The 72,089-nt window shown below is 43.2% G+C and overlaps 1 protein-coding gene across 1 annotated transcript; it reads left to right on the top strand.

Moving 5' to 3' along the window:
• Positions 1-24,097: 24,097 nt before the first annotated feature.
• Positions 24,098-54,482, top strand: KDR (kinase insert domain receptor). Its single transcript, XM_086464920.1, has 30 exons — positions 24,098-24,149; positions 25,397-25,487; positions 25,998-26,194; positions 27,026-27,150; positions 27,476-27,644; positions 28,878-29,017; positions 29,213-29,381; positions 30,683-30,794; positions 30,888-31,051; positions 31,877-32,033; positions 33,127-33,247; positions 33,843-33,951; positions 34,705-35,049; positions 35,951-36,097; positions 36,248-36,379; positions 38,071-38,177; positions 38,582-38,717; positions 38,981-39,085; positions 40,316-40,429; positions 41,695-41,783; positions 43,469-43,625; positions 45,094-45,194; positions 46,543-46,665; positions 46,827-46,938; positions 47,332-47,431; positions 47,548-47,653; positions 49,529-49,680; positions 53,080-53,176; positions 53,308-53,396; positions 54,263-54,482. The coding sequence occupies exons 1-30, from the start codon at positions 24,098-24,100 to the stop codon at positions 54,480-54,482; spliced, it is 4,038 nt and encodes a 1,345-aa protein (XP_086321046.1).
• Positions 54,483-72,089: the final 17,607 nt, after the last annotated feature.

Here is a 72,089-nt window from a genome sequence, read left to right on the forward strand (position 1 = left end):
GTAGACTATGCACGGATTATCAGTTAAATATGTATTGACATACAGTGTAGGCAGTAAAAACTAAGGCCAGAGCTTAAATCTTGTCCCTGAATTTCTCTTTCCCCTCCTCTGTTCTGGTCTCCGCTGGTAGTTTACTGCAGGAAGCTATACACTAATCAGCCTGTAAAACGCTGCTCTGGGGGAGACGGTGATCCCAGCCGCAGGCTGGGGCAGATAATAGACTTGCCTCACTTGACAAAAAGATAAAAGAGTGCATTTTGTTCCTCATTATTTCACTGGTTTTGGGAGGTGGGTTCTTTCCGTTTCTTGTTTAAACAACATAAAAAACATCAAGTGTCATGACAGGAGTTGGAGCCTGTCGATGCAGCCCTATAATTAGAAAATTTCCACGCATGAGGCAAAAAGGGCATCTTCATGCCACTTCCTGATCCACTCATCCATAGATCAAAACCTCAAGTAAGATACAGATAAGAAAATGCCCAAGAAATGAAACATGCTCCATACTGCTAGTTCAGACAGCCTAAGTTTTTGCTGTGGCCAGGGGCTGGCTGGTGCGACACTTCTGCCTAGGCACCTGATTGTATCATCAGTGAATTTGAAAGGGTAGCAAGGCAAAAGGCTGCTGTCCTATTGGGGCCAAGCATTTTGTCGTCCTTTCTTTGGCCTTCTTTCTTAACCAGAGTGTAACTCTATGGATGCAACGTAACACCACAGGAGACAATAGATTTGAACTAATTTTGTAAAGTCCAGAATGTACCTTTCCTCTCCTCTCCCCTCCCATCCCCAATCTCTAAAGATTATTCTGCCGAAATTAATAGCAGTAGAAAAATCTGCCAACCAACCCAATGAAATATTATCCCTGTATAACTTTTCTACCCAACTACTTGTTTGCTGGCACAATCCCACCAGATAAGCACCTTGCTTTTTGTGGGTGCCTCTGCTGTACTCTCCAACTTGTCTGCATATGCTACAAATGCAGAACATGCAAACTCAAATAGCAGACAGCAATATCAATCATGTGGCCACTTTTCGGTATTAAAGGCAAATTAATGCCAGACTGTTTTAAAGTCGAGCTGCTTGGTGCTGGGGTGAGGCAGATTGTTTCACTGCAGCTGTTTATCGGCACCCAGGGAGGATAGGGCAGGGGGGGTTTACTGGCATCTGATCTGACTGAGGAGCCTGACATCTTAGTTCTCATGAAAAGTACCATGGGCTCTTCAGCAGGAACGTGAGGCCAAGACCTCAGTCCTGCAGCTCGGCTGAGTGTGTGTACAAACTTCTCGCAAGCGAGAGAGTTACGATTGTCTGTCAACAGCTCTGTCCCATAATGTGCTGAGAAGTCTGGCCCAGCTCCAGGGCTAATTTTAAGCATATTAGTAGCTTCTTTCAAGTCAGCAAGAGCAGGAGTAAGCTCCTGGCTTAGGGAGAAGGATGCTTGGGCACTGCTATGGCTTGACCCCGAGGAGGCAGAGACAGTGACACCCCAAAGTATGAGCTCATGGGTTGGCAACCCAGGCTCAGCCATCCCCTTCCCTACACACACACTCCCAAGGCCTGTTAGCTAGTGCCAGGATTGCCGAGTTGCTTATATTGCATAGGATTTCCTGTACTGCGTGGTCAAATCCCATGCACTATATGACAAGCGTATGGGATATGTCTTTTCCTGTATTTTTGCAGTTACCAGCCACTCTTCCGCAAGCTTGGGAGTCCAGGCTGGTGGGTGGCAGGAAAAAGCTGTTGCACACCTACAGATAAATCACACTGTATGTACCAGACTTACCATGCCTGCGCTGTGCTGTTAATCTGGGCTTGCACAGGGCTGTACAGATGCAGGTGTGTCTGTCCAAGAGGAAAATACAGTCAGAACCATGACCAGGGTCTCTAAAAGCCTTAATATAATGAACGTGGGCAATAATAACTTCTTCACTTCTGTAGGAAACTCCTAACCTTTACCAGTGAAAATACCCAAAGCAATGCCAAAATGTTTTACAACATTATTGCTTCTTTTTGATTGACATGAATGATACAAGTCTGTAATTTTATGTAGATGTCATGTAGATCACATTTTTAGCAAAGAGTTTAACAGCTTTCAACAGTTACTGTTGCACTTATCTATTGAAATGTTCCTCGAGATGTCTCATTATTAGAAGAGTAATTTAGTTTCAGTTTTCAGAATTTCCTAATGAAGACTGTATCTTCAAAGTCGATACAGTATGCCCATCTTTTATCCAAATCACTCATTATCTCAGTGAAGAGCATGTCTATTAGAGAGCAGCACTTACATGCAAAACCCTTGTTATCTGAGCATGCTTAACTAGTTAAATTCCATTTCTCCAATGTCAGCTAGATAAAGAAGGCTACTGTATATTTAGGACACAGCCTGCAGAAAAATTCTTACCAAAACATGGCATCATATGGGACACTGCTTTATTAAAAGTGACTCGTTCTTACCCAGTTTTTTCAGATTCCCATTTTTTGAATTTTAGAATGATGCCTCCTCAGCTTTCTATCTATGCTTTGTTTCTTTTCTTCCTAACTCATTTCCAGAAGATGTAGCCTCTTTCCCTTCCTAGCTGAACAGCAATATTAACATTATAAAGCAGTCAAATGTACCAGAGGAGTACTGGGAAACGACTGAATGATTTGTGCCCCATATTATGCTGAACCAGGCAACTATTGTGCCTATCAACTTGATTAATTAAAACCACCCATTTTTGCTCATGTTCCTTTCCTGTGAACGAACCTGATAAACTTGTTTGCTACATTGAAAATACTCCTTGAGAAGCACCTTGGTCTCTTCTTCCAAACACCAGTACGGGGCTGAGCATCTTTCAAAACTGAAAGGTCCACCAGACAGCCACATGGGTTTGCCAGTTGCTTTTGTTTTGGCTTTTTTCTTCTTGCGAGGTGAGCCATAATCTTACCTGAATAGGTTTGCTTAAATTCCTCTTGCTGCTTCAGAGGCTATTCCATACAGATTACAGTCAGAAAAAGTTGACGGTTATGAATCAGAACTAAATGATTTCTTCAGAGGTGTTTTTTAATTTACAACAAGTAGAAATTCAGGAACTTCTGTTATTGACAAGGAAGCCCGGGAACGATAGTTCTTTCCTGTAAGTATCAGTAAAGTGATGACACTTATTCAGGCACTCAATAGTCAGGCAGTAAGCAAGGCTACTTCCAGTGAGCATGCACTGGAGTTAAGGATGGCTGCTGAAGAAGATGGTGAAATTAGACCCTATTTGCTAAATTTTCCTGCTATGTTTCAAGAAGGAGAAATGACTACAAAGCCAACAACAGACAGTAACTGCTGGCAAAGTGCGGCAAAGTTATTTGGTAATCAGATATACCCCCACACAGTCCAAGCCTTCTGTGCAGCTGTATCACAGCTGCATTTCAAATTATGGTCAGGAAAAACATCTGTTGCCTTCCACACCAGTCTTGTGGACTGCTGGAGACACTGGTTTTCTGGTTCACCTAGACCCTTCCTTGGCCCATCTGTTCACCTCCTCCTGTTGTCCCATCAGCCATCCCTTCATCCCAGGCTTCAGGGACCCAGTGCAGAGGTGACCCGCACTGTGAGTGTGAAAGCATCAGTTGCTTTCACTTAGTAAAATGAATGCAAGATTACGAGGACTATGCCTGGAGAATATCATCTTGCTAAGTGCTTAATGGGCCCATGCTGAACTCTTGAAGGCCTCTTTCTCTCCAGGCAGGAGCAGATATGGGCTGTTACCATGGGACGGAGACAGCAGCATCCTGTCTTTGTGAGAAAAGCAAGTCTCAAGGCCACGGGAGCTGCTCAGCAGGGGTCCAGCTAGCACGAGAAGGAAAGCAGGACGCCGGGCTGTGTTTCTCAGGAGCAACATGAGGTGAATTTGGGCAAGCCTGTGTTCATGCACTGCTGGGGAGGATTTTAGTGGAATATATGTTAGAGGAAGAGCCTAACTACAGTTAGTTCAGTCAAGGTCAATTGAATAAAATAATCTCTTGGTGTCACAAAGGATGGAGTAATTAAAATAAGAAAACCCAAATTTATTTCATCCCTCTGAGTCTTGCCTTCTCATCATGACTTTTCTCAGTTCTTGGTGATTTTAATGATTAAATCTTTCCTCAGATTCTGAGGAAGTCATCTGGCCCAGCCCATGCTTCTGGTTGTACCCATTCCTGCGTGCGCACACACATGCCTGCTCTGGGCACTGCCCTGACATTTCCAGCATGACAGCAAGCAGCTTTTGTTCAGAAACAAGGCTACATGAATTCATTTGAAAGACTTGTTGAACTTGGCCCATTATTTCCCAGAGAAATGATTGGTAAACAGATTTCTTTGTCATAAATTTTCAGCTGAGTGATTTCTGCAGATAACTTGGCAACAGACCACTTTTGGCTGCAGACCATTTGCAAATAGCTTGCAATAAATATTAGAGATTTGAGATGATTTGCTATAGGTTGCATGAGAAATTCCTGCTCTCTTGGCTGGATGATTTCTTGTAGGAATTCTTGTGCTTATAAAATCTGTATTTCCTTTCTGCAGATTCTTTGTAGTGTATGGTTGATCCTGCCAGGGGCTTAGCATACAGTCTCTCCTCCAAAAAACTACTTATACCTGTGCTTAACTTAAGATTAGTTCCCTGGAATTCAAGCCAAAGTTAATTTGATCATGTGTAAGAGAAAAAGCAGTAAAGTTGGTTTAGGACTATAAGATCATGAAAAAATGTGTGTCTCTTCTTTGTCCTGAAAATGATGCCATACTGCTAGTCTTGTTCCTGACCTGGCCCCATGCTTGTGGCACCTCTACTCCTGCTCAGCCAACCCCTGCCTCAATGCTGCCTGTCCCACTTTTCTGCTCAGCACTAAAACCACAGTGGCTCTGGGAGGACTGTGCTCCCTGACCCTTGAGGCCTCTTCACCTTCTCCATCATTCCTAAAAAACTGCGCTCCACTTCCATCCCCAGTCAGCACGAGACAAGCATTCTCCTGGTTGGGTCCAAGCAGAGCACTTTTGAGATGTTTGAGGCACAACTTCATTATCAAACCAAGTTAAAGGAAAGGGCACACCATAGTGATAAAAGCCCTCTAGTCGTAATAGCCTTTTCCAGAGTTTTTTCTTCTCTTGGTACAGGATTATACCACATAGCAGCTTTTTTTTTTTTTTTCATAGCATGAAATATGACTTTGTTTTTCTGGAGCTGGTAGAAAAAATTACCAAAGCAAAAATCTGTTCTGAAGGGGGCTGTGTTTTGTCTTAAGGACAGTGACATTATGAAGAGCCTAGGGTCCAAGGCACTCAAAGAGACAAGGTTATCGGTTTGAAATGTCAAATATTTACAAAACCTCAATGAGAGCTTCTGCAATTCTAGAATGAAAAAGCCACACCTTTCAGAAATGCTTCTTGCTTTACAGAAGTCTGTGTAGACTGGGCATAGCTCTCCAGGGACTTGCTTTGCATCACAAACGCCACCCTTTGCTTCTCCTCTCTGCATTGTAACATCGCTAGGGCCGAGGATAATGCATGTCAACATTGTCACCTAATGATATGTTTCTCATTAATGTTTGAGAATTGTTGGGAGAATTTCATAAAGAAAGGCCATCCCCTAAACAGCCAAGTATTCTGCCTTCCACTTGTTAGCTTTTCTAATTGAGCTGCCCACTGGCTAAAATCTGCTCTCATCCCTCAAAGGCCAAATCAGTTGGTATAAATGGAGATGATTTCAGGGACTTTGAAGAAATCACAACAGTTTATACTAGCTCCAGTTTTCTCCCACAACACTTCTCTTCCTTCAGTATAAGTGAAAACTTGCTCCTTTCTAAAACTGATTACCTCAGGAAGGCATCTGATGATGGATATCATAAAACCATACAGGAGCATGCTGTGCTCTGGAGCCCAGTACAGAAATACCCAGGCTAGATGTAACCAACATGGGAACGAGGATGCCTCTGGAATCCAGCTAGAAGCCCTGTCTTGTGGCAGTGCATGCAGACCTGCTCATCGGGAGGTAGTCTGGAGCATTTTGCATGCTACTTCATCCATCTGAGTCCTCCCTAATTGCCACCTGCAGCTCCTAATTCCACAGTTGTAGGCTAAACACTTGCACAATTTTCCAGCAACTTAACTTTCTACTCCTGGGCAAAACTCATTGCTCTGGTGAATCATCCTCCAGCCATTCTGTATGGGAATAACGGTCACACATGGCGATGCCTTGCATTCATGGATCTGCTTCCTATTACAGCAGGATAGGTGGACACAACTCCTGCTACAATGGCTGGTGTAGCAAGAGACCATATTGTCCCATTTTGTCTAAATCTGGGAGACCAGATGTCCTGTGTTGGTATAGATAGTCCTGATGTGCAGGAACTTTCCCAGCCATTGAACAGAAGGCTTTGCACTCCTATCTTGTCTTCATGATTCACAGGGATGCATGATTTTCTTGGTCTCTCCCTTTTGAGCCACAGCCCTGGGAACTCATCATTCATCACGCTGATGCAGGAGGTGGGGAATGGGGGCTGCCCTGCTCCTGGCTGGTGCAGTGGGGTAGAACGACCTATCAGGGGCATGGCTTCGTGCAGGGGAGGTCCTCGTTTCCTGTTTGTCCCCTTTTCAAAAGAAACCTAATCCAACAGCAAGTAAAAACCCTCTTGCTAAGACCTTTAGACTTAGGAATGAACACTGAAGCAGAACTTAATCTTCCCTTTCCAAACGTGGTCACTTGGATGATGACTGAAAAAGCTGGTGTTGCAATAGAGAAAGGCTGCCCTTGTCTTTTCTCTGTCAGCAATCAGAGAGCTTTGGGCTTCAAACTTCAAGACTGTCAGCCTATGACCTTCTGCAAAAGCTATTTCTATTAATAAATACACAAAATTAAGGCAGATCTTGGGGTCCACCTCAGCGTGCAACAACAGTTGTGGGTATGCCTCATGTGAGAAATAAGTCCTCACAGCTGCTATCCTGTTAACTTTAGCTATTTTGCTATTTTGGCTAAGTTGTCAAAACGTTCATTTCCTGATGTCTGGGAAACTGGCTGAGCAGCATCTACAGCGCTGGGCTCTGCTGCTTGCTCCTGAGATACAGGGAGGTTGGATACGAGACCGCAGGCCTCCAGCAAGCAGTAATGCAAGGAAAGGACTGCTCTTAGTTCCTCAGCAGCAATTTTATCTTATCTGCGCACATTGCTCTTTCCAAATCAAGACCAGCCTTTTCATTATTATAAACAACTGGAGAGTGGGAAAATATTCCCTGAGGCAAGAACCAGCACTTGAATAAAGAGCTGTAATGGAAGGTGCAGGACGCAGCAAAATTAATCACTCCTTAAGACATATTCCTGCTCACAGTGCAAAAGTCACTTTTACCCCAAATGATACACAGCCTAGTGTCAACTCCCTGAGTCCAGTGAGATGGTATTGGAAGGACAACATGTTAAGACACAGCTTTTAATCATGTAAGGCTCAATCTCACAAGGTGCTGCAGCTGAGTGTCCCAGGTGCTGTTCCATAGTGTGTGTCAGCATAGTGCGGGTCAGCCTCAAAACACGCTCGCTGTTCGCGGAAGGCGTGGGAGACACATATGTGCTTAAAATTGAGCACACATGCTCAAACCTTGTCAGGAGTAGCTAGGGCAGGACCTTGCAAGACTGAGCAGAAACAAACCACTAGTAACTGGACCTGTGTGGGGTCAGAGCACAGCTCTTATTAGAGGTAATGTCCAAACTCAATCCCCTTCTTCAGGGAAGAAAGTTACTTATTGAAAAACAAAGGTTTCTGTCAATGAACCCTATTAAATTTTATGACCTATCCCATGTCTTCTTCCTGCATTGTGGTGCTGCACCTTTTATAGGTTGCTATGAACATCCTCATTATTACTCTTACTGTGGATCCGCTTTTTGCTGTTATATGCAGAGTGCCTGGGTGTTTTGTAGTGCTGGTGTATCATTTCACCCAGTGTTTTCTCCAGAAAAGTGACTGAGCCTGATTGTAATCGGAAGATGGTGTTTGTGAGAGCATGGTCAAAGTGCACCGCACAGCACAGGATGACAGCCTCAAAGTCAGCCCTGCAGCTGTTGTGCTTCTTTGAAAAAGGCCTCAGTCAGCTCTTACAAATTTGCTGATGTTATTTCATTTCCATCAAACAGGCCAGGATCCCCAGAGCTGTCTCCTTCCCCATCTGCTCTTGCCTTCCTCGCACACCTTGCTGAGAGCTTGCTGAAAAGGTTTCCTCTTTATTTTAAGGCCTGCCAGCACTCTGAACAAGGTCACTGTAACAAGGTGCTTGCAAGCAGTCAAAATTTGACATGGTCTCGATATCTGATTGTATCAGATCAGGACTGTGCCTTTTAGTGGTGTATGAACACGTTTTGATCAACAGCTTGCAAAATGGAGAAAGAAAAGTAAAACTTGTATGAAGTCAAGGTTGGTGAAAGCTGTTTGCAGACCAGTCCTCCAGGCTCTGTGCCCTCCGTAACGGAGAGTACAAAAGAGGGAATCATGAAAGTGATTCAGTCTGCAAAGGCAAGTGACACTGCTGCTTATGCCAGTTCTGGAGATGATTTTTTGGAAAACAGGAAGCTTTGCAGGGAACACAAACCACTAGACTCAGCTGAGACAGCAGCATTACAGTGCAATTATATGATTTACCAAATCTGACCTAACTGCTTACTGCAAACAAGGCAGTGATCTCTACTTCCCAGTTTTCATCATGCATTCCCTACCATCTAGCAACTGCATGATTATGGCTTGCGTTGGCCCATTGAGCTGATCTGATGGAAAACTGGTTTTTGGAAGCGGATTTGCTTCCTGCCAGATGAGCGCAATGGACCAACTCACTGTAACTCTGTGATTACGGCTGTAAAGAGAAGCAGCGACAACTTATGCCTGGGGGTGTAGGATGTGATTCAGCCCTTTCAGTGCAGCCTGGATGATGCTGGAATAGGTGAAATATTCAGCTTAATTTTCAGAGGCTGTGTCTGAGCCATCAGCTGGACCAGTGGTGGGCAGATTAGCCCTGAAACAAGGACTGGGGATACCAGTATCAAGGGTGAGATGAAGCTGTGTTTCCTCTAGGGCTGTAGCACTAACATTGGCCCTAAGAAAGCAATAGGGATGCATGGCTGAGGCTGGGGGAGAGGCTGGGACCATCTTTCTCAGAAGCAGTCTCAGCTCACCCCACTTGTGAAGCCACAACATCAGGGCCTGAACCTGCCGCTGTTTGTGGGTAATGTAGATGAAAGCTTCTGTGTCCATGTGCACTGTGTTGGGTTATCTGTGAAGAACCTGATATTTTCTGTAAGTCTAGTTCCACTTTAGAGCCTTGAGATTCTTTAACTTACGTTATGCCTTACTAATTAATTGCTCTCTGATGACTAGAAATGCAATAGACTGGCAACTCTTTACAAAAATCAAGTTAAGGAGAAATTACATGAGCCTTCCTGGATTTTTCTTTCTTTACTTTTACTCAGAGTTGATAAGTTCAGAAATTTCACCATAAATTATGTTTTCACTTTCCCCTTACTTAATCTTTAGTCTTGAAAGCACAGTGTGCTTTAGATGATAATGGAAAAATGTGTAGTAATCTTCACTGGGCTGGGATATAGAGCAGCCCCTTCTTTAAAATGCACTATAGGAAGTGGGATGGGGTGGAACTGCGTACAAAATAAGAGCTCTGCTTCCTGGCAGTTTATTTTCTGTCATTTTATTTTATCTAGGTCTGGGTGAGCTTGCCAATTTCACTGGAAATCCATGTTCAGCTCTGAGTTTTAAGAAATTATTCAAGAAGTAAAAATCAAACGGAAATATCCCCCATAATGAAGGGGGCTATCAGAGCCCTTTGCTACAAGATTCCTTTTATGTGTGAAATATTTATTAGTCCTTGCCTGTTCATTATTTGAAGGGATATCTGAACTGGTGTGTCCTTAGGGAATCATGAGGGGAGCAGAGGGAATGTTTACAATGAAAATGGTGCTTAATCTCCATGAATGACAGGAAAAGATTAAGCAAACTACAGATAAACCATCTTATCATTCAAAAGTATACATGCTGAATGCGTTGTAAAATAAATACACAGCTGCTCTTTAAATCCTTTGTGCATCAAAGGACCAGAAGCACAAAAAGGACTTATTCACCTCAGAGAGGATTTACATGGACTCTCCATCCAAAGATTTAAAAGAACTTCCACTGATCAACCACCTCAGTCTAACATCTGAGCTGGTTTGGAGGTCCCCGTTGGACCTGGAAGTCAGACCTGCTTGTTATGCTGCCTCCATAGCCAGAGTGATGCTGGCTTCAGCAGCTGCATACCCCTCTCCTCCACTGTGATTCAGACACTAGGCAAAGTGATCTCTGTTCCTACACTGGCTTCACTGGGCTATTATATGACTATAGAACCTTTATTTTAGGAAAGGCTGTCCATGGTGGCCCATTTTATATATAACACAGTAGTCAACTCACATATCCAAGAAGTGGGTGGCTTGGGTTTTATGCTCTTTCTGGTTAATGGTAATTCAAAACTGTAGTTGCTAACACTGGATTATGACTGTCAAGCTCTAACTGAAGCTATGAACCCCCTAAATATTTAGAGAACTTGACCTCTTGATTGACAAATGGCATTTTGAGAAGGATTTCATAGAAGGAAAAATTTCTATGCCTGTAAGACTTTTATCAACAAGGTGAGAGCTCATAAGATATTTTTCTCCTAATGTGTTCAGAGGGTTGTCTAATCCTTCAGCTACTCCTCTTTTCTCACTATAACATTCTCTGTCACAACTACAGCGTTTTTCTACTACTAAAGTCAACATACCAAACCCAGAGATTTCCAGCCTTCATAAAAGTTCATTTTGCAGAGCCTTTCCTGGTGTCTGACACTGAGGTGAAAGCTCTTCCTTACACAGTCCATTACAATTCCTCTGAGGCTTAAAGGCTGCATTTCCAAAGAGCCATACGGCTACCACTAAAGATGATCGCAGTGACTGAGCTGAAGGTAGGGGTGGCTTCCTCTACCCCTGGAAGAGGACAATGTACAAAACCTTCAGTGGGATGGGTAAAGTGTGGAGCTTCCTGATTTGCTGTTGTGCTCTGTCATCTCCCAAAGTAAACCTCTTCCAGGTTAAGACTGTCCCAAATATCACCTCCAAAATTTGAGACAAGGATTTTCCTGTATCAGAAGCTCACCTGTCTATCACTGCGTGTTGATGATCACTTGGAAGAAAATGATCTCTCTGTTCCTGCCCCATAAAAAACCTCACCACACTTACAGTGGAGGATTAAATCTTTCTTTACTCCAATTGATAAAAGTAGTGACTTCAGGTAGATACTTGATGTAAGCGAACCATTAAGAATGAAATCTAACCTCTTCACGCTGAAGAAATATAGATTAACTCCACGGGTGGAAATAACCTTTATTCAAACCAATTGCAGCTGAATTCCAAATATGTGTTCCTGCCTTGAGAACACAACTTTTTAAGTTGTGGTTTTTCTTTTTACAAAACCAACAGATCCACAAATTTACAGGTTGTGCAAACACTTCATGATAGATAAAGTCAGTGTCCTTCTTTGCATAAATCCTTTCTCACATGTAACACTGACTGTTGTTTTTAAGAAAATAGATCTGGCATCAGCTCAAGGGTGAAATTCTTTTTACTAGTTGGTGGAAGTGCCCATGTGACTAGACACAGCAACCAGAAGATATTTCAGATGAAGAATTACTTTGCATTTCTTCTTTCATCACACTGAACCAAATTCATTATCAACTTCATAGAAATTAAGGGTTACCAAATCTGGGTTACTGTCAAAAGGATTACACAGCAGAATAACACTATCAGAAACGTTGGGGATTTTTCTGTGTCTTTTGACACTCTCACGGGGAGTTAGTTTTAAGTGGCGTTTTAGACACGCTAACATTAACCAGTGAAGGATGTTCACGCAGAGTTTTCCAGTCTGCATCAGTGCAAAGGAGGTCAGAACTGGACTGACAGAAGCATAAATCCTTTGGAAGCACTGCGGTTTCTTTTTGGAAGGCACTAGCCTTTCATTTGGCTACAAATAAATACATAAATCTGAGGCGCTTTCGCATTTGGCACCTGAAGTACATCTGAACATAGTAACACATTAACACATCAGGTTTTTGAGCAGCAGAACTAGCAGAGCTTAGTTTCCCATGGACTTGTGTCCTCTCAACAGTCCTTCCAGTGTGACCCCAGGTCCCATGCCTGTTTCCATGCCCACTGGCCTAGAGCTGTACCTGTACTGCGGGCAATCAGGATCTAGGAACAAGCTGACTGGCATGCTCATACGTGTATGCCCTTTAGCTATCTGGCTGCTGTCAAAGAGATTACCTGTTCCTTAGAGGGATAGAGAACTGAGTCTTTCTTCTCTGTCTAGCTGCCAATTTCCACAAACATAATTATCTGTGCCATTTCTAACCCCCTTTCAAATTTAACAGAAATTGTCGAATGAATTCAAAAGCTTGTAAGGCAAGCAGGACTTACAGATGGACAAACAACATGATGGCACAGTTTATTTCCTTAAAACAACAGGCTAAAGCTCCGTAAGTGTAGAAATCTCTCCCAAGAGGTTGAGCTATTTTGTTTGCTTCCCAGTTTGAAATGGGCATGGAAGAAACACCAAGTCAGCATGTATTAGACCACTTCCAGTCCTGTCTAGGGGAGAGATCAGGCTGTGAGCAGTAGGATTTCTCAGAGTGGTGAGGTTTGGCTAGAAGTTCCTCATTCTCATCTGATCCAAAAGAGACACAGAATGATCTTTGATTTGAAAATACTCTTGATGATCTAGTTGGATACCTTCTGAGTTCAGTTCTTACATTTATGAAACCCGTTTTGTCCATGTGTAGCCACAAGTACAGAGAAGATGATCTCAGCATCAAGAGACATGCAGTCCCAGTCCTAGTGCATTGGTGATAGGGTTGGAGGGACAGAAGTTAGCAACTATTTCTAGACAAAGGAGCATTTTGTGTTGAAACCCTCATTAATATGTTTTGAGCTCCCATGGCTTTCCAAAGTCTGTGCAGTCAGAGGGTGTTGTGCTACTCCTTGGCCTGCCTTGTCCTCTTGGGGAATACAGCACTGGGACTCATTTGGGAGGTCCCATGTCCACTGCTCAGTCATTGTCCTCCAATGGTGCAGCCTGAACAGCAGATGGGCAGTAATTTCATTTGCTGTAACACCAGGATAGCAGCCATCCCGTGTGGGACTGAAGAGAGGGTTTTTTCTTCCGAGCCTAAATATTTGGGGACCTGCTCTGCCTTTTTAGGCTGGTTATTTCTCTGTTAGACTACCTCCTTGATGATGTCTCCTGCTCACCCTCCAGCTGTGGCTATTTTCTTCTGTTTTCTCAGAAGACAGACCTCATATGAAGAGATGCTTATCCTGGAAAAACTACTCGAGAAAAAAACTTGGGGGGGGAAATAGGATTTGGAATATTGGAGAAGGTGCAAATGACCTTTTTTCTGGCATTCACGGGCAGCATATCCCTTGGAAGAAAAGGACAGAATCATTTGGAGACATGGAGTTCTGCTTTTTCACATGTACTGTCACTGCTGTATGCCATTTTGTAAAGGCCAAGGTCCCAATCCCCATGAGGCATTCATCATCCTACCCAAAGAGGCAGCGAGTGTGACGCTATGTGATTTTTGGTTCCCTTTTTACTGTTCAGCTATGCCTGCTGAACATCGCGGTGGAAACACTGCTTTGTTTTCCAATCACAAGGATGGTTTGAACCCAAATACATTCCCATCACACAGCTATCATATGGGACGATGAAAATAATGAACCCTGGACACAGGGAAGGTACAGGATGTGGTTGTCCTAGCAGAGCCGGTGTGCAGGTGGCAAGCCCTCCCAGCAGAGGAACCAAGGGTCAGGAAACATGTGGAGCTAAAGGGGCGGAAGAGAAAGTAGTGAGCCTGGACTCAGTTTTCCTGATGACATGCATATCCAAGAGGAAGGATAGAGGCTGCAGAAAGTGACTTTCACTGACTGCACCAGGCAAGTGTGGTAAATCTGCCTACTTATCTGTGCTCTCCTCGCCAGCTGGGGCCATGCTTAGTAGGTCAAATGGATTAAGGAAGGGAAGCAGAATGCAAAGTCCTTCAACAGCTTTTAATCAGGACCTGCCATTTTTTTCCCTTTACTATCTAGAAACCATATACCTGTATTTTCCCACTTGCTTCCTTTAATAACTGGATAATGTGGTTAAATATCAGTAGGTGTGTTATTCTCCAGGCATATTTTGACATCATACCTTGGGTTTGCCTGAAATATTTTTGACCAGTTCCATAAAAGTATTTTCACAGGTTTATGTGAAAAAAAATCTAGTGACTGAAATGATGACAAGAAGGTAGCAAATATGCAGTTAAACTGTATTTATAAAGTAAATGGCATTATGGATGAGTCAGAGGGAAAGGGTGATTTTTAAGAATTTAGAAATGGCAATTCCATGCTTATCTTCTCACCCTTTATAAAACAAATATTTCTGTATGTTGGAATCATTTAAAATAAAATAAGTCCTGTTGTCAGGTGTCAGTGACCCTGAGCTCAATGTCTTCCTTCCTTGAACTGCTCAGTTATCTTTTTCTTGGCGCACAACAGTCAGCAGATGTCAAAGAATAAGGAGGTGTGCAGTGCCAACACTTCAGTGCTGGCATAGTATTTCCTGCAATAAAAAGTCCAATTTCAGGCTTATGGAGCATTCCTGTTGACTCTCATCCTGTGGCATTTTATGGACAAAAGTCCAAATCCAGATAATCTCAGGTCCATGACAATCCTAAGGTTTTCACCCTAAAGGGTTGCTTGTACCACTCATTTTTAATGGCAATAGTTGTGGTTTCAGGAGAAAGTCCTTCCTACCAGTTTAAGGTTGGAGATTTGGCATCCCTGTCTATTTTTGTGCCTGTGTAGCTTGCACCACCGTGTTGTTCTTGGATTCACAATTGCCGTCACCTCTTCTCCGTTGCCCAGCGTTACTCTGCTAGTCTCAGCTGGAAATGCTACTGCTGAAGCATAACCTCCGCAGAGAAAGCAACACCCCAGAGGACAGCCTGGCAGCGCTCCACCATGTGGCCTCCTGTGTACCAGTTTTCCTGGTCTGTGATGTTTTGTATCTAGGGCTCGCCTGGAAAATGTGATCCTGGCGATGGAAAGGAACAGAGTTGAGCGCTCTCCCAGGCTGCTCCCTCAGCCACAGGATGGGTCTCTAGGAAACCCTCCAGCCCCTCCCAAGGGTCTGGGCTTTCCTTAGAGCTTCCTTGTCCTTGTGAACCTTAACCAGCTCCCTTTGAGTCTGAGCAGAAGGAAAGGAGTGTCCTCATTGCTTGCTATGAGTGTTACAGGGAAGGGTCACCTTGTTCACCATGGGAATGGTAATACATTTCTTACCAGCACTGAATCAGTAATTCAGTAAGATGAAATGATTTCAAAATGCTTATCAGCTGTGTTTATAGTAAATGCTACACAAGTGGAATTCCAGAAATATTCCTGACCTCCCACAAAGTACAGATATATATATGTATATATACATACATTTATATGTATATTTTATAGCCCCCATATAGATGAGTGTAGAGTTATTGTTTGTCTTTTCAGACTAATCTCAACAGAGTGCTAAGGTTGCTACTACATAGGATCCTAAAATCCTCCTGGGTAACATGCAGGCTCTGAGCCCTTCACCAACTATTCAACATCTGGCTCTAACTTCAGCCAGGCTCAAGATGCTAGAAAATATTCATCTCTTCTAGTAGGATGTACATTTAAATAATGAAGAATGGTGTCCCAGTGGGCTCCCTGTATTGCCTGTGGTTTTCAAAAGTCAGACTACATGTCCTAATATTTCCTTTTGGCCCTAATGACGATTCTATTAATTTTATGCACGGCTTGTTTGGGCATCCCCCTCCAGAAAGCAAAGTGGAATGTATTTTTTAACCTTTGGTTGGTGACAGGCTTTGGTGAGACAAACTCATCAGGGAATAGAGCGAGTGTCTGGTCACTTGCTTTTCTTTCCTGTTGATGCTTTTTTTCTGGAAGCCACACTGCTGCATATTAGCTACTAAATGTTCGAAGGGTTCGTTTAGCTACAGCCACAGCAGAAAACAGTGAGAAGGTGGTATGATATTTGCTATGATGTTTCTGCTTGGATGAGAGTTGTGAGAACACAGTCAGGTGTTAAAAAAAAGTGTAATCAGTCAGTCAACTTGTTCAAAGAGGCAAAATACGTAGAAAACAGAGCTTTGGGTTAGGGTTTCTGATTTGGGGGTGAAGACTCTGGTTGAGAGAACTGAGGTAGTCTGCTTTCCCAGGCTATAGAAAGGTGATTTGCACCCCTGTAAATAAGGAATTTAATCAGTAAATAAGCTGAGACATTCCTTTTCAAACCTGATTAATTTGTGTCCTGGAAGGGGAGTCTGAACAGAAGCTGAACTTGCCACTAGTGGAACAGTTCTTTTCTTTGGGACAAATGATGACCAATATCTCATAAAACAAGGAAGAAGATTAACAGGCAAATTGACAGTTGTAACGAACTTTTATACTTTGTAAGAAAAAGGCTTTTGGGACATGGGTGTTAAAAATCGACTTGTGTATTACAACTTTAAAGTGATTAATGGCATTTAATCATCGTATGTGCAAAATAAATCTTGACTGTAGCATACCTGAAACAAGGCTTCCTCGCTACTGAGATAAAAATAGTTCTTCAGAGGGACTGTGAGAGCCAGGAGTGTTAGGACCCCAACAAGTCTTTAGAAGAAAGGTAGAGTGATGGAAATCCCTCCTGTGTCTGTAGAAGCCCGTCCTGTGCCCTTTTCTGCATCTTGTGGTTCCTTATGATCTTCTGTCCTATGTTGTGGGGACCCTACATTATGTCCCACAAGACTATTCAGTTACCATCCAGTTCTGGCTGTGAAAATGTTGGCAAAGAAAATTATGTACCTGGAAGGAACCAGTCTGGACATTTCCCCAAGTGCTGTTTAAAGGGACTGGCAAGTGTTAGTTGAAAAAGAACTCACGCTATCGACACAGGCACTGTAAACGTCAATTGGCACTGATTTGGGAAAGCCATTTTACATCATTTCAAACAATTACCTTAAAGTGCTGCCTGTAGTTTGGTAACCATTGACACATTTCAGAAGTCCCCATCAGCTTGTGCCCTGAGGTCTCTCCCAGGAGTTCCTAGCTGGAACTAAGTCTGTGTAAATAATGTTTTGGAGGTTGCTGTGTTTTTTTCGGTTTAGTTGCTGAACACAAAAACGTGACAACAAAAGCACTCACTCCAAGTTACTTCCTAAAAAAAAAAAAAAAAAAGTAGAAGAGCTATCAGCTCAGACTGATCATTTTAGATTTTCATGCTGAAAAGAAATACTGAAATGTTGTAGGCTGGATGAAATGTAACACTCGATCCAATAAAGAAGTGCTTCATTTTGGGCTGCTTTATTAAAAAACCAGGAAACCACAAATTGTATTCCTATCAATCATGAATACATGGGACTTAAATAAACCTGAGAAGACTATCTAATACCAACTTCTATTGTAAACCCAAATTAAATTTCATCCCTGACAGAGATCTGTCAGACCCAATCTTAAACACCTCAATCGATGCCAGTATAGACTCCCCAGACAATCTTATTCAGTGCTCAACTGCCCTGAAAGTCAGAAAATGTTCCACATTATCTGAGACAAATCTCCTGTCCAGAAAATCAGACTGATTATTTCCTCTCTTAGCCTTCATGGCTATAAGGATAATTGATCAGGGACTTCCAGCTGTTCCCCACTGGAAGGCTGTTATCACACCTGTCTGTCTGATCTCCTCTTTTTCTAGACTGAACAATCTCAAATCTTTCAGCTTTTCCTCGTAGGCTGGGTTTTCACAACTTCTGACAACGCTTTGCTCTCCTTTGAGTTGCCTCAGTCCTGTCCTATGAAGGGCTGGCAGTTTTTTCCAGCTGGTGTGACCTGTAAATTTTAGGCTGGTTTCCTGGAGAAATAGAACTTACCTAATCATGTTTTACGTCTGTCTGTTTATTTTTTCTATTTGACGCATAATTTTTTAACCCTTCTGACAGTTTCAAGGAAATGTGACAGTGATCAAATATCTCCAAGATATTAAGTCCATACATATTTCATTTAAAATGTGGTAGGATGTAGGAGACACATCTCATTAGAGCCCTCACCCGTGAAAGGCTGGAACATGATAAAATCCTTAGCAGACAAAAAGGCAACTCCGTGTCAGAAAGGTGCTACAAACAACCCAAAAATCTTCAGTTGAAGATTGTTCCTTATGTGATATTTGGGACACAAACCCCCTGGGAGCTAGGATGCGTTGTTTTGATTCCTAACACAATGACTTCTTGTAAGAATACGTTGGATAGGCTGGCTCCCTGTCGGATACATTCATAACTTTTCTTTATTTTGTAACAAATCAGTAACGTATACTTTTAGCAGACTGTTTCCCAAGCAGTTAGACTTCCACCACCATGGGAATTCACCTGTGGGAGGCCTGGCTTCAGGTCAGTAGAAAGCCTTAGGCGCCACGTTATAGCGGATGGGCATTTCGGGTTTCCTGATGGCATTACTCCACATTGAAGAAAATCCCTCAATACCTGCAGGCACGAGAGCCACAACTGAGGTGTCTCCTCCAGGACCCTCTTTGTGAACAGTGTGACGCTTGTTTACTCATTCTTGTTCAGTGAATATCAAGCGAATTGGCATAAAAATGCAACCATGTGAACAAAGCAACAGAGAATGCTGCTTTCCATTCCTGCAGCATAGAAGTGAGGTTACTCTTGTGAGATGCAAATTTCTTCACAGGAGGGGATGCAGTGAGAGCATGCTGCACCAGTGAACTATTGGAAAAAGATTTTGTTCTTCTCCACCAGTTTTGTCAACCTAGGCTTTGAGAGTTTTTTCACAGACTATCAACTTTGAGCCCCCTTCAAAAAAAAGGAAAAAAAATACAAAAAATGGAAAAAAATTTAAAAGAGAAAAAAAAAAAATATTGCATGTCACTTACTTTTGTGTAAAAATCTGTAGCTTGCCTCTGTCACCAGTGGCCCATCCATTAGCCTGACTGACCACACATCCAGGAGCCCAGACACTGAATTACCCTCTGCTTCCTGCTCAGAAAGTGATGTTTCAGAGCTGCTTCCTGCTGCAAGCGGGCGAGAAATTTCCAGAGACTCCAGCCACATAAACAAATAAAGGCATTTGTCTCTTCCCCCCCAAAGCCCTTGCCCCACAAAGAGTTTTGTGGGGAAAACCAGCTTGGTGGGGAAAAAATGAACAGCTCCTTGAATGGAGGTGTGTAGGACCCTATTGTCCTGGCATGAGCAGTTACACAGCATTTTAAGACATGATGGGGGCAAGCAAATAAACAGTGAAAGAAATTGAATTTTTCAAAGGTGTGCCCCTAAAATTCCACGTGCCTCCAACCATAATTAGGTGCCTAGGAATGGAGAGACACATCCAAGGCAAGTTAGACTAGTTTGGGCCTTGACAGCAATGAACCTGCTCCTCCGGTTTTGTTACCATCAGCATCCAGCTAAGCTAGAATAAAGCTGCTTTGGGGATGCTCACACATGCTGAACTCACACCTCCTGTTTATAGCTGGACATAGCCAAATACAAGTGACATGTTCACAGATGCCAGCAAAGGTCTCAACATTTTTGGTATGACTCATTTTTGGTATGACTCATTTTCAGTATTTTTGAAATTACTCTGAAAACAAGGTCATTCAGATCTCTACCTTTAGGCAGCTCTGTCTGCAAATGAGCGGTTTTATGCTTTCTCATTTCTACTTCCATGCCTGTTCTCACCTGGGACAGCTATTATTTCATTTCTAGATGGAAGGATAGATCTTGTTCTTCTCCAGCAGTATTATCAACCTGGGCTTTGAGACTTTTTTTCATAGACTATCAACTTTGAGTCCCCTTCCCCTTGCATTACATGCTGAGGTGCTTGCAGCCCCAGCTGTGGCACAGAGGTGTAACCTTGAGACAGTCCAGCTGCTGGCTGCTGCATCCCAGGTGTATTCTGCATGGGACATTGACCACTTGCAAACTTACCGAGCTACATGAGCTAGGAAGCACATAGTCAGTGTTCCCAGTGCCAGCCCTTATCTCCCCCCAAGTTGTTATTTGAATAATTAAGCAAACAAAAGGTGGCCTGGCTGCTCCTGCAGCCACAGTTGCTCTGGATGGGCTCCTTGGCCAGGCTGCCTGGGAGGTGCTGACAGAGCTGGCGAGCCTGGCGGAGTCATGACAGGTCAGGGAGGAGAGGGGAAGGGGGTTGTCCGGTTCCTCTGCTGCTTCTTTGTGTCTTGTTTTTAATGAGCTTTGGTGACCAGAGGAGCAGATGCATAAACAAAAGCTTGTTGGCCCTGTTTGGCCAAGGCAAGACTTCATGACCCCCTCCCATTGCACAGACTGTTCCCAGGGACCGTCTGCAGACACAGAGTTTCCCCTGCACGGGAGCTGTGGAAGAAAGAGGCTGCAGGGAAGGGGGGAAATAGCCATAGGGGCTGGGAATATACTGATTTCAGGATGGGAGCTGCTCTCCGAGGGGCTCTGGGAGATGCTGTGTGAGCAGGGAATCGATCTGATGAAACATGGAATGATGCACGTGGTTTGATTGCATCCCTGTCAGTCTGTCAGCTATGAGTGCTCCTGCAAATCTGCAGGTGCGGTCCCACACGGGCTGAGATCTGCTCAGTGTGGCAGGAGGGCTGAACGTCCATGGGGATCTTTCCAGTCCCCTGTTTATTTACTGGTACTGGCTGGCCAAGGCAGGGACAGACCTTTCTGAACTAAGCTAAACTTGAAATGTCTTGATGGGATTGCCTGTAATTTAAGGCAGGTGAGGGTGATGAAACAGAGGGTAGGGTAGCTTTAGAAGCCATTGTATGTTGGTTTTGGGATCTCAGGAAGTTTCCCAAATTGAAATTGTTTCTGGGGAGGGAGGAAATCCCACCTTGTACTCACTCAATAACATGAACATATTTGGCTTCTCTCACTAGCTCCCTATGGTTCAGCACTGATAGTCTCTTGTGAAAGCTGGGCTATGCTAGATACTCTACAAGTCTGAAGGATGACACAAAGGATGTGAAGACATTACAGCCTAAAAGGCTGGAAAAGAAAGCTGCCATCACTTGAAGCACTGGGGTTTTGGTTTTGTAACCAGAAAACTGTTGTCTCATAGCTATCACGGTAGCAGTGTATTTTTAGACTAATCTTTCACTTGGACTTTAGGTGATTGTCTTTTTTCTGTGTTCACTTTGATTTTTTTCTCTTGGAGGTTCCCCATGGCATCTTCCAGTGACAATCCACTTGAGAAATCCCCATCAAAGCTCAAAATAGAAAAATCAGTGTAGCATGATACTCTACATCCTGTGTCAGTAAAGTCACCTTATAGATATCTTTTCTAGCTCTCACTTTCCCCAGACACCTACCATTTACAGTGATCCTTTGCTATAGATTTTACTGGATCATACTAGAGGATTAGTCCCACCAATACCATGTATATAGATAACTTGATTCAGATGAAAAGCCCTGCATCTGTAGAATGAATCTTCAGAGTAAAGTTATTCTTGTGCTTGAATGTTTACATGGTCAGGGCGCCATTCAAGTATCTGGAGTGTAAAGAAGTTATCTTCTAGCTTGCTCATTTGTACTCACAGGTACAAATGTCCCTCGTACTATAGGGATGGCAATTGATCCAGTGAAGCAGCAGTTCCTGCAGCACTATTCTAGTTAACAAGATTATACTGACAGCCGGGCAAAGTACTGAAGTGTGTCTCTATTTAGGAAGCACAGTGTAAAGACTGAGATCTCACCGGGATCACTCAGGGAGACAAAACCACTTTGTGCGTTTGAAATGTGCGCTTCCCTGTGGATGCCCTGCCTTCACAACCTGCAAGGTCCTTGCTGCCGGTTGCTCAGTTTGATGTACGCACTGACCAGCTAGGAGGTTTGTGTGTTTGAGGGGTCAGCCCCCCTCCTTTCCTTCCCTTCCTTTCCCATCCTCAGGACACTGTGGAGGAGATGGAGGCAGGGGACATGGCAAACGCCAAAGGGCCTGGGGAGGGCTAGCATTCATCTATCTTTGCTTAGATATGCTTAGGGAAAACAGGGGGTATTTGTTCCCATAGCCCTCAGGCACCAAAATAATTTTCAACAATGAAACCAACCACCCCTGTCCAAACTGCTCAATAGCAACTGTGGTGCATGAGGACAGAGCCTAAGCGGTATTGCAGTAAGTTCTAGTTGCACATCATCTGGCTAAATTTCAGAAAAGTCCCTTGTTAAAATCAATATGGTGGCATATTTTCTACAGATTGCAATTTTGGAAGCCCGTGTAGGAGTGCAGAAAGCACTGAAATGACCTACCAGTTGTTTTACCATGTTTTATGGATCCTGTCATAATTTCATATGAATATTTTTCAATTTACCCCTATAATTTCATTTGCTTTGTTGACTAGATAAACTGCTTTGGAGGCAAACAGTTCTTGCGGGCCATCCATCACCTATCAAAGTCTTTCTTTTTGTAGTCAAACCCAGCAAAAGCAGCGTTGACACAAATAATGTCATCAAAACTGGCTCTTTAGTAGTAGGTACCCTTGGTTCTCACTAGGTATTTAGCACTACCACATAAACCCTATGTGCAGCCTAGTCTCAGCAAGGGTCAGCTGTTCAGTAATCACTGCCAGAGTTCCCAAAATCAGTTAGAAATACCAATGACCTGACTGGCAGTACAACGGAGGGGGGATATTAATGGCACCTACCAATTTTCTAGTTTAAGAGCTTGTAAGAATAGCAAGGACACATTTTATTTGCACTGTGCCAGCTTGCTGTCTCTTGACCGACGTGAGTATTCTTTGACTTTTCACGGATTTTATTTGATCTCTGGGCAAAATCAGTAGAGAAATTTGGCTTCTCCCACTCCCTGTGTCTTTCTGTGAGCAACAGGGGTGTAATTTCAAAGCAAATTACACTCATCCCCCAGTACAGTAAAACAGCTGGAATTGCATAGCATGCAAAATAAAATCACCGCTTCATTAACTTAGTCATTTGTGGACAAGCTCACACAGAGATTTGCAGGGAAAAACGTAGCATGTAGAAGTGCATACATGTGTACGCATGCGTAGTTATGTACATAGCTGTGTGTTTCTATCTGCTGATTATCTACCTATTTATCTACATATCTGTCTACGCATATGTATTTATTTCCCCCAGAGGCTTTACAGTTATGTGTATGGATAAAGCGTTAATAACCATGTGTTTATTTTTCCCCAATGACTGCCTCACGAACTTCTCTTTCAACAGCCACTGGTTAATTATTTTGACTGAAAGGCATAGTTCCAGTTGGGAGGTTCATTTTTGGAAAAAACCAAACCTTTGGTGTGAGAGGGGAATGGTCACTGCCGCTGGGCAGCACCTGGCAGAGAGCGGGACGGGGCTGGTGGATCCCGTTAGACGTGATGTGGCCAGTTAGGACCCCGTTAGGCGTGACTTGGCCAGTTGGGCTGGCGGGCACATGCTACGTGACTCAGGGACTCCCCGCGTTGTGAACCCAGCACTGACACCGCCAGGCACCTCAGGCCCGGCTGGGTGCACCCGCCGCCGGCAGGAAGATGGCCGCGTCTCCCTGCACCTGCCGCGCAGGGCTGCTCGGTGGCCTCATTTCAGGGGGGGGATGTTAAGAAACCCCAAACGCGGACGACGAAGGGCCAGGCGCCGCCGGGTTTCGGTGCTGACAGCGGCTCTGGCCCAGGCCCTCCCGCCGCCCAGCAGCCAGGAGAGATGCCGGCCCCCCTCCCGCCCCCGAACCAGAAGCCCTGGGGCGGGGCCGGGGGGCGGGGCCGCGGCGACAAGCCCCGCCCACGGGCACAAGTGGGGCGGTGCTGCTCGCCAGGATCCCGCATCCCCGCCGTGCGGTGCGGCGCGGCGCGGCGCGGCTCGGCTCGGCTCGGCTCGGCTCGGCTCGGCTCGGCTCGGCTCGGCTCGGCTCGGCTCGGCGCGGCTCGGCTCTGTTGCCGGCTCGGCTGGGCTGCCGGCCCGACGGCGCCGTCGGGCAGAGTGTTCGCTTCACGCCCCGCAGCGCCCGGCGGCCGCGGGATGGAGCTTGGCGCGGCGCGGCTGCTGGCGGTCCTGCTGTGCCTGGCTCCCGGTAAGCCCTCGGGGAGACCCGGGTCCGGCCTGTCGGGGAGCCGCCGGCGTCCGGCAGCCCCAGGGGCCCCGTGGAGAGGGGGCGCGGGGGTGGCCAGGTGCGGGGAGCGGGGCGGGGGCGGTCTTCCCGTGAGGTTGTCGGGGCTGGTAGAGCGGGTGAGGCAGGGCGAGCCCCGGGGTGGACGGGACGCCCGGCGCTCCGGGCTTGCTGCTCGCTCCTGTCCTCTCCTCTCCCGTCCTCATGCCTGCTCCGGTGCTGGCCCGGCGGAGAGGGCTGCCTGCCGTGGCAGTGTCCTGCTCGCTTGGCTCCATCATCAGCCGTCGTTTCCGAGAGCTAAATGTCCCTGGAGCCAAATGCGGGAAACCCGTCATCAGCGAAGAACTTTCTTGTGATGCCAGTGATTAAAGCACGGGGAAATACTAGGGAAATCGGGAAGGTCCCGGTCTGGCCGCGCTTTATTGTTGCCCGTCATAACTGGCCAGGCTGTCCCAGTTGGGGCTTCTGGCTTGCCCTGGTGAGGCGGGATTCCTGACGGCGATGGGAGCAGCCAGGGAGGACCGAAAGTCTCTCCCCATGGTACTCGCAAATGTTGCGCAGGCTGGGCTGCTGCCTCGGAGCAAGCACTGGCACCCAGGTCCCAGCCCTTGCAAGCGTAGGTGACTCAGGGTGGGCGCCATGCAAGCCCTTGCGTGAATAAAGTCTGACAGTAACAGATTTTTGCCTAACTGCTTGGGAGGAAAGAGATAACCTTAGAGAATCATGGGGTAAAATAAATTCATGGGATCTCAAATTTGTGACAAGCTGTGAAATAGTTTCTTGACACAATTCATTGATCAGCAGTCTCAAAGAACATAAGTATATTCAATTTATTATAAGAAAAGTTGGTAATCCCTTTCCCCAGGGAGTGAGATCATCAGATGAAGGTTCACTTCATTTCAATGTCCCACATCCTCTTGTTAGACCTTGAAGTTGGCAACGCAAGAAAACAGGAACTCCACCCTGGCGGGCTGAATTGTAGTGCTCTGCAGCTAGCTCCTGACCATCTGCCTTTGCTTCCTGTTATGACAGAATTTTTGAACTTTCTGGGATGTGTGAAAAGTCATTATTTACCCTTCACTGCTAAGTAGGTGATGTGAACTTGTCCGCTTAAAACATGCTGCGTATTCCTGTATATAATGCTTTTCTGATCGAGTAGCATTTACTTTGTTTATTGGTTGATTTGAGGGTTTTTATACGTGTTTTCACAGGTTTATTTATTTCTCTGGATCAGCCAACCCTCAGCATCCAAAAAGATGTCCTCACAATAACTGCAAATGCCACTCTAAATATTACTTGCAGGTAAGGGCAAATCTGTCCGGCACAATTTTTATGGGGGTAATTTATATAGTGAGTTTTTGTACAAAGTCACAAGTGATTCGGTCTCTCTCCGTTATTGCTCCTGTTTCTCCCCATTCCCTTTGTCCCCCCACCTCACTTTTCTCTGAGAGACTTTAAAAATTATCTTAGAGGGTTGCAGCAAGGGAGAGCTGGGGAGCGCAGGGTCGCCAGGAGGAGGAAGTGTCAGCCGGGTCCTCGTGGAGCCTGCTGGTGAGCCATTCTCTTGACGCTCCCTTTTGGGTGCTGTGTCACTTAGATTTAGCAGAACGTAAATCTCAAGTAGCTTCCTTATAGGTATTAACAATAGGTCAATTTATGTGGATTTATCTTATGTGGCTTGATGCTCCATGTGATGGGATGAAGCTGGTTCCTCTCCATATCGTGGAGACTATCAGGGCTGAGGTTTGCCACCCCAGCATCAGTACTGGTACTCACCCCATGCTCACGGTCCTCTAACGTTTGCTTTCCCAGTGGTCAGAGACCACTGGAGTGGTCCTGGCCAAGCAACCAGAGCAGTGTTGAGAAGCGTATCTCTGTGACAGACTGCAGCGATGGCCCCTACTGCAAGACACTTATTCTCCGCAAAGTCATCGGCAATGACACAGGGGACTACAGGTGCCTTTACAGGGACAACCAGGCAGCTACAACCATTTATGTCTACGTTCAAGGTACGTACAATGGAGGATTACAGAGATTGTATATTTATTAAAAACGACAGATCCGATCCCTTTTACAATTTGTACTAGCTGATACCATTCAAAAAACCCCCAATAGCTCCAAAACATAAACTTCCATACATTTGCTGACTGTGATGGTAATATCTATTTAGGCTGTAAGAGATGAGTTTCCAAACTCAGGCTGTCAGTTGTGTTGGTAGCAATGCAGCTGAGCATCACAGACACTGTGAAGCCTCCAGTTATACACTCAAGATTAAGTAAGCGCATTCATTGGGATGTCTGCCTTTTTGCTCTGATTGCTTCATACTCGTTATGCACCCTGATTCCTTTTTATTGTTAACTTACAGTTACCATTTTGAAAAATGAGATGTTATTATGTACATGAGTTAGCTTGTTTTGTAAGATCATGAACTTAACTTTTTTTTTGGTCTGACTTTGAAGAGGATGCTGCCATTGGGGGAGCCAGTGTAGCATGTCACTACTTTTAAGTTGTATTTCCTGTAATACTTATGCAAGGAAAGTCACACTAGGTTAAATCAGATTTTTGTCGGCACAAAGACTGTGGTGGCAGGAAGCTATTCTCAAAAATGCGTCCTGCTGCTGCTAACTGTTTTGAGAATAATGATATTGTAAAGTGTGTGTGTGGGGGGGGGGTTCTGTCAAAATATGTACCCTCTATTTAGTCTCACCGTTTAAGCGTTTTACCATGTACAAAAGAATAAAACTGATTTGAGAATAGACAGGAAAAGAACAAAATTGGAAACGTTTCCTCCATAATCACGTGACAAATAATATCCATTTACCAATTGAATTTTCTTCTAGATTACAGATCTCCATTTGTGACTTCAGTTAGTGATCAGCTTGGCATTGTATACATCACTAAGAATAAAACCGTGGTAGTGCCTTGCCTTGGAACTGTATCAAATCTCAATGTATCTCTACATGCGGTAAGGAAAAAGCCCGTTATTATTTTAAGAGTTAGCAGAAATCACTGTAACATAAATGCATTGCTTGAAGTATAAATACATTTCTTAAAAACTTCTTTCCATCCTTGGGAATTTTACAGCCTGCAATTACAAGGTGAGTGCTGTAACTGTACTCATCCATGATCCTGCACTCTCGGAGTGCAGAGTGATTGCCCATGAAAGGGAGATTGCCTGAGCTAAGATGTTAAAACTGGGACTCTGCAGTTATGGAATATGTATGACATGGAAATTTAGGGGGGGTTGATTTTTGAAACCTGACTGTATATTTTGTCAATATTTCAAACAGAAATATCCAGAAAAGATATTTGTTCCTGATGGTAAATCAATTTCATGGAATAATAAAAAAGGCTTCACGATACCCAGTCATTTAATCAACTATGCGGGCATGGTCTTCTGTGAAGCTAAAATAGATGATGAAAGCTACCAGTCTGTGATATACATAGTCGCAGTTGTAGGTAAGCCAAAGTGTTTTTTTTTCTCTATAGCCAATGTTATTTTGCTGGCTACAACATACTGAACCAATTACATTTGGTTGGACTCTAGGTTATTCAATACTGACAATGCAGCTAATGCAAAATGGATGTTGTAATACATATTACTTTTCTTTTAAATGCAATGTATTGTGTTCTTTCTAGTTGATCCTTGGGATAAGTGCTTCTATTTTAGTGTTTCACATAGATGCCAGGAATTTTTACTTTTTTTCCCTGACAATGCAAGCCTTTTTCCTGAAATCAGTCTGTTCTGTACTTTATTCACTTATCCAGGATCCAAGTTATAGTTGAAGGGAAGTAGGGGCAGGCATCCATCAGCAGCAGATGGAAAGGAATTGCTCTGAGGCAGTACCAAGGGAATGGGGAATCTGAAGGTCACACTAGGGGCTAGGTTGCCTTGTCTCCTTCAGACCTATGTCCTGAGTCTCACAGGGGTTTATGCTCTCCTGGTATATTTTATCTGTTGCTCATCAAGACCCAGAAATAACATGACGATTCTGTGGATGCTCAAGCCTGAGCTGAAGCTGCAGCTATTCCTCTTTTGGCTGAGGACACAGTAACCACTTCAAGTGGCAGACAGCACCAAGGCAGTCTCGCCTTGCTTGGCAGGAAGGCATACCAGCCCTCCACCCTTTACTCCATCAAACGGGCTCTTGCTTCTCCTCCAAATTCATGAGTCCTACAGTCCTACAATTTCTACAGAATTTCTGCTTTCAGAATATTCTGGTTTGGAATATCTTAAATATTTTATTGCATGAAGTAAAGGTCGGATAATTTTGCCAATGCCAGACTGTTATTCTTAATAAAGTTCCTGCTTACTGCTGGGGAGGGACATATATGTCCTTTAGCTTCAGGTTCTCACAAGGGTGAGAAGAAATTGTCTAAGGCAGAGGAACTGTGTGGGTTGCTGTCTCCTGCCTGTTGCCACTGCTGAGGAGGCTCTGATCAAGGGCATACATTCTGCTGCGCCACTGTCAAATGCAGCTCTCAGATGGGAAACACTCAGGGCAGGCACATCCCTTCCCTCCACGCTCCCTTGTACGCCTGTCCTCCTGCTGTACTGGGACATAGAGAGGCCTCTTTGTAGCTGTTTCGATGGGTATTTTGGTGAATTCACCTGGGAGATTTGGTGCCAAGTGCTGTAAAGAAACCTTTTCTTACCACCATGTTTTGTGTGTGCCTTTTTTCTTCCACTAGGTTACAGAATTTATGACCTGACGATGAATCCGCACCACCAAGTAGAGCTGGCCGTGGGAGAAAAACTTGTTCTCAATTGCACCGTAAGGACGGAGCTGAATGTAGGAATTGACTTTAAATGGGACTACCCTTCCATCAAGGTAAATCTGTAAGAACTTAAAGGTGCCAGCATCACAATGAGATTGTATTTAGGTATAACGTCACTCCCCCCTTTACAATTTTGACAAAGCAGATCATAATACACAAAGCAATTGCTAGTATATACAGGTGTGCAAAGGGTGACAGGAGGAATAACAATTACATTCCCAAACACCTCTGTCTTTTATCTGCTACAGGAAAAACGTGCCACCATAAGGGATTTAAAAACCACCACAGGAGAAGTAAAGAAGTTTGTAAGCACTCTTACCATCGACAGTGTGTCCTTAAGTGACAAAGGTCGATATACGTGTGCAGCATCCAGTGGTCGTATGAACATGAAAAACAGCAGTTACTTCATTATCCATGGTATGGCATCTTCCGCTTCAGTTTTGTTGGTTGCTTCAGATTTGGGATTGATTACTGGAATGCACAACACATCTTGGTGATGAATCAAATGACAGAAATGAACCAAACTGCAGCTACAGTATTTCTCTTGCACCCACTATAAGATTATTTTTATATCACAAGCTTAGCTAATGGTAAAATTTTGAAGGACGCTGTATGTTACTGAAAGCTGTAGAATCCCATAGGAAAATGGGCAGTAAAATAAACTGAGCTAAGCCTCTGGTCCTCTTCTGTGTTGACCTCCTTGAGGTCCTGTAAAGCTGAATTTGTGTAGATGACTTTGTATAAGGGTTGCATGTTCTCACTGCAGGTGAACTTAGGTGAGATTCTGGTGGCTCTGTGGGACAAGAGTCTGGGTCAGCATGAATGAAGCTAGGAGAAGAAAACTTTCAGCTTTTACATGGTGAATAGATTAATCAAATGGAGTTTTGGTTGCACGGAAATGATGCAAAGGAAACAACTTTGGCTAAATGCATAGATAAGTACAAGGCCACATCCTACAGCTTTTTCTCAAGCCCCTCTTGGGCACAGCCCCAGCGGCTCCACTGGCTTAGTTCTAGAAAAGAATTGCCGTCATGAGAATGGTCCATTTTTAATCACTGAGTCAGACAAAGGGGTTTATATTTTGAAGGAGGCTGGTTTTCCTGAGGTCTGATTTCAGGGGCCACAATATTAATGGCGCTTTTTTTTTTTTTAACACTCAGATTAATTATGTGGCACAGTAATTTAAGATAGACTAAATTTTCTCCTGGGTTCTTTCTGTTTCTCTTCAGGAGCCAAAACAAGATCATGTGCTATACTGAGTGCACTAGATATTAGGTCCATACTGTCCTAAGTCTTAGTCAAAAGGCTAGTCGCTGTCTTAGTCTGCATGCAAGTTTGTAACTTATAACAAGTGATGTCAGTAATTTCAAAGTACTCTGTGACTGCAGTGGTTCAAATACATACTTCCTCAAATGAGCAGACTGAGCCAGTTTTATGATCTGACAGTTGGCACACTGTCCTGAGAGCTGAGTCTTGTCTCTGCTTTCCAGAGCTCCTTGGTAGGGGAACTGGTCTGTTCCTCTGTGCAAGGGAATGGACTGGGTTTTCATGATGGGTTCGTCTCTCCAGAGCCCTGTTTGGAGCCAACTGTGCTTTACCAGAGGCTTCCTGTCACTGGCCCCTATTTGTCATCTGCTGTTAAGTGCTAACCCAAATGGAGAGCACTTACACTTTTGTCCATGTAGAAAGACCATTTATTTTAATTTTATTTTTTGCAGAAAGTCCTTATATTCATCTGGAAAGAATGGAGAATGTGGTTGAGACAAGGCTAGGTGATACAGTCAAAATTCCAGTGAAGTTTAAAGGATATCCTCCACCAGAGGTGAAATGGTAAGAATTGGGACATAACATGTTTGAAAAACTGAGCTATTCTTAGTCAAGGGAAATCTCTAAAGTATTCAAAGTGCTCTATGTTTTCTTCAGGTATAAAAATGGAAAAGCCATCAATGCAAATCATACAGTTAGACTTGGCTACACATTAGTGATCACTGAAGCGACTGAAAAGGATGCTGGGAATTACACTGTTGTCCTTACAAACCCTACTAACAAGATGCAGAAGAGACATACTTTTACGCTGCTTGTGAATGGTAAGTGGCATACCAAAGGGGTACCTTTCTTTCACGTGCGGATGTGATGTATTACCATTCTTAGGATTAAATTCATCCCAGAGCTATGAAGATTTAAGTGGGGGTGGTGGCTGGGAGGAGAGCACTTGAACCTCAACCCTGGGAGGGCAGAGGTAGCCTGTCTCTCCTGGCTTCAGGATGTACTGCTCAAGAGGCTTCAGGCTCCTGGTGTTGTTGTTATGATGATACTTTGTGTGTAGTTGGGTTTTTTTGTTTTCTGTATATTATTTCTTTGCCTTTGCATCCTGCTTTTTTCCTGCCCTCCTTGCTGACCGTGCTGCTGGAGTCCTCCCCCACTCTGCTCCATCCTGGCCCTGTCCTGCCTCGCCCATCCTTCCTGACCCATGCAGGCTGTCCCTCCTCTTCTGCCCTGCCCTGTGCAACCCTCCTCCTCCTCCACCTCCTTCTCCTCCCTGCTCCCAGGAAACAGCCTAGCCCCTGCGCTTTGAAGACAGCAGGTCTTGCAAAGGGCAGCAAAGCTGCCTGCAGTGGGGTCAGGCTGGGGAATAATATGCATTTGGGCATGGTGGTGGGAGTCTGAGGGCTGCATTTTAAAACAGGGGGCAACAAAGAGAGATTTTACAGGAAGTCCTAAGCATTGCATCTTGAGGGCCTGATCCTCAAGGTTTTGGGCAGGTTCACCTCTTCCTGACATGCACTTGGAGGCGCTCTGCGTTGCACTGGGATATGGGTCACGGTGTGAATTAGTCACCCTGGGTCTAATGGGGACATGGTGCCATTGGGAAGCCCTTAGCAGGAGGTGTAACCTGCTGCTCTCTCCTCCAGTCCCCCCCCAGATCGGCGAGAATGCGCTGCTGGCCCCCGTTGACTCGTACAAATATGGCTCGACGCAGGCGCTCACCTGCACCGTCTATGCCGTCCCACCACCCGCCGCCATCCTCTGGCACTGGCAGCTGGAGGAGGAGTGCACTTTCAGCCCCCAGTGAGTGCTAAGCCCTTGCCATCTTCTGCAGCTTATGTAGCTCTTGTGGGATATTTGGGTTCGGGTTTTTTTGGGTGTATGACTTGTCCAGGCTTGTTACCAAGTGCAAACCCAATGGCCAATGAAGAAAAGGTTGTGGTACTTAATAGGCAGACTGTTGCAGGCAGGCTCTGCCAATGTCATCGCTGTCAGCAGATGCAAGGACCACCTGCAGTGAGGAGCTGGCAGTGCCTGTGTGTTGCTGTCGTGCTTTCTTGAAGGGCATCTTGGCTTGCGCGGGGTTTCAAATGCAGATATCTGCATGCCCTCCCCTCGGATCTCCCCATGGGCTGCAGGCCCAAAACTCAATCCCAAACAGAGGAAGTTTGCTGTTTATGCTAATTACGGATCCTTGTGGTGGTTTTTTTCTTACGCTCAAGTGCTGAGTGTGATGGTGCTCTTTATCTATGTGAAAGTGTATCTAGGAGGAAGTGCACTGATTGATGTTGGGGAATGATAGAGAGAGTGCCTGACTGAGATTCACGCAGCTTCCCTTATCTGGGTCTGCCATAAGCCCAGATTTCCTTTAAAAAAAAAAAAAAGCCAGGGAAAAAAAAAAGCATTCTTCTTTCCTGTTGTTGTTTTTAAAACGATTTCCACTAGTTTCTTCCTTTGGTGCCTGGTTGCTTCCTACACAATGGCTACTGTCCTCAATAAATTCTTGTAGGGAGTTCAGTGATTTCTATGTCTCTCTGTCTTCCTTTGAACTAAATTAACTTGAATCATCCATTTATGAATGGAGGTTTGTTCCCAGAATAACTGCATCCCTCCAAGCATCCCGATTGAGCTGACACAGGCAGATTAATTCTGAAATTCACCTTTAGGCTTGGGGGTTCCTTACTTTAGCAAGCACAAAGGTCTTGGAAGGTTATAGGGTGCAATTTAGTAGAAATGTTTCCAGAAACATACTCTTCCCTCCCAGATGCAGGCTGTGGCCGGTGGTGCATCCAATTTATAGTTAAATATCTGAATATTATAAAAAGAACACAAAACTGCTGTCTTGAAGGTCAAATATTCATCTTATCTAATGCATATGTCTCTACTCATATCTCAGGAAAGTTCGCTCAGGAGCCAATCCATACGCATGCAGGAAATGGAAAGTGATCTCGGAGAGAAAGGGTGGGAATCAGGTTGAAATTAAGCACCGAGTCGTTACTATTGCTGGGAAAACAAAGGTGAGCAAATTTTCTTTTCTGTTGATTGGGGACAATTAGCCCTGTTCAGCAGTCCACGTATCTGGGAATGTATCACTAGTGATGAGACTCTCTTCACCTATTGTTAAACTTGGGGAATCTACTCTCAGCTAGTTGTGCAAGTTCCTACTGAAGCAAATAGGCAGAGATACACCCTTCCAAGTCCTTTAGTCACTGACCCAAAGTGAGTCTCCACTGAGGAACACAACTTACTTAGATTTCAGTGCTTACCTTTTAGTGGTCTGAAGTTAAGCGAGTTAACCTTGCCGATTAACTGTAACAGGAAAAAGCTGGAGAGACTGAGGAGCAGAAAAAGTTGTAGGTGCAGCATTCATTAACACATACCTTCTGGCTGCTTTTTCTTGTTTTCTTTTGCCTGATTGTTACACACCTAAGGACAAAAATGTAAATGTCAGGAGGGGACTGTGCTCCTGTCATGCCACAGACTTGTGCTTTGGAGGGATTTTTGGTTATGCAGGTAGCTACAGAGCACTTTGCTGAGCTGTTGGGGTGGTCAGGCTCACGTATGCCCTTTAGCACTGATGTGGTATGAACTTGCTTGATTGTTCTTTTGTAGACTGTGAGCACCCTTGTGATTCAAGCAGCGAATGTATCTGCTTTGTATAGATGTATGGCTACAAACAGAGCTGGGTCAAGTGAGAGAGTTATCTCCTTTCATGTGACCAGTAAGTATACCCCGTTGAGGACAGACATGTTAAATTAATATTATTTCATCTGTTTCGCTAGTGATAGATGCTTCAACACCCTTGTCTGATTCCTGTCCTTTATAAAATCCTTTAATCCTTTAGGATTTGAGGTTTACCTAAGGTTTTCCTAAGGCAGCCTTTGAAGTCACCACCTAACTTCAGCCAAGTGATTAGTTCTGCTGGCATCGGTGGAGTGGTGGTCCTGTAAAACTGATGCAAAATGGGCACTTTTGTCCCAAGAGTGATTACTATTGGGCTTTTGCAGTCACTTAAAAGAGCTACAGAGAGATTATGGTAGTGTCAAAAAATGAGTAAAGATGTACTGTAAAAGCTAAGACTAACATTTTTTAAACTAGTAGCAGAGAGCTTCTGTCTTCTTGAAAACCAGTCTCCCTATTCACATGCTGAAATATTATTTTCTTCCAAATCTAAAAATGAACTATAAGAAAATGCTAAGAATCATCTTAGGTTGCTGTAAGTTTCTACAGGAAGAGGAACTATATTAATTTCACACGCCTTCCTTTGACCCATTTTAAATGTATTGCTTTTGATGAGATTGTACTCTTTAGATGATTGATTGATTGATTTTTTTTTGATGTGTTTTTTTTTTTCCTTATTTACAACTGGATAAGAAGAGGATAAGGTTATATTTGTAAAATGGCTTTTTTGAGTTAATGTTGGCAACAAAATGTGCAACCTAATAGGAATTTATTTTATTTTTTTAACTTGCAGGGGGTCTTGAAATTAATCTCCAGCCTCAAAATCAACTCACAGAGAAGGATAACATGTCTTTGCAATGCACGGCAGACAAATTCACCTTTGAGAAGCTATCGTGGTACAAACTCAGTGCTCACACTTCGCAGACTCCCTTTGGAGGGCTGCCCATGCCTGTCTGCAAGAACCTCAATGCTCTCCAGAAGCTGAATGCGACGATTTCAAATACCAATGGTGAAAACGTCACCTTAGAGCTCATCCTCCGTAACATCTCCCTCCAGGATGGAGGGGACTATGTTTGCATTGCTCAGGACAAAAAGGCTAAAACACAGCACTGCCTGGTGAAGCACCTCACCGTCCAAGGTACAGATCTCTTACTGTGAACCAAAATGGATGGCTGTGTGTGAAAATAACTGCAATAGTGTCAGGTTTTGGTATCTTCAGGCCTTGCATGTGTTGGGTTAATGGTGCACTCAGTTTGTTAAATAGATTTTGTTAGATAGACCATTTGTTGTAACATGCAGGTCTGGGGCTTGTCCAGGCTGCAGGGACTTACTATTTAATCAGTACCAGTGAGGAAACACTGACCAAGCCACTGTGCTGTGAAAGCAGATGAGTTTGGCTTTTGCACAAATAATGGCACGTGTTTAGCTCAATAACTTCTCAATTTTACTTTTCAAAACGTGTTTGTCCCTCTAGCTGTATATGCATGTGTGCATTAATAATACTGCTTTGTGTCACTGACTCTTGAGGCTGAAGTAGTGTCTATAATTTAAAACTGTCGTGCAGCGATGCTGGCATTCAGGCACAAGCGATGCAAGGTGATAATCAATAGTGATGATTTTGCTTTGGGACCTAGATATCTAGGCTGATTAGGCGGATTCAGGAAAATACCTATGCAAGTTCACGGGCTGTCCTAAATGGACGTTCAATGGATCAGTAGAATCAGACTTCTTGTAATGACCTTGCAAATAGAAATGTGAGGAACGCAGTTTCTCACCTATCCCTTGTTCCCTCAGCAACCTGAGCAGTTACAAATTAAACCATCTAAAGCAGGTTACATCAATACTGTTAAATTTTTCTTGGCTATTATAATTTTTTATATGTCATGTGGAAGTTTAACTAGGTTCTTAATGTGAGCGCTGTGGCTGTTGGTGTTATAAAAGCATTTGAGAGTTTGTTATTGGGCCATCTAGTGCTATTACTGTAAAAATGGATGTTTTCTTTAATGGTCAGTAATTTTGCCACATTTTCGAACCAACAGAGCCCATGGCACCCACACTTGTAGGAAATCTGGAAAATCAAACAACAAACATTGGTGAAACAATAGAAGTGTCATGCACGGCGAATGGCATTCCTCCTCCAACCATCATGTGGTTTAAAAATAACGAAACCCTTGTTGAAGATTCAGGTGAGGTTGCTCCTGCTATGAATTTTCTGTCACTTAAGGGCTTTCTTTCACGAGACTCACTGCTGATTTTCACCATGAAAAGTTTCGTTTTGAACTTTTAACACAAAGTGGCATAAAAATAGCAAAACTAAGAATCAGGATTTTTTCCAGGTATTGTTTTGAAAGATGGAAACAAAACACTAACCATACGTCGAGTGAGAAAAGAAGATGGAGGGCTATACACCTGCCTTGCTTGCAACGTCCTTGGATGCAGAAAAGCAGTGGCTTTTTTTTCAGTGGAAGGTTAGTGTTAACTTCTTTCTTGATTGTGCATGAAATCTTTGTAATCACTAAAAGGAAAATGTACTGGCTATCCTGATCGGAGATCTGAAAATAGATCATGAGATTTGCTAAAAGTCCTGACCGTTCCTGTCAAGCTCAAATTGGGTGCTGATTGGGTGCTGTCATAGCCATCGTAATCCCAGCTGTTGAGGCTGACCCTTTTTTTCCACATTGTTGTTTAGTGCTTTTCAATAAAAGCTGAATCTATCTTGCTTGTGGTTGCAAAGAAAACTGTGCCAGTATATATTATATGCAAACACATACAACAGAGCCTACGTAAACCTGCAGATATCCTGGGGCATCTCTGTTGTCTTGGTAATGTAATACTTACATAATAATTGTCATACTATGTTTTTTAATGGTTGAAACTTTTTAAACTGTGTCATTGCGGTCACAGCATCTAAGAAAAACTTAGTGAAGACTTTGTGCAGTCTGTTGGGATTGCTGTCCCACTTCGGTGATAGGAACAGGTAGTTGTTTTGGGTTAGGGGACTCCAACCTTAGTCCACCAAGTTCTGAAAGTAGCATTTGTGAGACCCATCTATCTCTTATTCCAGTCCCCTTGTGGTACACTGAAATGCAATTCGCAACGCTAAACAATAAACCTTGACAAGAGGTTAGGCTGCAGTCTGAGTAGCTGAAACTATGATGGACTTTCCACCAAGAGCTGCAATGAGAAGCCTCAAACTAAAAGCTCCTTGTCCTTGATTTTTGTTCATTTGCAAAATTTAGTCACTGAATCCCTGACAAACCTCTGTCTGTAAGTCAGGGTGATTGTCTGATCTGTTCCGTTAAGGTAATTAAAGCAGTATCCTGTTATTCTTATAGGTCCCATTAGGATCTTAAGATGTTGGACAATATGTTTACATGGTGTGGAAATTATTTGCAGCTGACATCAATGTAGATTTCAGCTGATGTGGTAAATATGGCTGGGGCATGTCTGTAAAAGTTGGCAATCTGTGTAGGACGTACTGTTTCACTCTTAAGAAATGTATAGTGCAGCTCACTGGGGTCATGTAATGGAGTGTGCTACTGTGTAGGAAATCTGTATGGTGTAAAGGATGAAATACAGGAGCATGATGTGGCAAATGGGAGCTGAAGAAGAGAGCTGCTCCTGCGCATTAATAGATGTTTAAGTGGTATCTGCTGGAGACTATTGTACTGGAAAAGGGATGCTGTAAATAAGACCTTATTTTCATGTATTCTTGTAGAACCATGTTCTTTCATGGCACAACTGAAGCATGTAAAGAGACAAGAGAGAGATTGTTCTCTGGGTCATTCTCACAGCACTTTATTTTACTATGTGGTGGGTTTTTTTTCGTTTCTGGAGAAAGAGTGATTAATTTTGAGTATTCTAAACCAATGATTTCTTTTTAAAATGTGAGATTTTACTTTTTTATATTTGCCAAAGGTCCAGATACTGTCCTTGAAACAAAGTTGATACTAAGATATGTGTAAAATAGCACAAAACTAAGCATAATATTCCAACATAAAAACCCAAGCTTTTTGTTTTGTTTTGCTTCATTTCCTTGCTCCATGTTGCACTTTTAAAATGAACCTTCAGAACAAGGACCTCCATTCTCTTCTTTAATGAATGAACAAAACCAATATGCTTCCAACTATCACTCAGATATTCACTTATTTCTTCCCAGGCGCCGAAGAGAAAACAAATCTGGAGCTCATTATCCTCGTTGGCACTGCAGTGATTGCCATGTTCTTCTGGTTGCTTCTTGTAATCATCCTGCGGACCGTTAAGCGGGTAATGAAAAAATTCTTGTACTGTCCTATCAGCCCTGCTCTTGCATGACAAATGAGAGCTGACTTGAGGCCTTTTGTGTTGTTTCTTTCTATTGTTCTTAAATCAACAGACACATTTTTTCTCTCCATGCTGTAACATTCTTGCCTGGAACCGGGGGCACAAAAATTTGTTTATAATTGAACAGGCCCTCGCAAGAGAAAAAAACGTTTCAGCTGGTTTTGTTTATTAAAAAAAAAAAAAGTGCAAGTAATTAACAATGATCACACTCACGATGATGTGGTGTAGCGAAATGGTAGCCTGGCATTTCTGAGAACTTGTGAAACACTACAAAGTGAGAAAATGGCACTCTGCCTGCATATTGCCAGCAAAAAATCCGTGCAACTACAACTAATACCATTTTCCAGGCCAACGGAGGGGACATGAAGACTGGATACTTGTCAATCATCATGGAGCCTGATGAAGTCCCTATAGACGAGCACTGTGAACGGCTCCCGTATGATGCCAGCAAGTGGGAGTTTCCCAGAGACCGGCTAAAGCTAGGTGTGTCTTCATTGCATGAGCCATTTAGTGATACTGCAGCCAGCCCTGTGCTGGGGTGGTGTTTCAGGTTCTTGGGGCTGCCTTGATGCAGGACCCCCAGCTGGGCTCTGTGGTCCTGTAGGGTATGATGCATCCTTTCCCCTTTATCAAGCCTCTGTTAATTTCTGATACATAAACTCAATTTAGAGTTGCCATTTATTCTGCATCTTTTTCCCCCTGTGCCGGGCAAATAAATCAGAGTATGTTCATCTTCTCACTTCAAGGAAAACCTCTTGGGCGTGGAGCTTTTGGCCAGGTCATAGAAGCAGATGCGTTTGGGATCGACAAAACTGCTACCTGCAAAACAGTGGCAGTTAAAATGCTCAAAGGTAAAAATGATGACTAAAACTTCACCTTGAATACACAATATAGGCATAATTGCCACTACTATAACCAGTAGATAGAAAAAATCAAAATGTTTGTACCAATGGTGTGTACATGTTTAGCTTAACAGTTGGTATCATGAAGCAATGATTAGGGAAAGTACATGCCTTTCCCTCATCGATAACTGGAGCAATGTGACAATGGTTTCTTAGCCATTGCTTTATAGATCGACTCGGGTTCAGAATATAAACTTGCTTCTGCAAGCAATTTGCACATGTCCGTTTTTGCCTTATGCAGCCTGGTAGGGAGCTTTCTGCAAGCCTGAGACAATGGCTTAGGCACGCTCCAAAATGAGTTGTAGGTCTGAACAGCTTTCTCCTCGCTTTAAATCATATTATAGTGGCTTGCATTTGCCACAGAGAAGTTGAAAGCTGCGGTTCCCAGACACATTGTTCCTGAACAGGACGTAGCTGGGGCAGCAAAATGGGGCTGCCAGCAGCCAGGGGCTGTATCCCACCCTGTGCTGTACTGGAGGAAGGGTGGGAAAGCCGGGGGATTTCTGACAGTACAGTATGAGCAGTTGCGAGTGCAGGCAAGACCTGTTGCAGACTCGTTGCGATGGAATGAGCCTGCAGTAACGACAATAAAAATTGGAAAGCCTTGTCCCGCCAGCTTCCCAGTGCTCAGGCAGCCTGCAGAGAGCTGCCTCTTCTGCCCCTCTCTCCCCACTGCTTCAGCTCCTTCCTCTTCCCCTTCTATCCCTGTGGGATGAGAACACTGGCCACATCTCCAGGTTTTTGGTGAGGCTGCAGGATCAGGCATGTTTGGCCCTGGCCCCATCTTCCCCAGTCCGTGGACCCATTGGACCCTTAGCGTGGACCCCAGCAATCGCTATGGGGCAGTGTTTCCAGCTCTTCTTGGCTGGGAGGGTCAAACAGCAGAGTACAACCTGCTCAAAAGGTCTGGAGGAAAAAAGATATTTGTTAATCTGAATTGTTTGTGTCCTTATTCTGATGTACTGCCCTTGGCAAACTTTGGAAAATATTTAAAAGCAGAGCAAAATCAACCCTGTCATGTGCCTAACTTTCATCAGTGTCCTGCAGCATAGCTGACCCAGGCTACCAACCAACAAGACTTCTCACTAGATGGGCTGGAAAAATAAGGAAGAGAACACAGAGGAGAGGAAAACGTTTCTGTCTGTGATGCTTCTGATCTGTGTTGTTTTACCTCTGCAGAGGGTGCAACCCATAGTGAGCACAGAGCACTTATGTCAGAGCTGAAGATCCTCATTCATATTGGCCATCATCTCAACGTTGTCAATTTACTTGGAGCCTGCACAAAGCCAGGAGGTAAGTAACTTCTCAGTGAGTGGGAAGGTGCTAATGAAAACCCCATTTCTGTTGTTTCTGCTGCATAGAAAGTTGAGTTTCAAAATCAAAGGTTTGAAGAAATAGTCTTCTTTTTTTAAAAAAAAAAAAAATGCTAAGAGTGAGCAGGTCCAGAGGTGGAGTAAGGGCTCAGAAGCCCTGAGTTCTACATCCAGCTCCATCCCTTAATTGTTCTACCACTTTGCTTTGCTGTACCTCAGATCCACTTTTATAGTGGATGCTCTACGTGCAACAGGCTTTGGATCTGAGTCTAGTACCAGATTTAAAAGTTGGTCTTATTCTTGTCACTGACTATAGTGCAACTGCAAGTTGTGATTTCCCTCTGTGGCTTTGGATGGGCTGTGGGTGCCTCTGTGTGTGTGTAGGAGGGGAGGTTGCAATTTAGAGTCCAGCTCTGGGTGGATGAATCTATTTTACTTTATAATCAGGGACAGATGTTTTGTTCAACAAATCCAGCACTGCACGCTAATTTGGAAGAAATTCAGTGTAAAGTAACTCAGTAATAATTTTTCAGGGAAGCTGACTTGTTGGTTTACTGTGGGATCAGAATTTAATTTGTAAAGTTCCATGACAGAAGTGCAGTACTTGAGGGAAACATAATCCATAAATATTTCTTTCCTTGTTTATTCCACCATAAAATAGAGATGGCCAGTATCTGGAACCTAGGATGGAAATGTGTCATTGTAGCGTATGCCTATATGAAGCAATTTGAGCACAAAATACCACATTTGGACTGCACGTTAAGGCATCTATGTCTGAAAACAAGATTCCTGTTTTCAGTTTTCAGGACTTAAATTGCCTGCGTAAAAATGCATGGATAATCAATAATGTGCGTACTTTATTGAAGATGAGTGGTTAATTGCACTGAAGTTCATTCAAATGTGTGTTGCATCCTTACAATGTCAATTAGCATAGACAGTTATTGGCACTTTATGTATAAGCACACCACTATACATTTTCACATATGAAATTAGGCCTGTGATTTTCAAATGTATGTGCTTTCTTTTCCTTCCTTATACAGCAGAAAAGGAGTAATTTCCCTGCATTGAATAGATTTTATTTAAATTATTATTACTTTTTTTTTTTAATTTATTACTGGTATTTTTAAAAACCCCTGGGTAGTAGAATGCTTTTTGAAAATGTATGTATTTCTAGCCACAAATTATGCTGTGAGATAAGGTGGGATATAAATGGTCTTTCTAATGATTGCTTTATGTGTTGTACAGGCCCACTCATGGTGATCGTGGAATATTGCAAGTTCGGAAATCTGTCAGCTTACCTACGGAGCAAAAGGAGTGAATTTGTCCCGTACAAAGTAAGGAGTTAAGGCTAACAGTATGTTTGATTTGGTGGTTTTTTTCCACACACGATGTTTCTGTTCCTGGTGCAGACTGAAGTGGCAATCCTTGGGGACACTGAATATCTAGTACTTCTCATGGGAATGAAAGATGGCAAAGACATCAGAGGTCATCTAGTCTTTCCCCTGGCCCCTGCTATGTAGCTATTTTGTTATTGTTAGCTTAAAATGTGCAAAGGAACTGGGCTTCCACTATTTCCCTTGGCAGGTTGTGCTACACTTGGCTGTATCTGTCAGGAAGTTTTTTCTGATTATCAGCCTGAATTTTTTCCTTTCTTAGTTAAGCTCCAGACCACCTTAAATAACTGCACTCCCTGCTTAGTGTATATATCCATCAGATATCTGTAGGTATCTTCTATCACGTGATTATTCTTTCTGCTATCCCTTTGGCTCATTGCTGAACCAGGCTATACATTTTTTTTGCTGTTAATAATTTTGTATAATTGGTGTTTCTCATGAGTTTACATTCAGCTTTTCACCTCCCAAGTCTTTTGCAAAGGGGAGCTCCATCACAACAACCCCTCTTTGCACCCCAGTTTGAAAGGAGGAGAAGGATGGAGGCTGGCATTTTGAAACTCATTTCTGGATGCCTCTGAGAGGGGGTCTGATTTCTGGAGAGGCATGGGAGGGTCCATCCCCTCTGAAGGTCAGATTGCTGGATGAAGAGCATGGCTGCATGCACCCAGCACCGAGCATCACGCTCGAGTCCCTACTCTTTTTCACTTACAGCCAAGAGGGAGGCCTGTGGGCTGTGCTCTGCCACTGTGGTAGATGTGAGTCTTCCTGCAGGTTCCATGTTTAGGTCAGAGCTTCTTCAAGCTGCTTGTCAGTTCTCCGGGGGGTTATTTTTCTTTATCCTTGGAGTCATTGTTTACTATTTTGTATTGGCAAAGGCAACTCGCTGTATCCTCTTGTGAGGTAAAAAGGATAAACAAATATCTGAAAGGCCTTGAAGGAAAAGGCAGGGTTTCACAAGGGTGCTGACCCTTACTTACACAAGCAGAGGGGATGGGAATTGGCAACAGGAAAAAAACACCCCCGCCAGGGGAGACAAGTCACCAGACTGAAGCAGGAGAAAATGGAAACGTGGTGGAGGAAGCCTGTGGGGCTGGCATCCTTCCTAAAGGCATTCGGTGGCTTAGGGGAAGAAGGAAATAAATCAGATTTTGGGGGCTACTAGGGTTTTGGCCAAGGTAGAAGTTTAGCAGAAGCTCATTTGCAGCAGTGGGGGGTAAAGCTGTAGCAGAATGGAGAGGCTCAAGTGTGTGAGAGGGGGTTCAGCAGCATCCACACATGCTTCACAAGTAGTGGGCACCAGAAGGCCAGCTCCTCAGTACGCAGGGGGGCAGCTGGGAGGACGCAGGAGCAGGCTAAAGCCGTGCTGTGGAGTGGCAGAGAGTGCTCAGGCTGATGAGCACACTTGGCCATGGGTTGGAGTTTGCTTGCACTGTCACGGTGCCAGCCTGGTGCCTCAGCCAGAGTGACTTTGAGCAGGGTGGCCCGTCGTGCCAGTGCTGGGCTGCCCTCCCAGCCTTCAGTGGTGCCTATGCCACAGACTGTGGGGAGTGTCATTCCCTCTCCTGAGGAAGCTTCTGGCACGCTTTCTGCTTCTGATTTCTCCCACCATCCCCTCACATTTCTAGACCAAAAGTGCCAGGTTTCGGCAGGGGAAGGAGAACTACGTTGGTGACGTCTCCGCAGACCTGAAGCGACGGTTGGACAGCATCACAAGCAGCCAGAGCTCAGCAAGCTCTGGCTTTGTGGAGGAGCGGTCCTTGAGTGATGTGGAAGAGGAGGACGGTAGGATATGTCTTCTCCTGGTGTTGTCATTGGTGGGGTCTGATGAGGGATGTGATTTCCAGAGCTCCCTCAAAGCTGTGTGTAGGGTATTTCCTGGATGACAAAGTTCCATAGCTAAGGACTATATAGTTCAGCATCCCAAACCCCTCAGCCCAATCCCAGGAAATGTCCTGTCTGAAAAGGGTGCATTTTAGTGCATTCCCTTTTGGTGTTCTGTCTATTTAACATCCCGGTGCCTTCAGGCAAAATCACAGAGCACAAACTCTGAAGGCAGTGCAGAGAGGGATGTGCCAGGATGCTAACTGAATTTCCTCAATGTTTACCCAGAAGTTAAATATCATGAAATGCCATCTGCTTCACTGCTTATTAGCAGAGAGGTTGATTTGCCTTCCCTCTGCACAGGTGGTCTGTCAGGAGCAAGAAGCCTGAATTATCCACTCATTCAAAGCCTCCCCTGGACATACATACTCTCTGCAGTGGTTTCACTGATGCATTTGCCATGTTCTCCTTTGTCAGAGACAGCACAAAGTGCTCAGTGCTGCCAACATGTTTCAGAGACCACTAATTTCATCAAGCGGTGGGATCAGACTGGTCAGGATGGAGGCCGTAGCTCAACTGCCTGTACTTTGACTTCTACTAAGAATCACTTAATGCAAAGAAAAACATCAGTACGTTGACAGGGAGGATGATCTTGCAGTTTCATTGCAATCCTAATAGGTAATGTCAGGCACGCGCTTTATGCATTTCTACACCATTTTGGTCCTTTTCAGACCTCTCTGGTGTAGCCACTGACCCTCTGAGCTGGGATGTTATAAGAAGGAGAAGAAGACCTAAAGCAGGCCTCGAGATGAGGATTTTAGCCACTAGTGTTGTAGTTATTTAAGATTTCTTCTTAAAATCAAGAGCAGAGCAAAGTCATCGAGTTGTTTATTTCAGCAGGAACTAAACGCCTAGGATCTTTGTTGGATACTTGAGTATGTTATTTCTCCAGGTCGCTAGAGGATGAAGTTAGGATTCTTCTACTCTAAATTAGCAGGGTTTTTTGCCAATTTCAAGTCTTTCTCCCCATGGCATATTCTACCCCCATAAGGATTAGGCGTGTCCTCCCTCTCATCGGTTTCCAAATTCATCTGCTGAAACCACAGCAAGCCTTTCCTGTCCTAGGAACTTGTAAGCTGAGTTTTGGTTGTTTTTCTTTTAGGATTGTTTTGCAAATCTTTCCACTGGTGGGAACTCTGGAAATAAGCAAGGAGGCCTGGGGTATTACCCATCATCTCAAAGTTTATTTTACACAGGACTAGTTTGGTGTAAAACGGGTTGTTAGTGATAATTATACAGTCAAAGAAGGTCTCAGTTTGCTCTTCCAATTCAAAGCAGCATGAGGTTAAGATGGATTTTTACCTAAGAAGCAGCTATGGGTGAAATCAGTGACAAACGGCATGTTTGACTGTCATCTGATTCTTTGCAGCTGGTCCTGAAGACCTTTGCAAGAACCCTTTGACCATGGAGGACCTCATCTGTTATAGCTTCCAGGTGGCGAGGGGAATGGAGTTCTTGGCTTCACGCAAAGTAAGGAACTTCGCAGGAAGAGTGGCGTGTTATTTATTTGACTGTAGAAAATAGTGCTGTAGGTCTATAGAAGGAAACAGCATGTTCATCTTTGGACTAGCAGTCATCCGCAACATTTGCTTTTTGCCCCAAGACATACCCGAATCATTAATACTACAGAGTGAAACAGCCCATGCATTTATTGACACAAATGTTAGTGATCTGTATAAGATTTATGGGTCACCAATTCATAGAAGAATGATTAAGCAGTTGGAGGAGGGGAGCTGACTTATGAGGACGATTAAAGGAATTAGGGACAAATCCCTGGTAACCGGAGCTAAACTAGAGTAAAGGAGTTTGCTCTGAGGAGGTTGCCTGTAACTTGTGTAGTGGGATTGGAAGGGCAGTGTGGGGAGAGACAATGCTCACCTGTGAAACTTCATGGATGACTCCTCAGAGAGTCTCTTGCCAAAGGCACCCTGGCAGTCAATAGCACTTCACCTGCACTTTGCCTTTCTAGAAGTGCTTTTCAGTGGTTTGATCCTAGATACGTATAGTACATGTTTCAAAGGATGTAAATTGCAGCAAGAGCAAGGAATTGCCTGTGGTTGTATAGAAAGAAATCGTACTTAGAAATGGGAAAAGGAAATAGAAGCAGGGAATACAACAGTGCTCTAGAGTGCAAGCTACGTGTTCAAGAGCAGACTTCGGAGTCTTTTCTAAAAACATGTTTTTGTCTACATTTCATACATCCTGGTTGGTGTGTATATGTAAAAATATGTCTTTCCAGGATCTGCGGTTCTAGTCCATACTAGAAGCAAATCTGCAGCAGCTTTCAGACCCTGTCTATTTTACTTCAAGCTATTGAGGCTTGAGTTTTGTCGTCTTTGGGTTGTTGGCTAAGCTGTTGTTCTGCATAGGTAAAGACATGAACTTTTCTCTCTGTAGACAAGATTAGTGTGTGTTGGAATGAAATTGGCGTTTTAGTGTTGTATGTTTTTCAGAGAGAGAGTGGAGTACACAGATTTGAGTGAACCTAAGTAAGTCTAAAGGTAATCAGATCTGAACCTGTTTTGTATCAGCTTCTTAGGATAATTAATTAGCTAACTTCAAAGGCCCTCTCTGCACAGTGGATAAACAGATGTATGTTTGGACTTGGGAACACAAGTTTCCCTGAGCCAAATCAGTTGTGACCATCAAAAAAGCACTTAAAATCAGTAAGTGTTGATGCTGAGGTTTCTTTTTCTTAAAAGGTTTTAAGAACTATCTAGCCTTTGAGGGTAGGAGAGCACATATGTGAAAGAGATCAGCCCCGTGGACAGAGCTGTGACGACAGGCAGCATATGAAGTTGTTTACTTCTCTTTGCAGTGCATCCACAGGGACCTGGCTGCTCGTAATATCCTCTTGTCAGACAATAACGTGGTCAAAATCTGTGATTTTGGCTTGGCTCGAGACATCTACAAAGACCCAGACTACGTCAGGAAAGGAGATGTAAGTTTCAGATTCTCTGTTTGAGAGAGAATTAATAATAATATTCGAGAGAGAATTAATATGAAGTCAGGACTGCTTTATTTTTTCACCTTAAATGGGTTTGTGGAAACTCAGTGTTTTGCTAAACTATGATACCTTTTTGTTTACGGAAATGCTTTCAGGCCAGACTACCCCTAAAATGGATGGCACCAGAAACCATTTTTGATAGAGTATATACCATTCAAAGTGATGTATGGTCCTTTGGAGTTCTGCTGTGGGAAATATTTTCATTAGGTGAGTCACTTTAATTTTACTGAGCCATCTTAACTTTTAAACAACAGAGTCTGAAGAAAACAGTCAAAGTATTCTTGGATCCTCTTTAGCATTTTTTTACCCTTGAAAATTTCCTGTTTAATTTCTCCATCAAAATAAAATACTCAAATTTCCTTAAAAATGCAAATGTAGAAACATGGACTTGAAATGCTTCTTCATATGATTTCAGTATGTGATGATGTGCCTCATTTACTCAATCAGTTGCTGTTTCCATCATAAATATAAACTGTTTACACATCCAAATATACTGAATTACCTTATTATTATCTCAGGCCATAGCAAATTATTTGTTTGAAAATTAATCCCAGAATTTAAGAGTCTAATGCATTAAAATTGCCATTGCTTTCATTTTAGGCGCGTCACCATACCCTGGAGTGAAAATTGATGAGGAATTCTGCAGAAGACTGAAAGAAGGAACAAGGATGAGAGCACCAGACTATACAACACCAGAAATGTGAGAAACTGTTTTTCCAGCTGCCCACATTTACCCCACAATAATAGCAGGTGCTGGAGCAAGCAATAGGTTCTGTTTTCTTTATGCCAATGTTTTAATGGGCTTTGTCCTTCTAGGTACCAAACAATGCTGGATTGCTGGCATGGAGATCCTAAGCAGAGACCGACTTTTTCAGAGCTGGTGGAGCACCTGGGGAATTTACTGCAAGCCAATGTCCGCCAGGTACATGAAATGTATTCTCTGGTTGCTAAAACCACCAGCTGAACTCCTCCTGTCCTGCCAGTCACCACAAAATCCTGTAGTCGAATACTGTCTGCTGGAGCTGTCGGGGAACCTGGGCTTCTTCCATTGCTCCTGTTACTAAACAGCAGTGAGGGCAACTGGCAGAGATCAATGGCTTGGGAGAGGGAAAGATAGCAGAGGTCTGTTGTGGTAACCGAAAGCCACCTTGCCGTGCCAGCAAGCACTTCACATGACTCTACCACTGTGGTTAGTTAGCTGTCTTGCTGGAGAGTTGTTGGCACAGGCTCCATTCCCTGCTTTTTTGATGATTTCTCTGCATACTGGAGAGGCATTTTGGCAGACGCCTCCTGTTGATCTTACTGCACTGAAGATGGGTATCTTAGCATGTGTGAGGATGTGAGCTGCTATGCTTTTAATTACTCTTCTGGAAAATGAGGATACAGGCGTTTTGCTGCCTATCAGCAGCTCCATGCAGATAAGTGTATTAAGATTGGTGAGACCGCATCTGGAATATTGTGTCCAGTTCTGGGCCCCTCAGTTCAAGAAGAACAGGGAACTGCTTGAGAGAGCCCAGCGCAGAGCCACAAAGGTGATTAAGGGGGTGGAGCAACTCCCTTCTGACGAAAGGCTGAGGGAGCTGGGTCTCTTTGGCTGGGAGAAGAGGAGACTGAGGGGTGACCTCATTAATGTTTATAAATACATAAAGGGCGAGTGTCAGGAGGATGGAGCTGGGCTTTTCTCGGTGATAACCAATGACAGGACAAGGGGCAACGGGTGCAAGCTGGAGCATAGGAGGTTCCGTGTTAACATAAGGAAAAACTTTTTCACTGTGAGGGTGACAGAGCACTGGAATAGGCTGCCCAGAGAGGCTGTGGAGTTTCCGTCTCTGGAGACATTCAAAACCCACCTGGATGCGTTCCTGTGTGACCTGCTCTAGGTGGTCTTGCTCTGGCAGGGGGGCTGGAGTAGGTGATCTTTCAAGGTCCCTTGCAACGCCTAACATTCTGTGATTCTGTGACTTGTCCTGTGTGCAGGCATTGTGGTAAGAGAGCCCGCTGTGTCCAGGTGAGGTCCATGGGCCTCCCTCTCAGGTTCTCCGTCTTGTGGCTCTCTCTTCAGGTACTATGGAAGTAGACAATTATGCATGTGTCATATTGTAATCCAAAAAGGATAGATGCAAAAAAATTAGAGGAAAGATGGACTCTACTAAAGAATTTCTTATGTGACTATAAATAGATATGCAGTACCAAAGAATGCATAAGTGATTTCTTCTCTTTATACTTTAGAGCAGAAATGTAAACAAGTGCAATAAATTTTTAAAACTGATGTCCTTGTTATTCACATCAAATGAGATGCCAATATATAGAAAATTTATTGATAGAAATTTTGAGGTTTGCTATCTCAATTTCATTCTTTTTTTCATTTACTTCTTATACTTAATTTAGACTTTCTGATTAATACGCTGTAGTCTAATTCAGTCTCAATTTCAGTTTAAGGTTATTTTTTTCCTCAGGTTCATGTTCATTGTGTCATTTGGATTGAAACATTCCTAAAAATTACATTTTTTTATTTCAAAGACATCAACAAAAAGTTCAGATTATACATTATGTTACAGTATGTCATATAAAAGTCTCAATTTTTTGATCTAAAACTACTTGGCAGTGGTTCTTAGTAAGTTTCCTTCTTTTAATATAGCTTCTCCTCTAAAGGTGGTACAATGTTCATAGTTTAATAAAACAACCAAGGTAGCACTGTTGGACTGATGCATTCTCCACATATGTGTGTGTAGCTCTTTATGTCTGTGTGTCTCTGTAACCTATTCAATTTTTGTATTTTTTTCACTGCATTCTACAGGATGGTAAAGACTACGTTGTCCTTCCTTTGTCAGTGTCGCTGAATATGGAAGAGGATTCGGGTCTCTCTCTCCCAACTTCACCTGCTTCCTGTAGGGAGGAAGAGGAAGTCTGTGATCCTAAATTCCATTATGACAACACAGCAGGAATTAGGTATTTTATATGGTGGACATCCTACTGGGGCCTCTGGGCAGATTTTATTCATGCTGGGGGCAGGGGAAATGAAAGGAAGAGACTTCAGCTGCCTGGTCCATATTTAACCTCCTCCATAGGCAGAAGAAGGAATCTGTAGAGTTTTTGTAGGCAAAAACTAGTTTCTTACCCTGCCAAATGCTAGTGATTTTTTTTTTTTTTGCTACCCTTTCAAGATTTGGTATTCTCATTCAAAAAAAAAAAACCCATAAGAGTATTTGTTATTTAGTTTTAAGAATCAGAACTAATACAAAGTTTTACTGATCCGATTTAGTTGCGTTCACACTCTTGTATTGCAGCTCCCTAAAACATTAATGGTAATAGATCTAGCATTGATAACCTCTCTGGCATTTCTCCTCCTAAAGTGAAATGTTGGTAAATAGGTCATGAATTGATAGCCAAGGGGAATGCGACCTAATTAGTGTGTCACTGTTTTTTGTCCACTGCTTGCTTCTGGTGGGCTGCTGGGGCATCCACAGTGGAGTGGTAGATGCTGTTGGGTATTGTGGCAGAGGTGACTTCCCCGGTAAGGAATTTGTACTAATGCACTTAAGCAGGGCTTATGTTGGACTTTGTGAGGACCTCAGGCACGGGATATAAGGGAGAAGTATCCAGTGCTGCCTAAGATCAAATTCAGCCATTTAGATGCTGGGACCCCTGGGTTGTTTGCTGCAGTCTCAGAAGGAGGATAGAAGGAGATGGACCCATCAGGGCAGAGATGGACTCTGTTGGCAGGTTTCACATGGTTTCCACAAAGTGGAGCTCTCTCCCTTGCTGCTTGTATTACATCCACCAAAGACAAAGTTCCCAATGATTTTGGGTACTGTAGGATGACATTTTTATGTGGTCCTGGGAAAGACTAGGTGCATTTCACACTTCAGTTGAACTTACGATCCTAGAGCTGAACCCTCAGCACCATGTTTAGTAGTGGAGCAGTCCAAAATACAAACATTTAAAAGACAAAAAAGCGTGATTTAACACTGAAAACATCACACTTATTTTCCACTTCTAATACTTCCTATATGGATTTCCTGGCCCCCACTTCCTGTTATGAACAGAAGTAAAATCTCTGGTTTTTTTAAAGAGACTTTGAACCTCTTTTCTCTTGTCTTACAGTGTGACAGGGTTGTGAAACCACTTGTGGAAACCATGCTAGGAGAGGCAAAGTGGGGAGCTTATGACATGCTTAGGAGCTTTATTCTTCTGTTCCGGTAGCTGGAAATGATTTTGTAAGCATGGATCTTGCTATACACATAGTGGACAAGATTGATCTGTTCAGTAATGTCTTTCTCAGTCTTCATAAAAGTACTGACTCTGAGGAGAGGCTGATAAATACAATCTCTAAATCAAAGCTGTAGGAGGAAAAGCAAGCACAGGCAAAACACAGAGAATATTAAAGAATATTTAGGTTGCTGAGGTAAATTAAAATCAGCAGGACCTCCTAACATCTGCTGTATTTGACTTAGGAAATAGATAAGCAATTTCTGAACCTTGAAAGATTGTCATTAAGAACAGTCAGGTGTGGTAAAGAAGATTTAAGGAAGAGTAAAGATAATGCTTGATTTTAGAAAGAACAGAACAGGCATAACCCTTAAATCAGGTTAACTTGAATCCTAGGAATGATCCCGGAATAAACGATCAGATAAACGATGGTAAATGCCTACAGGAAAATGAAATAAAAAGTGGCCAGCATGGATTTGTCAAGAACAAATCAAGTCAAACCAATCTGAGTTTCATTTATAGGGAGTATAATTGGTCTGGTGGATAGCAGCGCAGGTGGATTTTGCTTTTCTGTAAGGCATTTTTGGCCCTTTTTAAAATGGGACTGTCTATTACAAAATGCAAACGTGTCAGGAAATACTGTCAGGAGTTCAGCTGAGCCCTCACTGCCACCAGGCAGGAGTCAGACTCCGTGTGTGACCTCTCTCTGACTGCACACTGTTTCTGGTCCTGTTTGCACAGTAGCTTGGCTTAATGAGGAGGACCTCGTTCACTGTAGCCCATGTAGGCTGACTCATGTCTGGGCTGAGCAGAGGTAGGACTCCCATGCATGGAGGTCGTTCAGATCAAAGGGCTAGGATTCCTGGTCCTCACCACCCTGGTAACTGTAGTCCTGGCCAGACAGTTCTGTGACTATGTAGGCAATTACATGCAAGCAAATGGGGAGCTTTCAGACTAAGAAAGCAAGTTGTGGAGTGAACTCGTCATTCAAGGTCAGGTTGTCCAGGAGGGTAAGTGCACTAGATTGTCCGTTAGATGTTTTTGGTCCTGGTAGTGTTGGGTGGGAAGTGGATTAGGCACCGTTGCAGAGTAACAGGAGCAGAAGACATGGTCAGTGCAGATCTTGAAAGAACTGGGTTTTTTAAGTCTGGGAAGAGAAAATAAAGAGCGAACATAGTAACCGTTTTCAGTATATGAAAAGTTGCTCGAAAGAGGATGCTGATTAATTATTCTGTGTCCCCAGCAATAGGACAAATTTTATTTGCACCAAATACTTGGGTTTAATACTTGAAACATGTTCTAAAGTGTCGTGAGCACCTGAGCAGTCTACACAGGGAACTGGCAAACTCCTCACCAGTTTAAATAAATGTCTGTTGGAGATAGGCAGGAAATGGGATAAATGATGGTCTTAATTGCCTCCAGCTTTGCGCTTCAAGTGGATGCAGGTTCCTCTTCTAACTCCATGGCCTTTTCTTCATTAGCTGTTAGGAACATAAATTTGTCCCGTTTAACTGGAACAACATCCATTTTATTCCACGTCCACTTAGACAGAAAGCTAAGGGCAGCTGTTTGTTTGCTGTATTAGTACCTCCATGAAAGTCAATTTCGGTTTTTTGTCCAATATTTTTTATGGATGTCATCCTGACCAGAGGGCTTCTTTTGGAGAAGAGCCTTCAAGAGAGATGTAGCACTCCCTGTTGTGATCCCCACGGTTTAAGGGCAGCAGTCTGCTGAGTCTGCTGTTGTTGTCCTAGGTCCAGCCAGGGGTTTCAGAAGTGCAGTCCAAAGGAAGAGACACATGTCTGTGCTCCAGGCTCCTCTGTTTATTATACTTCTAAGCGAAGCTTGCAGGAAGTGAAGCCCTCCAGTGTAACTGAGGAAAGGAGCTGTTTTCTCAAAGCCATTTCTTAGAATTTGCTCAGAGATCAAGGTTGTCAGGAGCAGAAGGTCAGAAACACGCCACTTTCATGGCTGTTCATCCTTTTCAAAAAATGGATATTTTGAGGTTTGCATAATATGTTTTGACAAAAGAATTAACTTCTCTGCAGAGAGATAAAAGGATTCTGATATCATTGTACTGTTTGCAGCCAAGTTGTGGATAGTGGACACAAAAATTTTTCTGTTTTGTTTTCTTTTCAGTCAGTACCGACAAGGTAGCAAAAGAAAAAGCCGCCCTGTGAGCGTGAAAACATTTGAAGATGTCCCATTGGTAACCACTGTAAAAATTGTTCAGGAGGTGAGTTGGTCTGTTGTTTGTATGTATTTTCCTTCTCTTGATGTCTTTTTTCATGTGTGTTTGTTTTTTTGGTTTGGTTTTTTTTTTTTTTAAATCCCTTTCCATTTAATGCATTTCTAACACCTTTGCAGGAAAACCAGACAGATAGCGGTATGGTTCTTGCATCTGAAGAGCTGAAGACATTGGAAGAGAGCGATAAACAAGTGAAACTACCCTTTAGGTAAGGCTCAGGCTGCACATAGGATTGAATATGACCTTTTACTTGCAGTATGTCAGAAGACTGATTGGTTTGTAACATTTTTTAGAAGACAAAATATTTTCTTATTGTGTTTTTAAAACACAAAAAAATGTGTGCACTGTATGCCTGGTCATCTGCATTTGGTACCGGGAGAGAAGAGGTAGTGCAGCTGTTGGAAGCATCAGCCAGCACTGTGGAAAGGACTTATATTTGTCAGCTGCAAAAGCATCAGCCGCCCCTGGAAAGAGCTGAGCTGGTGCACACAATTGAGCATATTTGTGAGGGCCTGTCTGCAATGGGAAAGCGCCCTTTATTTTTTCTCGTTGTCTTTCTTTTTTTCTACAGCTGACTCTTGAGTTTTCAGGATGTACCTGGGTATATTTTCAGAGCATTGTACAAGGGTTTCATTGTGCAGTTCACAGGAAGCACAGTGGTGTGCATGGAGCTGAAACCTCACATATGCCCTCTGAGAGCTTCTCAGGAATTACTTTTTCCAGGACGACTTCAGTGGAAACAAAGATATGTCGCAGTTATGATTGCACCACAGCTGAAATATGTGAAGCCTCTCAAAGTTTTCTCTCCATTTCTTCTGAGGACGCAATCTAACTCCTTGTATCGCCATAAAATTAAATATCTTTTCATGCATTAGTGAAGTTAGGGCATATAAAAAGGTCTCTCCTTTTAATCAAATGCATGTTTAAAAAGTCTTGAAGCCAGTTTTGCTAAGGGTACCATTTACTTCGGTTGTTGCTGTGATGGAAAGCAGCTGCTGGCAGGAATCGCCCACCTGCCCTCCAGAAGGCAGTCGCCACAGCTTGCTCAGTCCTGTTTCTGCTTGTTTTACACAGCACGCTGGTGCCCAGCAAGAGTAACGAGTCCGTCATGTCCGAAGCCTCCAACCAGACGAGCGGGTACCAGTCGGGGTACCACTCGGATGACATGGACACCACCGTCTACTCCAGCGAGGAGACTGAACTCTTGTGCACCCGGGAGGCTTCGCCTGTGCTCTGCTGTGCACACGGGCTCCCCTACGACGGCGCTGCCCCGCTTGCCTCCCCGCCGCTCTAGGGTGAAGCCGGTGGCTCTGGGTCCCCCCGGGATGTGCCTTCCTTGCCTGCGCTGGTGGTATTCAGGTTTGATTTATAGAAAGACAGCATCCGTGAGACTAAGACAAGGTGTTTATTTTTCCTGAAGAGGATGCAGAAGCATCTGGCAGCAAAACTGCGCCGTGGCAGGCTGCGGGGCACTTTCCTCAAGAGACACTGGTGGCTGAGAGTGCAAAGCCCTGGCTGTGGTGTGTGGGCTATGCCGACCCAATGGCGGAGGCAATGCGGTGGCCTTTGGGACCCCGGTGACATGCTGAGCATCTGCCTGATGCAGGCAGCAGCGCGGCATTCAACTTCACTGTTTCTAGTTGTACGAAATAATGGCACAGCCTTGCTCTTTTTTTTCTTTTTTTTTTTTCTTTTTTTTTTTGTTGTTTTTCCCCTTGTGGCTAAACTCCAGGAAGGAAACAGCACAGCGCTGGCTTCTTGTTTCTCAGAGTTATCCCTTGCTTGCACCTCCACAAACAAAAAAAGGAACCTCCAGCTCAAGGCTCCGGCACTCCCTGATGGCCTGAGACTAAACATAGGCTGGGCTAAATATAGGTGGGGGCAATGGTCTCTGTCCTTGGCAGAGAAAAAATCTTGCTGTACCAGACCTCACAAGCTGTATTTGCTTGCAAGACGTGTGGGGAGGTTGGTTAGTAGGGAAAAGGCAGAGCACTGAGTCAAGTGATGGGGCACAGGTGCTGGGGGCGTGCCTCACCTCTTGGAATGGTTCTGCCTCCCGTCCTCCCTGGCACCCTTGACCCATGCCAGATGCCTACCTGCTTCTGAGCTAACCTGAAACAGCTGCAGAACCCCCCACCACCACCACCACCCACACCCTGAATCACCACTCGGGCAGCTTCCACAGCAGGTAGAAAAGGCAATGTAATCTACCTTAGGACCACAGGGTAGGTGGTCCTGGTGGGGGATCCTAAGGGCACTCTACCTTCTCTTCTTATCCCCCCTCCCTCAGATATAGGTCTGACTCTTTCACTTTGCAAACTCAAAGTCTGTTTGCAAAGGCGGAGATCTCAGTTTATGTAGTCTTAGGAATCTGTGACTGATTTAATGGCAGCTCCAATCTTCTCTCAGTGGTGAAATTGTGCCTAATTGATGGACAACTTCTTACCTGTGCTCTTGTAGTCCTAGAGCTCTATTGATAGACACAATGCAGACTACAAGATTTTAAAATGTAAAGCTATTTCTACTGAGTTCTTTTTTGTATTTTTATTTTTTTTTTTTGTTTGTTTGTACTTACTATAATGTCAAATGCTGGGAACCATGAATATAAGGCATATACAGTATTTATAGCCTCTTTATGTAGAAATAAATGTAATATATTAAAATATAAATATATATTATATAATGGATATTGTACTATTCACATTTTGTATCGATGTTCTGTAGTATTACAAGGATCACAAAATTTTTTAATAGCTAAAACTTTTCACTTTGTTAAAAGGGACTGGAAATCTAGAGTTGGGGGCTACGGGTAGATCTATTTGCTTTTCTTGCATGCATTTTCTTATATCCTTTCTATTGACAGGAAAGTTTACCAAGTGCTACTTATTTCAAGTGCTATTTAATGAATCCAGTTATTTATACCATTGTACAGGTCTCCGAACATTTCTGTGGGTACCTATGGTAAAGAAACTTCAGTGATTTTTAGCAGTTGGCAATAAGTGTGTTTAGAGGAATGGTCAGAGGAGTAGACTGCTTGTACAGATTAAATCTCCTCTGAAAGAGTTTATTATAGGTTCAGTTAGAGAATGGTAGATCTAATTGTATTGTGGCTTTTGCCTGGGGAGTAGCAGTTTCCCTAAAAGCCTTATTCATCTTTTCCTACTTGTGTTTCTTCCATCTCACTTCTTATAGCTGAAATGTTGTCACTGTTCCTGTGTAGCAATGTCTTCCTTTATTTTAAATCTGTACTTAAAGCTCCCACCTTTTCACTCTGTTGCCTGCTTTTGGACTTTCTTTTCTGCACTGTGTAGGCCTTCATTCTCAGTGCAAGGCTGGCCACCGTTGGGGCATCAGGACTCGAAAGAATCATAACAGCTTATGCTAAAAGAAAAGCAAGGGAAGTTAAACCACAAATGAGATTTTAATCCAACTTCTCTTTATTGCAGTTTGAAATGAGGCCTTTGTAGGCTACTGCATAGTGGGAGCACTTGTCTAGGAAGTGGCAGATCTCACTGCTAAACTCTCCACAGGCTGAATATGGGACTAATACCTTCTACATGTTATGTGCATGTCCCAACTACAAGGCTGTGGGATGTCAAGTTTCAAATGTTTCTCTATTCCTCTACTTGAATCTAGAGCATTTTACAGCCAGGAATGCAGGCACTGGGAGGTCAGGTAGAAAAATAAGGGAGAGGCTTTCTAGGTCTGCTGTAAGGACTTCTAGGAAGGACCTGTATTTTCATGTATATATTTGACATTTACGTTGCTTCCCAGGCAAGAGTCTAGCCAGTAGAGTATGCTCAACAGACAATACTGCATTCAGAAACATTCCCCCTCCCCAATATTCTTCATTATCTTTAATGAAAGTATTCTTCTATGTATTATTATACGATGAACATAAAATACTAACACCTGCAGAAGCTTGATGGGTACCCTGCTGAGCCACATCTTGGGGAGTCCTGACAGAGAGGTGGAGATGGAGATCTGTCATTGATGTCCATATGCCCTAGATTTGGAGCTCCCCAAGCCTGGGGATGTACAATCTCATTTTGTAGTTGTTTCCTCTCCAGCTTGGTGTAAGACATTGTATGTGCCACATACATGTAGTCAGATGCTTCCCTGTATGTTTTCAATACTTCTAAAACAGTCGTCCTCCATGATGCAGGCAGGTGAAATTGCACTATAGCTATTTCAGCTAATGAGTTCTCACTTACAGTCCTTGGCAGCTAAGGCAACTTTCGTGTGGGTCCAAATCATTTTAAATATGCCTGGAAATGTGGGAACTAGCACACACCTGCTTTAGGAAAGGAAATTAGCTTCTTTAAAAAAACAAACAAACAAACAAAAAACCCCAAAAAAACAACCCAACAAAACCCCCCAAACCCATATATTCAGTTTGAGGAGCAAGCAAAGCTTCTATAAATGTGTTCATATATTTGGCATCCAGTAACACAGTTCTTTTCTTAGACCATGGCCATTACATCCTTTAAAACACCTGGACTTTTTGTTGTATTCTGAATTAGTACGTTCAGCTAAACTACAGTCAGGCCACATCTGTCTTGGTAGATGCTTTAAATTCCAAAAAGGGTGTTTTCAATGAAATGACAGACATGTAGTGGACAAATTTGCAAGTGCCTCACAAACCAGTCCCGGCTTTATCTCCATTCTGCAGTCATGCAGCGAAGTGTCAGCATTTGGATCAGCATCCTTATCCGTGAAATGCATGGACGATTCCAGCGTGGATATAAGCCAAATGAGCTGCAAAAAGACAGGACACTTGTGAGATTAGGGATCCAAGCATATCACTGTGACCATCTGTGTGGGAGTAGGGAGAAGCAGTAATGGTATTGACTCCTCTTGTTCAAAAGAACTGCCAGAATGAACTGCAACTGCTGGCAGCTTTGGACATGGGAAATCAGGCAGAGCCATGCCTGAAGTAAGCAGTTTCAGGGCTTGAAGATGGCTCATGTCAGCTCTTAATATTGTAAACACAGCCCATCTGAAGAATGTAGGGACATTCAAGCATGGTAGCTAGGTCCTTCTCCCTGCAAAAACACTGTAAAATGGATCTCATTCTTTGTAGGGAAATGTTTTGGCAAATCCAGTCCTTGCCTAAGCTTTTCTTATTAATACATCTCCAATCATAGCAACTGTATTTCACATAAGCAAAAAAAAGTTGCGATGATCCTCCATGTCTTCTTCTGATGTGATCATCCCCAAGCACCATACCTGGTGACTTCTGGGATGGAGTGCTTGTTAATTCTAGAAGCAGTGTGTGACTGAAAAAGACTACAATCATAGAGCTGTTGAAACTGGGGACAAACATTTCTTGCTAATTGCATCTCTTTTTGATGGTTCTAAGGCTGGAAAACAGTTGAGCAGCATGAATAGCCTCCAGATATAAAGCTGGAATTTGCTATTTTCATGTGAAACATTCCTAAGCCATGAATCATCTGAGGTTTCCCCTCATTGCTGATACTTGAGTACACACCCTGTGTTACCTCGCAGTGTGGGACCTCACAAAGCAACAGCAGAGGCAGGGAAAACAGAGTTAACATTTGTTCTTCCTAATTGACAAATTTATTAGGGACAGAAGTTAACCAACACAGACCTTTCCTTTGGACTTCAGCCCTGGATTTTCATTCTGCCTGGCTGAACGTTGCATTCTGTGTCATAATATATGTCCTCAGCTCCTCAACCCCTGACATTTGGGCTGATTAAATCCCAGAAGGTCATTGGGAAACATAGCAGGAGCTCGTAACATGTGGTGCTGATAAATATCTTGGTATCAGAGATAAGGAGCTGGTCAATGTAATCTTAGGAAGCTCAGGTTTTGTTACCATAAAACTATACAATGTAAAGCCTAATCCCTACACAGATTTAATTAGCTGTTAAACATATCAGGTTCATGATGAAGGTTGTTCTGGTTAGCTAGATGTTATTCACTGACTGCCACCAGTTGGTTCAAATGTGAGGTATCTTGGCCTTGCAGCTTGTTACGATGACATGTTACGGTGAATGATGGCTGCCTGTAAGTTTGGGGGAGGAATAAATTAATTCAATTTCCAGGTCTAGCACTAGCATCAGACACAGACTCTGGTGCTAGGAAAAATGGCAGTGCGATGTGGTTTCCTGAGACTTGATCAAAAGAGACTTTCTTAAAAGGTGGAATATATGAACTGAGGTTTAATTCTGTTTTCCAGGGGGAGCTGAAGCTTTTCAGTATCCCGCAGAGCTGTTTCCCTGGGCTCCATGCTGCTCTCTCGTTCGGTATATTCATGCTAAGTGGCATGATTACTCTACCAATGGTTTCACAAAAATGAGTGGAAATGTAGCTAATTTTATTTCTCTTGGTCTGTTTTCACACTCTAGTCGGAAGCATGATTGCAACAGGTTGTAGATAGACATAAGATAGTTTTCATCCTGCCAAGCTAAGCAGCAATACCAGTGAGGGTTCAGCAGCCTGGGCAGTGGGACACGACAAAGCCCATGCCGCTGACACCAAGCTCACTAGCAAAAAGCCATCTGCAGAGCACACCTCTGTATGTGGCAAGGTCAAACCTTCAACTGCAGTGCATCCATGTTTAGGGATTAACTCAGGGATGCAAGTCGTACTTCGTTATGGGAATATCTTGCGCTTCTGGGTGTACTGCGCTAACCCGTAATTATACCTGTGTCATGCACTGCAGTGGCAAAGATTATCTGTGATGTTTCATCTCTGATTTCAGACTATCGTTTCCACAATCTGTTCCCAGTCTCATCTGAGGCTGTAGATTGTAGTTTGTTTTCCACCACTCATTGCTGGTGTACTAGACCCTAGTTTAACCCCGCAGCTGATGGGGACCAGCAGGCAGCAGCAGCCTTGCGTTTGAGATGGACACTCTGCCTGGACTCAGCAGTGCTGCATTGGCATGGAGCAGGGGAGAGGAGGTGAAAGAAAGTTTTAATAATCTCATATGTCCTTTTCAAATATGTGTATTTCCTTGTACTGGAGAGTTGTACTTTAGCCCCAGGAACCCAGGAAGAGGAAAGGGGTTTTGCTCATTAGAGACCATCAGGTTGCACTGGAGGACTGAAAGACCAGCACTGCTTACTGCTAGTCATCAGGAGGCTGCCTTGCAGTGCATACTTCATGCAGGAACAGGGCCCTTTTACCGCTGAAGTTTGCTAGTGATTCACTTGCAGACGTGCAGAGTGCACTGGTTATTACTCTATTCACCATGTTCAGGCTACAGTTTAAGAGCTGAGGGCAAGGCATTTGAACCAGCAATGGGCCCTTACGTTTAGTATCCTTTGATGGATTTTCCACTTGTTTTTTGAACACATGTAAAACCCTTTGCATCTGTGACATCCAGAAGCAAGGACTCCTTGCATGCAGATTTTCACTTGATGGCCCCAGCTATTTTCCACTACACCGACCAAGTGTTCCCTACTCATTTTCTCCATGTTATTCAGGATTTTATGGACAACTATCCCCTCAGTCATTCCTTTTCAAGCCAGACTATTCCTAGTAAATTATAAAATATAAATTATTCATAGTAAAATCTGGTTTTATCCCCCAAAACCTGTAAATTTGGCCCATTGGTGAGAAGGTGACATCTGCTTGGCATGATTCCCAAGCAGGTCTCCACAAGATACCCAGCTTCTGTCGGGAGGAAGGAGGGAGTGGGACAGTCAGCAGAGGACAGCGTTATGTCCACTGATTCGCGTGACGGATGTACCGCGGCATTGGCAAACATCAGGCAATGTTAAGATCCGATTTCGCTGGCATCTTCTCTGCATTGCTATTTTTGGCCAGTGAAATGTTTCCAAGGGTTGGGCTGGACTTGTCTCCTGTGTGTGCAGCATCGCCCCGTTCCCAGGCTGTTTGCGCTGGCTCCTGGCTGGCTGCAGGGCGGGATAAGATGCAGAAAGCAGAGGCTGTGTGGCTCAAACACAGCACAAACAGGGACATCATTTGCTACCGCAAACCAGCAGAACAGAGTGAAAGCAGGGCCTATCTTATCAGTTACTTACTGAGCTAAGACTCAGGGATGTAAAAACTCTCTTTAAACTCTGAGTAATACCCATAAACGGAGCCCTTAGGAGATAACTTCACAAGTGGAACTTTTTGGGTGCACTTATGTGTACATTTAAATTACTGTCACAAAGACATCTTTATGTTGTCTGATAAACTTCTTAAACTGGCAACAACTATTTAACATTACAGTTTAGTTAAGTACTAAAACAGCAGGGAGTGTGCAACTAAAGTGATACAATTATTAATGTATTGTTCGGTAATGCTATCAAAAAAATGGCTTTAGGCAATTCAAGCCTGCTCACGGGCTAATGTCACTATTTTTTCAGGAGGATTATTAAGTTTTATTAGCAATTTGCATCTCAGTATAAATACATGGATATTAGAAAAATCAATATTGTATAATGTAGAGTCCCTTAATGGCTATACAGTTTGTTGAGTCTGTTACGGCACCAGCTTTGAAGTCAATTTAGGGGGGAATCTTTATAATTCTGCTGGAATTTGGCTTTGCATGATGAGATAGATGTCTTAGACAGTGAAGAGAGGATTGCAAAATCTGTCCTCAGTCTTCAATCTTTGCATTCAAGTGACAGTTTTACAGATAGACTACAGAGAATCATTGCTGTATGTTTAAACATCTTCCCCCCATTCTGACGCTTCGACTTCATCAAAATTCCTGACCACTACATAGCTTTCAAGCAAGTTGATATATTAATATGAACATGTATATTCAAATCATTATGCCCTAAACATGTTTGTCACCCACTGCAACAATTCACTGATCTAAGGTAATCTAACGTAGAGAACTATCTTCCACAGAAGTGTCTGTGACAGATTTCTCATCTGAATTGATGAAGTGCTTTTTATTTTTCATTATATAGTGTTTTTTTCTTTTTTAAGAGCATTTCCTTAGGTCTGGGCATATGACAATTAATCAGAGGTTAAATATCATGACTTTCTTTTGTGTAAAAAACCCAAGATGCATCTCAGGCGTCTTTTGTTTCATGAGCTACAGTTGCAGTATATATACTTTCAGTGTAGCTCAGCCCGGCATTTCACTGACATTTACTCTGACATAGCATGGCAATGTCACCAGAAGAAACTACCCTAACTTTCCTCAGGACCCTCAGGCTTAACCCTTATGCCAAACTACATGGGTTTTTGTGCTGGCAAAGCAGCTGCCTGACCACAGTGTGAATCTAGTCAAAGGACGGAGCAGACCAAAAAGAAATTGGATTTTTTTTGTTTGGTTTTTTTTTTTTCAGTTTTCTCAGGTTACTTTGAACTCAAATAAACCTCAGGACACCGTTTGGTAAACACTGCAGCCACAAAGGGACATGACAGCCACAGGAGGGAAAGCGGTGGGTGCTGGCAGTGGTGGAGAGGCACAGCTTTCTTCTTTCCTCCAGCTAACACTGCTCATGAAACTAAAGCTGTCGTGGCCTTTTCCAGAGGCAGCACGGTGTGTCCGTGCAGGTGTTAGTGGGTACCAGCAGAGCTGCAAGGGGGCAGAGTGACCCACTGCTCCATTTGCAGTGTTTTTCAAAATGGCAAGAATGGCATCTTTCCCTGTCCAGCTTCTTCTTCACTAGCTGAAAGGATTTCAGGTAAACTTGGAGATATTCCTGCAGATGCTTAAAGTCCTCAGCAAAACGGTTCTCTGCATTTCTTTTATTTGTATTACAGAGAAGAATGATAATACTTCACTAGCTCCTCACATAAGTTGTAAGTATCTCACAGAAGGAGAAAAGTTGTAGGAAAAGCTGTTTTCTGTCTCCTCCAGCACAAGAACTAGTGGGTGTCAGCTGATAGTGACAAGGGAGAAGTTCAAAACAAATACAAGAATATAGTTTTCATCTTGCTCAGTGAACCTGTGAAATTCTTTTCTACAGGTTGCTAATATTTACATCAGGTCAGAAAACTGTGGAGCAAATTAACGGAAGAAGAAAGCATTCAGAGGTACTAAATATAAAGATGCCATCACAGTTCAAGAAATCTCTGAGCTTCAAATTGTAGGAAACTGAGATAGGATATTTGGGAGAAGTTTTCTACATGCTTATCCTGCTTCCTTAGGCTTCCGCTATCAACTGCTAAAGCTCCTAGAAGGGTGCTTTGATATACTGTCGTATGACCCCACTCAAGTTTTTGTAAGTGAACTTGTAAGTCCTTACAGTTAACTGAAACATTGGCTTGACACAGTAGTTCTCTGCAAGACTTAGAGTTTTCAGGCTGCATGTAAAATATCATAAGTGTGTATTTTTCAACACACATTTAAACTTCTCTGAACTGAGCACCATGTAGGTTAGTAAAGGGAATTCTGCTAAAATTGCTCTAAGTGGTCCCGAGCCCTTGGAAAATGGGAGTGTCTTCAAAGAGAGAATGAAGGGGCAGTGGATCAGACACCATACCTCACATGGGTGGCTGCAGCCTGCAGTCCGATTTCAGTGATGCTGCAGTGCCACCACGTACCAGCTGCACAGCTTATACCTCATGTCAGCAGCTTGTCAGAGTCGTGCAACCTCTGCATGAGAGACTTTAGGCCCTGATTTTCAGTCTTTTGGCTGCAAATAAACAATGCATTCCTGACATTTCAAGTACACAGAATATCCGCAGCTCCAGCAGGCTGCCAACAAGTTGTGCAGAGGAAATCTACTACAGCCTCAGGAACTGATGGGTTTCCTACACATTCTCAACAAATTGACTAGTGCTAAATATATATATCCTGTATTTCCACACAATCTTGATAAAGAAGTCAACCTGTTTGCTCTTTTAAGACAAACATATGGTAAATGTAAAGCGGTAATTAATAAAGGAAAAACTAAATCACATTTGCTTTTCACTCCATGCTTCCAGCTCAAAGTTCGCTGAACACTGCATCAGACAGTGCTCAGCAATGCACAGAGAGGGAAAACTCATTGACATCATTGAGAAACATGTGTAGTTAGTAATTTTACAAGGAAAAATTGCCTGGAGACTAAAGCATGGAAGTGCTAAACAACTGCTGAAAGTCCGTGAGATGTAACCACTGTTTACTTTGGTGTCTTTGGATGTTGCCTTGTCGTATTAAATTTTAGGAGATATTCAGATATTCTGGCCCTGGGAAAATCTCCAGCAACAAAATGTAGCTAGGTACAGCAAGCTCAGTCCTGAAGCTGCTGGGATTCGCACATCCGCAGCTTCTCTGCAGACAAACTACCTTGAATACAAGCCTGAGCAGAAAAGCCCTGTCACATTGGAAGCTTGGAATTTGGTGCAGCTGGTCACAAAATACCTGGCAGTATTGCTACAGCTTGTCACCCCATGCACAGCACATAGGTGAAAGATCTGGATCTGGGGATGGTTCAAGTTGCATGTGATGCATACGAGTAAGAGACTTTCACAGTGCTGCAAGGCAGCGGTTAACCTGTCTGACTTCTTCCAAGCCTTTCCCATAAGCCAGAAGAAACTGAGCAAACAGCCCAATAAAGCTGCAGTCTGGGAAATCCAGCTCCCTGTTTCAGCTGACATCTCGCTATTGTGTGCTTTTCCAGCAAGCCACTGTCTCACTTTAAGTCTTCTCCCATGTGAGAGATATGATATGAACTTGTAAACAAGCTTCTTCGTCAAATATTGTTGTAAGTCTAGGGTAGGGCCCAGAAACAACTTACTTTGCTCCCCATTTAGAAAGACACTACCTTAAAAGTTTAAGATAAGCCCTTAGGTATTAAGCATTAAAATATTTTTTTTCTTGCTTACTCCCTTGCTTTATATCCACACTGACACCTTACATTTCAGTCACCCTCCCCAGTACCTTCAAAGCAGGACTGTATAAACTTGGTCTAGCTTTCCTTAATTATTGCTGGGGATAGGTGGAGATGCAAGTAAGGCTGTGGTTGGCATTGTCAAAGCAGGAGCTTTTGGAAGTAAATATTTACTGTTCTGCTAGGAAAGCAGCAGGAAAACACAGTTACAGCTGGGTTTCTCTAAACTCAAGCCTCCTCATATAAGGGTATTTTAAAATAAAACTTGTTAGAGGGAGAATACATTAATATTACCTGAGATTGGAATAAGAGGGGAAAGCAGACAGGTCTGCCCTCTGAGCCTTGAACCAGCAAAGCTGAACCGCTGCATCTCCCACTCTCTTGGTCAGATTTCTTAGTGCCTAATAAGTCACAAACTCCATTTGAAGCCTTTCTCTAGCACTGGAATGTATATAAAATAATAAAATTGAATACTAATGAACTAAAATGGTCAGTGGGTCAAAAAGTTGCTGCAGGGGGCAGGAAGGGAGGACAAGCAGACAGTGTGATTACATTGGGGTGATTTTCTGCCTGGGGTCTGCAAGAACCGTCGGAGTGATGTTATGCAAAAAGTCAAATGCCATACATAACATGCCACAACCATTGCATACTTTTTTTAGAGAGTCCAAGGAAAATTTTAGAGTTTTCTCTGAAGTTCACTGGATTTTTGCCCTCATACAAACCTTCTTCCTGTGAGCAACATCATCCTGCAAATGGAATTGGGTGAAACTCTGTCCTCATTGAAATCCAGGAGTGCTTCACCTTTGATTTTAATCTAGCCAAGATTTGACTTGTTGCTGTCTCTGCAAGATCTCACAGACTGCATAGAAAAATCACCTTTCACTGATCCCACAGTTTCTGAAGCCCATGGGACAGTATCTGTGGAAAAAACCAAGGCAAATTAGACAACAATAACCCAGGCTTCTCCCTACAAAACAGCAGTCCCCTCCCAGCACAGCTAAAGGAAGCAACAAACCAGATGAGGAAGGTAAACTTGGGATCTGAAAGGAAAGAGTCTCTGGTATTTATAAAAGTCAGAGGTTCACACGGAAACTTAGTTACAGCACTGATTCTCTCCAATCTATTTCAGGACATGCAGCCCTTTTTCAGCCACAGTATTTGACTCATTAGTGTTGGAATATTTCTCTCCTTTTTAACTCTTTAAGTGGAAAACCTTGTACTGATTTGAAACCATACTGACAGCTAGAATATAAGAAGTGAGAGCTGAGCACTGAAATTCCTTGCCTGAGTAAGGACAGAGAGAAAACTAAATCACAGCTTCAGCATATAGTCTGTAAGCAATGAAGCCATTTGACCCATCATGGTCTTCTGTGATTAACAAACCCATGGCATGGAAAGAAAGAAAGGGAAACTGCCTGCAGCAGGCACTGTGATGAAGTGCAAAGAACAATGATGCATACTGCATTTCAAGTATTAATATCCTCTGAAGGAACAGCATTTAATGCCTTCTTACAGGATCATGGGGTAACTCAGTTTGGAAGGGACCGCAGAAGATCTCTAGTCCAACTTTCTGCTGAAGCAGGGCCAGTTCTGAGATGAGATGAAAGTGCACTTCACCATCTCCTTTGGGTCATTGATAAAGATGTTAAACACAAGAGGTTCCAAGAAGGACCCCTGTGGTACCCCACTCATTACCAGCCTCTTAGGTGGAGGATGACCCATTAATCCTCTAAGCCTGATTATGCAATCAACTTTTTAGCCATTTATTTATCCACCCATCCAGACCATAATGTCCTAACTTGGGATTATAGAACTTTGTGAGTGACAGCCTCAAAAGTCTCACTAAAGTCAAGGTAAATGACATCCACTGCTCTCCCCTCACCCACAAAGCTACTTATTTTATCACAGGAGGCGATCAAGTTGGTCAGGCATGACTTACCATTGGTAAATCCATGCTAACTGTTCCAAATCACCTTCATTCCCATATATGCCCAGAAATATTTTCCAAGAGGACTTGCTTCAATATTTTCCCAGGGATCAAATTGAGACTGATCAGTCTGCCATTCCCTGGATTGTCCTTTTGGCCCTTTTTGAAGATACATGTAATGTTTGCTACTCTCCAGTCATTACAGAGAGGCCTTTCCCAATTTCTATGACTTTTCAAAGATAATAGAGAAGGACCTTGTGATGATAGCAGCCAGTTCTCTCAACACCTCCAGATGCAGTGTATCTGGTCTCTTGTTGTGACCATCTTTTATCTGGAGAACATTTAGGTTCTCTATATTTTTGTTAGTACTAGCAATCTGTAGCAGCAGTGACGGTTTCTTGGTAAAGAAACTGCTAAATAGGATGCTAGAATTGGAAAAAACATACAGAGAAGGACTTTCATCGTGACAGTAGGTGCTGATTGCTCACTTTATCATCAGAGAAGTCAAACTAAAGCAAAGGTTGATGTCATCATCTGTTCCTTCAAGTTAATGAATCCACTGCCAGGGGCTCACAATGGTGTAAATCTGTAGTGGCTCTACATTTTAACCAAAAGTTTTTCACATGTTTTCACCTCGTTTAGTGGTATGGATAACACTGAAATACTCATCTCTATTAAACATAGTTGAGGCTGTGAAATTATCCCTTGGTATTTCAGAAAATCCCTCTTCCTGACACCAGTTGAGGACATCGTCTATGCAGAATCTTTTAGATAAGTCAGCTGCTTTTGACATTCATCTCAGTGGACTGTGGCTACAACTTCTGGACAGAGCAGAGTCACTTTAATCCTTTAACCACAGAAAGCCAAGAAAGCATTTAGAGGTAGCTGGTCCAGAGCCTTATGAGCTCCTCTGGGGGCTACCACAAGGGTCTAATCTCTTACATTTTCTATTCAATATGTCTATATGATACTAGATGGGAAAATAAAGCCTCTAGCTGTGGTGATAAATAGAGGTCAACCTGCAAGGTTAAAGAATCAAACTATAGATGATACCTGATGCTAAGTTTGTGTTATTCCTGTCCAGGTGATATATTGACTCAAAGGAGCCAATACTTTCGTTTAGAAAGGAATCAGTACTAAAACCTGGAAAAAAGCTAGCTGCCTCAAACCATAGAAGAGGAAGTATGCTTTGGTCTACAGCAGGGATAATTGAGATACCCTAAAGAAGGCGTATGGCTGTTTATAACCCAAGTGTAAATGTCTGTGGTTTCTGCATGATTCAGGTAGCAGCTCAGGACAAAACTGTTCTTTCCATCTATAGACACCTGCAACAATTAATTCTGGATTATTCATTACTCACTTGCATTAATGATGATTCATGCTTGAATCGCCTGCACTGAAAGGTTGGACTCTGCACTGTTCTCGCCCTGACTCTTGCGAGCTTTCTGCTGCAGTTAGTGCAGAAAACAGCAGCCAGGCCAGCCAGAAGTCTCCATTACATCCTTACGTACATTACACCATTACAGAGACCCTACTGCCTTTCAGGTACTGGGAGGAGACCAGTATATGTAATTTCATATTTAGATCCTTGGAAACAAGTGCCTGGATTCTCATAAACACTGAGGCTCCCAGGTCTAGTTGAGAACCATAGAAGAGACATGTTTGGTTTGATTTGTCCCCAGACTATTTCTCAGAGACTTTTTTCCAACATGTGAGATATCATCCTGGGAAGGACAGGGACTCTAGCTGAAACTCTGCTGTGTGGAGGATACCCTCCCATGCAAATGCTGATTAGGCACAAAAAAGATGCAGGCTCAAACTTGATCTGTCAGAAGGTAGGTAAGTCTTTCAATATCCTGGAGGATATTTATTGGCTTTTTGCCATTGTAAATGAGTAATTTCATGTGAGTACATACTCTTGTTTGTGTTGACCAACAGAAATTGTCTGTAAGGCTATCTCTGCATTAGCGTGAATGCAGCTCTGTAGAGTGAATCAGTTGATGCCAAGGACTCAGTGACCACATTGTATGTGGGGAGAGGAGGTTACTTTGAACTGTTTCTAGTCTGGTCTCATACTCTGAATGCTCATTAGTGGCTGTAACATGTTGGTTGTGTTTCTAGAGCTCACCTCTTCTGTCATCTGAAGAGACTCCAGTTTGCACACTCTGTGATGGTGCCCCAACATGACCAAAGTGTTCACCCATGGCGGGGGGAGTGGAAGATTTGCTTCCAAAATGTTCCTTCAAAAAGTAACAAAAAAGCAAATATCAGTGCAGCCTGAATTACCCACCATGAATATTCTTGACTGTAGGAGTTTCCATATCGCCTTTTGTCTGGGCCCCTCTCCTTACCCAGAACCTTCCTGCGACTTGTTGATAAGCCTTTGGCTTTTCTCAACAAATTGTTTTGAACTTTCTAACCTCAAAGGTTAAGCGTGCTACTCAGTGAGTATCTTGTATTATCTGCCTTTATAAACTGGAAGAGGGCCTGTGTCATCCCAGCTGTAGATTTTTGCTCCACTCCTCGCAGGATTTTAAAATTGCAGTTACACCTGTTTATCATCTGGAATGAGAAAAGCAATGTGACTCTCTCTGTAGCAGCACTGTGTTTATCTGAGAGCTCAAGCTCAGGATCGCAAGATCCTCAGGAGACCACGTTTCAACTTGGTATCCTGATTTGTGGCCTCTAATTGTTTGTTTTGAAAACAGAACTGTCACCAGCATCCCTTGAAAACAGAGCTCTGGGCTTTAACTATGTTGTAGGAGTCACTTGATATTACTGCTAAAATGAGAGTGCATGTCGGTGTTAATTGAGGTCAGCATCAGATGTGTTTTATTGGCTTCTGATTGCTACCATTACAACTGTTACTACTACTGCTTACCTTTCTATAACCTCCTTGCTCATCCATTCGGTAGTGTATCAGTTAAACGTGTTTCTTCCCATCATAATAAATGGCAAATGAGAGATAATAAGAAAGTCAGCTTCTGCTCCTTGAGATTAATGGAAGTGTCATCAGTTCACCAGCACAATATCAAGCTAATAGTGCTGAAAGAGATATTCTAGCATCTCCCTTGTGTGTGTGGTTCTTTTTTTGTTTGGTTGGGTTTTTTTTATTTGTTTGTTTGTTTGTTTTTAAATGAAAACAAAAAAAGACAGGATTATGCACTGAAGTCAGTCCTAAAACTTAAAAGCCAGAATTCAAAAAAAGAATAATGAGAGGGGGCATCTGTCAGCACCATCACCTTGAGCAGTCCTGCCTTCTGGTCTAATGATGAGCACTTTTCTCTGCTTTGAATTTGGGAAGACATCCTAGTTTCTGCATGCCTGAAAATAGTTACAGGGCACATACATTTGTAAGTACATTCATGTATGGTTATGTTGTAGGGAATTTGATATGTAAGTAGCATGATGCACTGGACAGAAATGCTGGGGACTCTCATACTATTCCAGACCATTCCAGGATATCTCAAGCAAAATCCTGAGACGGTGGAGGAATGAGCTAACATGGGCTAACAGGAACCTCACAAAGTTCAGCAAAGACGTGCAAAGAACTGAGATGTCCTGCGTCCTGGGCAGTAGCCCCACACAGCAGCACAGGCTCTAGGTTTTGTGCATGGCATCGGCACCCTAGCAGTTGAAAGTAGTTCCCAACAGTGCATTACTCATTTGTTAAAACAGATTATTTCTTCTCTTTCTGCTCCTGCTAGCTTGCATTTATCTGATTGTCTGGGTTTGCTTCCATTTTTCTAAGTCAAGTTCCTGTTCTGTTTTTACTCTCAGTGGTAATTTTGATTTATTTTTATTTAGTTTTCAAGATTTTATAAGGGAGCATAAGAGGACACAAGTTTTGCAATAACCCAATTCACATTTGCAGGGATGTAATGGAGTTTGAAATCATGCTTCAACATTCACTTCTCTGTCCCTGGTAAGTAAGGCTGAGAAGTCATCAGCCATGGGGTCAGGGATGGAGACAACTGGCCTGGGAAAATGATGTTCTTCACCTCCTGGATGAAGTAAGGACAGGTGAAGATGAGTAGGCAGGGTAGCAGGTATGTTTCTGCCAGGCTGGCCTACTACCCAGAGAGAGTGGAGTAGTGCAGTGAAAAGGAGACAAAAATAACAGTGGGATGAAAGCTGTCTCGTTGCATTGCCCAGGCTGAACATTACAGTTAGGACAGTCTCTTCAAGAGGCTTGGGAAGAGATAAAAAAGTGTAAGAGATTCCTCTCACTCTCTTTCCTCCAGCCAATTTCAGTAGTTGGAAACCTCATTTTCTGTTTTTTACTGTCTTTTCCCATACAGCACTAGTAGTGAATTAACTGAGAAACGTGACCAGGATGGAGTGACCAGTCCCTCTGGCTGGTCGGGGCTTTACGTCCTAACCAGCAGGGACAAGTCCAAGGGGCTGAGAGGTACAAAACGAGATGTGCTTGGAGGGACGAGGTTTTAACATCAAGCCATGTCCAAGCACTTAAAGGCTAAGGGTTCACAGACTTGCACATGGACAAACTGATTTTACCATCACCATTTAGAAGTTATTAGCACTCACCTCATCTGTCCTGGAATTAAGCTGTATACTTTTAAAATAAAACTTTGTGTTTATCTTGTTAATACAATGACTGTTAATGTCCTAATCTTGAGGTGTAATATTTTCACAGGAAAATAAAAAAGTTTGACTAATAAAAACTTGTAATTAATGTCAAGAAACAAGTGATTCATTCATAGAAAAACTGAGCATAACTGAAGAGTGGCACCTTAAACTGATCTATTGAAAGACCCTTGGAAGAAGAAGATCATCATTCATCTCTGCACGTCTTTTGACTGGAGTTACTTTAGGGATCATCTTTCAGAAGGAAAACAATCTTGGCATGTAGACCACTTTGGCCAATGTTTATCCAAGGCAAAGCATGAGGACATGACTTAGGTGTGCATAGACAGTTAATTTCATGGGAAATTAGTCTATATTTCGGGGATCAACAGGGCAGCAAGGCACAATGTGCTTCAAGCTGTCATTGAAACACATAAATGTCTATGGTAAGAGTTTTAGTAGAATATGTAATGCTATTCGAAGTATTTATCTTTGTAGTCATTTTTCTGCTGTAGTATAAGTTTTTACCTGCAATGACACTCAGCAACAGCTGAGGTAACAGAAAAAATGAAAAAAAAAAACCTGAAAGAATGTGTCCTTGTGCAGGCTCCCATGAAGCTGTTCATGTGA

This window comes from Leptosomus discolor, chromosome 4 (genome assembly GCF_034619465.1).
Source record: "Leptosomus discolor isolate bLepDis1 chromosome 4, bLepDis1.hap2, whole genome shotgun sequence".
NCBI lineage: Eukaryota > Metazoa > Chordata > Aves > Leptosomiformes > Leptosomidae > Leptosomus > Leptosomus discolor.

Coding starts and splice junctions, on each gene's coding strand:
- KDR (XM_086464920.1), top strand. CDS start 24,098: ATGGAGCTTGGCGCGGCGCGGCTGCTGGCGGTCCTGCTGTGCCTGGCT. Junction 49,681..53,079: donor GACAACACAGCAGGAATTAG/GTATTTTATATG, acceptor TTTTCTTTTCAG/TCAGTACCGACAAGGTAGCA. Junction 53,177..53,307: donor CTGTAAAAATTGTTCAGGAG/GTGAGTTGGTCT, acceptor ACACCTTTGCAG/GAAAACCAGACAGATAGCGG.